This window comes from Hakea prostrata, chromosome 3 (genome assembly GCF_041222555.1).
Source record: "Hakea prostrata isolate BN-2017 chromosome 3, UWA_Hpros_2, whole genome shotgun sequence".
Taxonomy (NCBI): Eukaryota; Viridiplantae; Streptophyta; class Magnoliopsida; order Proteales; family Proteaceae; genus Hakea; species Hakea prostrata.
Window position 1 is genome coordinate 70,364,936 of NC_142602.1, and position 71,691 is coordinate 70,436,626.

At 39.9% G+C, this 71,691-nt stretch overlaps 4 protein-coding genes across 6 annotated transcripts; 1 reads left to right on the top strand and 3 right to left on the bottom strand.

The window, feature by feature from the left end:
- Positions 1-22,452: 22,452 nt before the first annotated feature.
- Positions 22,453-26,452, top strand: LOC149022930 (uncharacterized). Of its 2 annotated transcripts, none has more exons than XM_089147371.1 (5): positions 22,453-22,550; positions 22,657-22,777; positions 22,861-23,089; positions 25,507-25,661; positions 25,976-26,452. In XM_089147371.1, the coding sequence occupies exons 1-5, from the start codon at positions 22,474-22,476 to the stop codon at positions 26,033-26,035; spliced, it is 642 nt and encodes a 213-aa protein (XP_089003497.1). In that variant the 5' UTR covers positions 22,453-22,473; the 3' UTR covers positions 26,036-26,452. The 2 variants fall into 2 exon arrangements, with proteins under 2 accessions (XP_089003497.1, XP_089003498.1); XM_089147372.1 differs by having other exon boundaries at positions 22,861-23,077.
- A 158-nt stretch (positions 26,453-26,610) lies between these two features.
- Positions 26,611-31,678, bottom strand: LOC149022931 (beta-glucosidase 18-like). Of its 2 annotated transcripts, XM_089150800.1 has the most exons (12): positions 31,441-31,678; positions 31,079-31,145; positions 30,401-30,459; positions 30,033-30,108; positions 29,867-29,941; positions 29,647-29,734; positions 29,074-29,326; positions 28,826-28,941; positions 28,429-28,684; positions 28,192-28,294; positions 27,988-28,096; positions 26,722-27,905 (listed from the first exon to the last, which is right to left on the bottom strand). In XM_089150800.1, exons 1-12 carry the CDS (start codon positions 31,582-31,584, stop codon positions 27,650-27,652), a joined length of 1,602 nt encoding a protein of 533 aa, XP_089006926.1. In that variant the 5' UTR covers positions 31,585-31,678; the 3' UTR covers positions 26,722-27,649. The 2 variants fall into 2 exon arrangements, with proteins under 2 accessions (XP_089006927.1, XP_089006926.1); XM_089150801.1 differs by lacking the exons at positions 31,079-31,145; positions 31,441-31,678 and adding an exon at positions 30,769-30,882 and having other exon boundaries at positions 26,611-27,905.
- Positions 31,679-36,675: 4,997 nt separating this feature from the next.
- LOC149022932 (beta-glucosidase 18-like) lies at positions 36,676-40,267 on the bottom strand. The gene is made up of 12 exons (XM_089147373.1): positions 40,070-40,267; positions 39,804-39,870; positions 39,141-39,199; positions 38,985-39,060; positions 38,799-38,873; positions 38,590-38,677; positions 38,235-38,487; positions 38,043-38,158; positions 37,707-37,962; positions 37,465-37,567; positions 37,273-37,384; positions 36,676-37,187 (listed from the first exon to the last, which is right to left on the bottom strand). Exons 1-12 carry the CDS (start codon positions 40,205-40,207, stop codon positions 36,938-36,940), a joined length of 1,593 nt encoding a protein of 530 aa, XP_089003499.1. The 5' UTR covers positions 40,208-40,267; the 3' UTR covers positions 36,676-36,937.
- Positions 40,268-47,082: 6,815 nt separating this feature from the next.
- On the bottom strand, positions 47,083-50,257 carry LOC149022933 (uncharacterized). The gene is made up of 4 exons (XM_089147733.1): positions 49,892-50,257; positions 48,455-48,854; positions 47,748-48,140; positions 47,083-47,675 (listed from the first exon to the last, which is right to left on the bottom strand). Exons 1-4 carry the CDS (start codon positions 50,255-50,257, stop codon positions 47,083-47,085), a joined length of 1,752 nt encoding a protein of 583 aa, XP_089003859.1.
- Between the last annotated feature and the right edge of the window lie 21,434 nt (positions 50,258-71,691).

Consider the following 71,691-nt stretch of genomic DNA (forward strand, 5'->3'; position numbering starts at 1 on the left):
CCTCAAAGAGCATTTCTTCTTTTCTCAACAGCTCTTTACATGCTTCATCACACTCTTTTCCCTAAGCTTGTTCTCCATTTGTAGCTTCAAGATGAATTGGTCGATGGCCAACCACAACGGATGTGAAATGCTCAGCACCGGTTTATCCTTGGTTGGTTTCTATTAGTGGATGATTATTTTTAAAAGAATTCAAATATCTGAGATAGAGAGTCCCGAACAAAGGACAAGATCTTAGATGTTTTGGTGCAGAAGGGCATCAGAATAACAATTGATTGTCTGCTTATTATGCATTGAGTATGAGGAGGAGTTGTCATCATGCCCATTTCAATCACAGTTTTGACAAAGTGATACATTCTCTTCAAGACGGCTAAGTATGGTAGGTTGAGAAAAGATATTTCACATAGAAGGGTCCTTGAATGGCATTTAAAAAAGGGCATTTTCAGAATGGACACTTCGGTCCCTGGACAAACATGAGCAAGCTTAATCAGGCTGACAGTATACCATCAAGTCATTGTTCCTCACAGAAATCACACAAATCATAGGCGTTAGATTTGTGTTTTGGTGCAAATGTGAGAACCCCTCCCTTCAATTCCTCCACCCTTATAGCAGTATTTTCTTCTTCTTTTCTCAACAGCTCTTCATGTGCTTCACTGCACTCTTTCTCCCTTAGTGTGTTCTCCATTTTTAGCTTCAAAATGAATTGGTTCATGGCCATAGTCCCTGAACCTAAAACAACGGCAAGATATGGAATCCTTAGCACCAATTTCTTGTGGATCTCCTTGGGATCCAGACTTTCACACAATATCATCAAGATTTTTAGTTTTATCATCCTCAAAAGAGTACTAGGAAAAGGGCCAGAAAAACGAAGATAGGCACTTTAGTATTAGTCTCACTAAACATGCATAACCCATTTTGGCTGGTCCTCTCAAGAAGTATGTGATCAATCACAATGAGAAAAAAAATTACCTGCAGATATGGTTAGCTTGCTTCTCTGAATGGAACATGAGAAAATCCATTAGCTATGGGTTCAACTACCCTCTTCAAAGCAATATTTCCCTGGTTGATCTTTGCTGGCTGCAACTCAATAAACTTGTCATTTAGCATCATTGGTGAGACATTCTGCTAGACTTAAAACTGTTCCTTACCTTTGGGCTTTTCCAAGGAGGGTAAATTCTTATCTATGACTTTGTATTAGAAACTAATATCTGAAAAGACTTGGAACATAAAATGTAGCAAAGCAAATAAACGGATTCGTAAAAAATACAATTAAGGGAGATAACCTAACGTTCCTTGCTCAAAGCTAAGCTAAGAGGGTGCAAAGAGAAGAAATTAACTGAGAGAGTTAAATGTTAGAACCAGAAGACCAGAGGCACAATATAGACAGACCAATAACAGAATCAAGGAGAAACGAATATATCAAATATATCTTATGTCAGAATAACTTACCCGAATGTAGTAGAATGAGCGAAAGGAAAACTAGCACAAACTTTCACAGGGTAAGTTGAATGCCCCCTTTATGCTGCTGGGTTTGACCTTGACGTTCTTACCTCCAAGATACAACAACTCCTATATCCGAAGGCAGCACTCCAACAGAGTCTACTTGCAAAGGAAATCCGAAGGTAATACATAGCACAAAATGAAGAAAACAAAAAAATTCCTGTTTTTCACCAAAAAACGGAATAGATCCTTTGTTCAAAGCTTAACCTCTATTTACTGGCTCGTATGGATACCTTCAGAGAGCTAAATATGCAGCTAAGGTCACAGAGAGTTGTTCCCTACTGCAAAATCCAAAACCGGGTTTTATTTAATATTATTGTGCCCCATGGCTTGGTTAGACTAGGGTCTACGGACCACTACCGCAACCACGCCCGACTCGGTCCAGCTCGTTGCATGCGCGTGATCCATACATAGCTCTCAACCAGCATACACCCCACTTAGGAGCTATATATGATTATATAATCATATAATCATTAGCTCCATCCGATGTGGGACTAAACACATATGGTAATCTAAATCACCTAATATACATCTAGAAGAGTCCTATAGAGTAAGAATAAACAAGAGTCCTAAAACAAAACTAGGGAGATAGAATTTTAATGATTTTGAAACTTATCTAAATAGTATATTATATTATATTATATTCTTTTAAAACAAAATCCAACATTAAACAAACAGACTTCAAGTTCTACCATCAAATTCATTCCAAAATATTTGAGGCTTATTTACCCACATTTTGTCTCTCAATATTGTACTTGCTATGCATCTTAGTTTTCAAGGACTCATTCTTATTTTGTGGCATTATGGAATGTTTGTTTCTTGTACATTTGATTGTAATCTTTTTCTTAATTTCCTACTGTTAATTTTGCACAACTCATTAATGATTTTCACTTTTCAAATCTGCTTTCTGTGGAGCTGGGCTAGGAAGCCAAAAACCTTGGTTTGATGAATTTTCTTTCCTTCATTTTCGCTAACAACTACGTTTTTTTTGGTAAAATGTTATTTTTATTAAAGGCGAAAAAGAAGTACAGCCATACGATAATACGCTGACAACTACATATTTTGCTCCTTCCCAAGGAAACCATTAAAGATTTCAAATTTTCTTTCCCATTCAATTCTAATTTCATTCATCCCTTTGCCCCCTGGTGCAATCATATTCATGTTTCCCAACCGATCAAAGTTTCAGGATTTATTTATTCCTACCCCCTCCCCCTCCTTTTTCAAGTTATCGCCTCTACAACACTTATGGTTATATCAATACAATTTATGGGTTCTACTCTATCATCAAATTTGAATATTTTGAATCTGTTTGGAGTTTATAAGGTTGGGAAGAGTTGCGAGATTATTCAATGGATATCCTCTATATTCATTTTCTTTGTTTAAAATTTTGGTGGTCAAGGGATTCTTTCATGACAAAATTTTAGCTTCATTTTTTAATCATGTTCTTGTTTTCAAACCCCTCAAACTAATACATCTAACAAGTTTACGTGAATGCTTATCTTATTGAGTTAATCGTGATTTTGATTCAATAATGTTGTGCTTCTTGAACTAGGATTTTCTTTGCATTCAATAGCTGAACAATTTGGAGACGTTGCAGATTTGCATCGAAGTTTTGAGGATGAAACAACATTATTTTCTTTCGTAAAGTTAAGGGGACTGGGAGTATTTACATGGGAAGAGCTTGGGGTAGATATTTAGGAACTGTTTATTCCTATTGTGATTTAGATGGCATTGTTTTGGGATGGACTGACTCGAATGAAGATAAACTCACAATTTTTTGCTCATGTTATAAAAGTTGTGTTCATATAGTTACCACTTGAAACAATATTTTTTTGGTCATTGTTATTATTCTATTGCTCATGAGACCTTTGAAGAAATAAAGATGCAATATTTTTTAACTGCTTTTTGATGATTCATCGAAACAACCTCCAATAAAAATTTGGTTTTGACTTTGCCTGTGCTAAAGCTTTCGCCTTTATTTATTTATTTTTTTTATCAACAAAAAGATCAAGCTTAGCTATTTGGAAGTATAAAAATGCTTATCAAATTAGTAACAGGAATTTAGCAAGCATTGTTCAGCTTATTATGTAAATATTTTCCCATTTGACAAATGGAACTTAGTCATGTTTGACATTTTTCTTATCATGCACATGGTTAAAAATAAAAAAGTCACTTAGAAAACAATCTACTTAGATGTATTATTTATTTTAAAATTATTTTCTATAATTATAGAATTCAAAGCTTTCAGTTGAATTTAGCATTGTTCCTAACATAAGGAAGTAGTGTGAAGTGAAGGTTGATGAAAAACTGAACTTGCCTTTTCATATTTGGTTTGAAGTGAAATTCATAACGTAACTTTTCCATTGATCAAAATGTTAATTAAACCATTTTTTTTTACTATTTCAGCTATTTCAAAGTCTTTTCACTTCAGACGACACTTAAAAAAAAAATCACCACATTCAAATAAATTTTCTTATGTCTCTATTATTCGCACAAACAGTACAAAAAGCGACATGCATTTCCTAACTATGTATACATATACTCACACTATAATTAGAAGAATCATTTAAAACCAAAATTAGAAAAATAATTACATAACTAAATAAAAAGCCAACATCATTTTTAAGAATATCATTCTCAAAGTCGATTTCTAAGAAACAAGTTTCTTTATAATTACAAAATAATAAATGTAATATTAACTCCACCAAAAATTTCATGAGCCAAAACCCATTTTGCTCTAGTGTTGGTTCTTTTTTTTTTCTTTTCTGGGTAGGCTATATTATGAGGTCCATATCGTAGAAACCCATTCAAAGCACATTATTAATGTGAATGTACTCTTAAGAGGGGTGAATAGATTACTGCTAGTGGATTAGACCATTTTTTCGGTTTGTTCCAAATTCACAATTAAATTAGAAAATTAAATGAAACTTGAGCAAGTTGCAAATAACAACACAAGGATTTCTATCGTGGTTCAACTTAGCAAGTCTATGTTCACTCCTCTTTTGGTCTCAAGAGGCATTTCCACTAGTGACCTCTTTCAGTATAGTGAGCAAATGATCAAATCCTTACAATCTTTGTTGGTCTCTAGGGCAAGAGTACCCTCTTACAATCTTTTTTTACCTCAAACAAGAGCATCTTTCACAATCTTTGTTTTGGGGCAGGAATATTCTTTATCATCTTTGTAAATGGGCAAGAGCACTCTCTACGAATTCAAAGAAACCTATATTATAATTAAAACACCAAATTGCAAGAGATAGGAAAATGTATTACCTATCTTGCGGTGTAACACTTTATTCCTTGAGTGAATGTGATGCAAACGGAATGAATGCTCAATGAAATGTTAGCACACTTTTGTATACCCCAAAATACCTTCTGTCACCTCAGCCTTGCTTCTATGAGGTTGCTTTTCTTTAGCTTCAAGGACTAGGTATGGGTAAGCTAGGGATAATAACACAAGTAGTTTTGGTAAGATTTGAGAGTGTGGGAGTGTAGAGTGAGTTTATTTACATTGTGCTTCATAGAGGCTTTCAAATGGGGTTGGTTGGGTTTAAATAGAGAGCCATAAAGTCCCCTAATCATAATCCTCACAGCTAAAAATATAGTCAATTTCTAATTGAAATGGCATACCATTTGATCAAAACGGCAGGCCGTTTAGCTAATATAGCCGTTGCAATATGATCATTGGACCAAATGGTGAGATGTCTTACACAAGATGGTTTGTTGTTACAAGATGGTGCATTGTTTTACAAATGGATTCAATCTGTTTGCTCTCTATGATTGCACATTGTGCAATCTAATTACAAAGGCTCATATTTGGGCTGGGGTAGTTCATTGTTACAAAACGGCAACTTGTTATGAAGAGAAAGTTTGAAACTTGCATTGTTCATGAGGTTTTGGTCCACCTAACCAACCCTATGTAGATTCTCACAAGAAGCCTCTCTAATAACATTTGGGGATGATTGCAAAGGATTTGGTTGAGGGTTTTTGGTAGTGTTTTGGGGTAAGAATGTTGTTCTCATGGAGCCTCAAACCCCCCCCCCCCCAAACAAAAATGGAGATTTGAATTGAGCAAAGATGAGAGTTGGACCAGTTAGCAGCCCAGGGGCAGTTGACCAGCCCTGGTAAGCCAACCGACAGGCCCTTACTTGTTCTGATCGTGTAACTTTGTCCGATGTTCATCCGAATTTATTCCAAACCCTAATTCTATTATTCCATTTGTAATTGCTAGGATTTGGGTGATTGTTTGGCTTCCTAATTGAGCACATTTTGGTCTCTTCGGGGAGTGCTAATAGCCTTGATAGGTGAGGGATACAAATTTGTATATTATGTGTTTGACTCATGTTCTAATCCTTGTTAATGCTTGGGTGTGTGTGTTCTTGTGATTGATGTTGTAGGGCATGCATGGGTAGTAACATGAACTTATTTATTAATGTTACTTGTTTATTTCATTCAATTTTGATTTGTGATTACGAAATTATGGGAAATGGGTGGTCATGTATATATATTATCTGAGGTTGTGAGTTTGCCCATTGTCCTTGGTACCTTTGCATTCACATAGATTTTGAGTGCATTGCTTTAGGTCTCTAGATACATTGTTAGGTTGTCCCTTATGCATGCTACTATCCATTCAGCACGAGCATTGAAGCCGAGTGAGCCGTGATAGTAGTAGCTAGCTCCTATGGGCGTTGAAAAGATGGCTTGGGCATCTGAGGAGACACCAACCTATTAACATATCATGTAGTGGTAAAGTTGCATATGTTTAGAGTTGGTCTCATGGGCGCTCAAAAGACAGCTTGGATGTCTTAAGGGGATACATGAGGCATATGCCCTAACATATGTGGATGACCATAAGGCTACGGGGTGTTAATCCAAAAGAATCGATGGCTCGAGTGTCATGAGGAATAACATTCCTAGGTGGAGAAGGATACTGGACCAAAATGTCACTAAGTATGAGAAAAGGTATCTGAACCACATGTAGCATGAGACAAAGATGACCCTGCATTAGGCTAGGAAGTTCCCTAACATGCACCACTTCTCATAACAATGGTGAGAGAGTGTGGCCCTAACCAATCTTCATTGTGGAATGGACTGTTATCACTATACCTCAACTCCCAAAAGATGGCCTAGGTGTCGTGAGGGGTCTGATGCCCAAAACAAGGCTTGAGTGTTGTGAGTGGTTTGAGTGATTGACTTTCCAGAGGAGGCTGGTGTTAGATCTTAATGCATATCCACCAAATAAAGACTATCATGGTTAGACTCATAAGAGCATACTTGCACTTATACATCACACCATTACCTTGCACTTACATCTCATGGATTGCACATATGTTGAATGTGTGGTATATGATTTTGTTGACCTCATTGAGTTATGTGGAACTCATTCCTCGAGGAAATATTTATTTTTAGATATTTACATAGGTTATGAGAACTCCACTATCCTGAAGGATTGACGACTCTGGTAGCGCCATATGATGTGGTGAGAATACAAAGATCCATCGCAATTTGTGTCCATGCATGGATTGCTCTTACAATATTCAACCCTTTTGATCGTTGTGTGATTATATTTAGGAACATGATGGAGTTTGATTGGGATTGCATCCAGTTGATTCAGGAAATCAAACAATTAGATTAATTACACTTTAAACATTTCGTTTGATACTCATATTGACTTCTGCTTACTTTAACTTAAGTTTGGATCACTGTAATAACTATATTTGATACTTGAAATTTTTTCTTGTTTGATTTTGTTATCAATTGTGTGTAGTTATGGATTGGCCGTAAGCCAGATCCTTGTGAAGTTGTGGATCACATCCACGGATATTCGACTAAGTTTGGTAGTTGGCTGGGTTGTAACACCTTACCCAATGTTGATAATGTGTTGATGTCTGAGTTTGGAATGAGGAAGGTTCTAGAAGTTCCACACTAAGGTTGGTGTCTTCCCCTTTGCTGCAATGCGTGTAAAGGTGTTATTTAAGAAAAAGAATTGCCTCGATGACTTGCTCTTCTACTGGCAAACCCTATCCAGTTCAATTAAAGTATGAGTTGTGGTTGCTTTGTCGTTGATGTGGCAAATTTATCATGATGAAACTAAACATTGCCCTCTTGCACGAATCATTGCCAAATTGTTTAGGAAGCTCCTGTGTATTTGTATGTTCTTTGACGTTTGGACGATGCCCTTGTTTGTGAATACTCCATTCCATATTGCTACTGTTCAAGTGGAGCTTTTTGCATTTGACTTCAACTCTGATTCAGATGATCAACTTGATGACCCCATGGTGATGTTGCCCCCTCTCTCAGAATTTCAAGGCTTGCAGGAGAACCATGTTTCTATTTTTGCATGCACTGGCACCTCTTCTTCGGATGAGTTGAACATAATTGTGGATTCAGTGTTAGGATTGAGTTTGGGTCCTGACCATATGGATCCTCTTGAGGAGATTCAGAGGCAATTTTTGAGTTTGGTTCGTTGGGGATGGATTTGGTTTTTACCCTAGTTTCCTTCGAGTGCTTAGTTCCCCTTGAACCATTATCTTTTGGTCCATTTGGTGATTTGTCCTCAATGGGAAATCAAGTTGATTGTACTTTCAGTCCATTACTATCCCTTTTTTTTTTGGGGGGGGGGGTTTAAAGGAACTTAAGACTACGACTTTAATGGGGGTAGGAGAGTCCTTTGTCTTGCCAACGACAAGGTACAACTACTAGCATGGAACTGCGGCTAGTCCTTCTGCTCTTGTTGGGGACATTATTCCGGTGGTAGCAAAGAAATGCAAGCTTGTCTGTGGTTTCCCTCCTCCTTTTGTGGATTTCCTTACTAAGTAGTTTAGTGTCTATGTTTGGTTCCTCTTATCCCTGTTGGATTACCCTCAATAGTTGCTTCCTTCTCTCTTGTCTTGGCTAATTGGGCAATTTGAATGAGTTATTGTTCAGGCTTCTTGCAACTTCATTAGATGGCGACCACCCTAGTACTATGGATTTGCAATCATCTATTATTCCAACCCAAGCTATTGGCATATCAGAGAGGGATAGTTTGAGTAAATATTTGGCCACCTATTTCTCGCACCAAGGACTTGCAATATGGTGGACAAAGTGGCTTCCAAACTTTCAGCCTAAAAATCTAATGGCTTGTCCTATGTGGTAAGCATGTTTTAGTTAAATCAATTGTCGCTTCAATGCCTTATTTTTCATATGGGATTCGTTGCCTTTCCCGAAGCCACCTGTAATGCATTGATGCCATAGCTTACAAAATTTGGGATGAAAATACAGGTAAGTCTTCTAACTTCTCATATATCAAGAAGAGTACCCCTTTCTTGCCTAATGACTTGCATGGTTTCGGTTTTAGATCTACTTGGGTCCATAATCAAGCCTTGCTTCATAAACAAGCTTGGAGACTGATTAGTGAACCTGACTCCATCTAGATCAAAGTATTAAAGGGAGATATTTTTCCCCATACCTCCCCTTTTGACCCTAAGGTTTGACAAAAGGGGTTCTACGGTTTGGAATAGTATGGTTAGCCCTTCCTAATCTTAGAAAGTTTTTAACCAACAATCTTGCAAACTATTCCAACCCCTAGAATCCCAATCTTCCCGGTTGTGGCTTGGGGGGCCCCCCCCGGGGGGGGGACATACAATTTTGGGTTGGGGTTGGGGGGGGGGGGTGTGGGGGGGGGGGGGGGGCGCTGGGGGGGCCCCCCCCGGCGGGGGGGGGGGGGGGGGGGGGGGGGGGGGGGGGGGGGGGGGGGGGGGGGGGGGGGGTGGCTTGCTGAAGAAGAAAGATTATTCTGCTGCAAGCGTGCCCTAATCTTACTTATGGATTAGGGTAATCACCCCGATGACAGCAGACTCAAACTGACGGCTGCGGATAATCATCATCAAAGGGATAACTATCGCATAACCTAACAGTTATCTCAGGAGTCCTCTACTAGCCCAAACTAGTAGAAGTCTATCGCTCAACGGATCTTATTGATAAGATCCAACGACTACCCGAAGAAGGCTCGAGTGCATCCAACGAAGGAGATTCGAAGGTACACTCTATATAAACCTCACTACCATACAAGGTGAGGGACGGATCAATTGATCAAGGAGAATACTATCCGAGACTCGGGTTCGGATACATGCGATAGACCTAAACTATCGGCGTCCTGCTATCTAGATCACCTTTCCCGTTTCTTCATTCATTAGCTCTGTGCTTCTAGCGAGCCGTTTGTGATTAAGTTCATCAATCGACTTAGCCTTCGGAGGTGGACTCCCGACCCCCAGCGGTCGGGCCACATCGGACGCTTTCGTTTCTGAGGACATCACGTGGAGATCCAAGGGCTGAGCAGATTTTGGACGCATCATTTGGCGCCGTCTGTGGGAAAGACTTGAAAAAGCCATGGTGACTAGATCAGCAACCGCAGCAGCCGCTGCACAACGCAATTCCGGTGTTCGGATACAGGGTGAATAATCCGGATATTCCCCGGGAAAGCCAAAATCCTATCGAAGTGGATAAAGGCCGGGGAGGACGTAATCTTCCTCCTGATACAATCCAAGATCATTTGGATCAGGTAAAGATTCAACTCTTGGAGGTGAGCCAAGCACTCCGCTTGCTCACCGGACAGTGGTTTTACCACAAGAACACGATCAACACGACTCGGGGAGACATGCATTGTCACGTGACCAAAGAATGGCTGAAGATCGGAATGGTCGATCAGAATTTCCGTGAAGGAGACCGAGGACTTCGGAGGACTGATGATCAACCAAGGCGAGGCGATCGGTTCGATAGACCGCAAGAGAGTACAACCGATTCAAATACAAGGTTGGATTCTGGGGTAAGAACTCATTCACCTTTATCGGAAGAACCGTTCGTGATGATCAAGCGATTCGTGACGAGAGAAACGTTCGTGAAGGACGGGCTGTTCGTGATGATCGAGTAGCACGTGATGATCGTGCTAATCGAGGTCGTGATCGTATTGCTGAAAATCACCCGACCCCAGTTGGTCAAGAATTGGCCAACATCAATGAGAAGTTAGGGCAATTGGCTAAGGGAAGAATAGCGAGGATATTTACTCGGTCATTCGGAAGACTCCTTTCTGCTGAGCCAATTGCGGGATATCGGTTTCCCCATAACTTCCGTTTGCCTACCTTCTCATCATTCGATGGCTCCGGAGATCCAACAGCTCACATTGGTTATTACCAACGAGACCATGGCGATTTCGAGGTAATTCGATGAAATTTTATGCGGGGTTTTCGGATCATCTCTAGCTGGAGCGGCACAAAAGTGGTTTTCTAACCTCCCCTCGGGAAGGATCGTAAACTTTGATGAATTGGCACGCCAATTCATAGGGCGATTCTAGAGTGGGATACGAGGTCAAGAAAACGGAAGAAACCTTGTTTCTTGTCAAACGGGGAAAGAGCGAATCGATCGGAGAATTTCCGAAAAGATTCAACAAAGTGACGATGGAGATAGAAAACTTGGATGAGCAAGTAGCGTGAACCGCTCTATTCACGGGACTCACAAATCGGAAGCTCCTGGAGTTATTACTACGGGATATACCCACGACTTATCTTGAGTTGGTACGGAGATGCTAGAAGCGAGGCTGAAGTCATGGAGATTCTAGATGCGCGCCAAGGAGATAATAAAGTCTCCAATAAGGAACAAAAGGCTCTGACGAAGCGGAAGCCAAAGAAGAATGTTCGTGATCGGGTTGGAAGATCCCAACCTTGGCGCCAAAGATCCCCCGGCAGAAGTGAGTACACTCCATTGAATGCTCCTCGGGCCGATATTTTGAATATCCTCAAAAGAAAAAATATTTTGAAGTGGCCGCCTAAAATTCTTTTGAAAACCGGAGAGCAGCGGGATCGGGAAAAGTATTGCCGATTCCACAAGGACTATGGTCATTACACTAATGATTGTCGTCGTCATACGAAGGTAGATATTGAGAGATTGATATCTCGGGGACATCTGTCCGTTTTGTTAGCGAGGAGAAGGGAGGAGCCACGCGGGCCACGTGCGGCTGCCCCTAAAAGGAATCGTTCGGTTAGTTCGGAACGATCAAGGGAGGCCCCGAAGTCCAAAAAAGGCAAGGAGGTGATTGAAGCTGCTACTCGGTCACCGATCCTTACCATCTTGGGGGGTCCAGAGCCCGAATCATTCCGGAGTTTAAAAACCAAATCCAAATTTGTTGGAGCGGGAGAGGCGCGAGAAGCGGAAGAAGCTGAATGGTGAAGATTCTATCACCTTTAGCGAAGAAGATGAGAGAGATGTTTGTTTACCTCATGATGATGCTATAGTCATCAAGGTAGAGATTGCACGGCGGGAAGTACATAGAGTATTGATTGATACGAGTCTGCAGGTGACCTAATTTCTTACGAAGTGTATCAAAAATTGAAGGTGGATCAAGATTTGATGAAACCTTCATCAACACACCTATATGGCTTTGCGGGGTCATCTGCGGTAGCGGAAGGATCGGTTCGGTTGGATCTTTCCATTGGAAGTTTTCCCAAAGAAACAACTGTCCGAATCAATTTTCTGGTGGTTCGAGAACTACCAGCCTATAATATGATTCTTGGGCGACCATCTTTATCCAAAATAGGTGCTATTGTTTCGACAAAGCACACGAAGATAAAATTCCCGGACGATATGGGAATCGGTCAAGTCTCCTCGACCGGAAGATCTCTCGGCGGTGTTATGTTGCCTATTTAAAAGACAAGGAGGGTCCGAAGAAGGTTCTGCCCTCCCCATAGAAGTTCGAGATGATCGGGAAGAGACGGAGATGCAAAGGCCCGAACCGGTGGAGAAAGCTGGAGCAAATCCAGTGTGTACCGAGGATGCGAAAAAGATTACTTATGTCGGGTCGAGCATTTGGAAGAGTTTAAAGATGAATTGAAGTTATTTCTTCAACGAGAATAAGGATGTATTCGCATGGTCTGCTGAGGACATGCCGGGGATCGATCGGGCCATTGCGAGAGCACAAACTTTGGATAGACCCTAAGGCGAAACCGGTGATACGAGAAAAGAAGAAATTTCTCTATTGAAAAGTATGAAGCCGTTCGGAACGAAGTTGAAAAACTTAAAAATTCTGGTTTCATAGAACCAATCGAGTGCCCAACTTGGTTGGCCAACGTGGTGATGGTGAAAAAGGCGAATGGGAAGTGGAGGATGTGTACGGACTACACGGATCTAAACAAAGCTTGCCCAAAAGATTGCTACCCGTTGCCTCGGATTGACCTCTTGATAGATGCTACTGCGGGGTATGAAACTTTAAGTTTCATGGATGCCTACTCGGGGTATAATCGGATCCTTATGAATAAGGAAGATGAGAAGTATACGGCTTTTATGACTGATCGTGAAAGCTATTATTACAAGGTCATGCCTTTTGGCACTGAAGAATGCGGGAGCAACATATCGAGAGGGCCGTCAACAAGATTTTCAAAGAGCTGATAGGAAAGAACGTTGAAGCATATGTTGACGACATCTTTGGTGAAAAGCTTTACAAAAGCAAATCACATTGCAGATTTGGTCGAGGTTTTCTCGATGCGAGGAAACATCAAATGAAGTTGAACCCCGAAAAATGTGCCTTTGGAGTCTCCTCGGGCAAATTCTTGGGTTTCATGGTATCACGAGAGGGAATTGAGGCAAATCCTGCCAAAATACAAGCTCGATTGATATGGAGGCTCCCAAAACCGTTCGGGATGTACAATGTTTGACGGGGAGAGTTCTTTGCCTTAAATCGATTTATCTCCAAGTCGGAGAGAAATGTTTGCCTTTCTTCAAGGCACTTAAAGACCTGAAGGGCGGTAAGGAAGCAAAATGGACTGAAGAGTGCGAGAAAGCTTTTGAGGAATTAAAAGAAGCACTTGGACAACCACCGATCCTGTCCGGGCCGAGAGAAGGGGAAATATTACAGCTATATCTAGCGACATCCCTTTCCATGGTCGGTGCGGTACTTGTTCGGGAGAAAGATAAGAAACGAGTGGCCGATTTACTATGTAAGCCACGTGTTCTTTGGATGCGGAGACGAGATATTCGCAGATTGAGAAGCGAGCTCGGCTCTCATGATGGCCGCCCGGAAGCTAAGGCCATATTTTCGGGCTCATCCAATTGAGGTATTTACAACTTTTCCTCTTAGTAAAGTTCTTAACAAACCTGATTTGTGCGGAAGGATGGTATCTGGTCGGTTGAGCTAAGTGAGTTCCAAGTGAGCTTTAAGCCCGGGACTGCAATCAAGGCTCGGGCATTAGCCGACTTTGTAGTAGAAACTACTGCACCGGTGGAACCCACTATTGAGGATCCCATTATACCAACCACTTGGGAGGTATATGTCGATGGTTCGAGTAATAAAGATGGAGCAGCGCTGGAATTCTATTAAAAAGTCCAGCGGGATTTATTATTCGATATGCTTTGAGATTCGCATTTGATGCAAGTAATAACGAAGCGGAGTATGAGGCCCTAATAGCGGGACTTCGGTTGTCAAAGGCATTAGCTATTGCAGATGTTACTATTTATAGTGACTCTCGGCTTATAGTCAACCAAGTCCGGGGGGAGTATGGCATTAAAGAACCACGCTTGCAAAAATATCGGGAGATAGTGCGGGCATTTCAGAACCAATTCCGGAATTTGAAGATATCTCGGATTTCGAGGAATGAAAATTCAGTGTGAGATGAGCTATCCCGACTAGCCAATGCCAAGGAAAAGAATCTAGACCCTTCGGTCTACATTGAAGAGGTAACTTTTCCAAGTTATCATGAGAAAGAAATTTCTTATATTGAAGCGAACGTTCTTTGGATGGATCCAATAATTGAATATCTAAGAGATGACAAGTTACACGAGGATCCGGTAGAAGCAAGGTTGATCAAGATTCGATCAGCTAGATTTGTCATTCGAGAATGGGAGACTATATAAAAGATCTTATGCTTTGGACCCCTTATGAGATGTATAGGCCCCGAAGGAGCAAACTCAGCTTTGGCTGAGGTTCATGAAGGAATTTGTGGCGCTCACATGGGTGGCGAGCCCTGGCCCACAAAATTCTAAGGCTGGGGTTATATTGGCCTAAGATCCAAGAAGCTGCTATGGACTACGTTCGTCGATGTAGTAAGCTTGTCAAATTCATGCTACGATATCGAAGCGCCGGCGGAAATTATGACTTCAATTCTAAATCCTATTCCCTTTGCAATGTGGGGAATTGATATCATGGGCAAATTCACCAAGGCATCGGGCGGACGGGAATATCGATAGTAGCAATTGATTACTTCACAAAATGGGTAGAAGCCGATTGCACTTGGCGACAATTCTTGAGAAAAAGTGGAGAAATTTGTGCTTGAATCAATCATATATCGCTTTGGGATTCCAAAAATAATTGTCACTGACCATGGTACTCGGTTCGATTGTCCACAATTTGAGCAATTTCTGTGGAACATATATGATCGAGCATCGTATGTCCTCGGTGGCATACCCCCAAAGCAATGGCCAGGTAGAGGTTACTAACCGAACGCTCTTTGGAAGGAATAAAGAGAAGACTCGAAGGTGACAAAGCTTCTTGGGTCGAAGAACTATATAATGTCTTGTGGGCTTATAGAACTACGGTTCGAACACCTACGGGAGAAACTCCATTCGGGTTGGCATATGGATCCGAAGCATTGGCACCGGTGGAGATAATGGCGGGGACGTTACGGGATCGTGAGTTCGAGGAAAAAGCAAATGAACAAGGACTGCTTGATAGTCTTGATTTGTTGGACGAAGTTCGGGCAAAGGCAATAGCACGAACTCAACATTATCAAAGAAGGATAGCGTCTCATTATAATACTCGAGTGAAGAATCGTCGGTACTTAGCCGGAGATTTGGTGTTGAGAAACACCCTAGCTTCCGACCCGCGTCACCAAAGAAAGTTGGACCCTTCCTGGGAAGGACCTTATATGGTTGTGAAACCGGTCGGTTCAGGAGCTTACAAGCTGAAGAACATTGATTCCCAGAAAGAATTGGATCGTTCGTGGAATGCTAGGCATCTCAAAAAGTTTTATCCTTGAAGATGATTTCAATTTTGTTCGTGATGTAATCATTTTCAACTCAATCAATGCAATTTTTGGTTTTCAACAAACTATCTTTTGATTGGGGGGCATCATACACCACATTCAAGAACACATTCAAGAACAAGATCCAACTATAAGGCATCGGATGAAAATTCGTGTGGGTCCTTCAACACTTCAACACTTATGGAAAATCTTTCGAACTTTCTTAAGTCGGGGCATCGGATGAAAATCCGAGTGAGTTCCTTTTGCAAGGCGTCGGTTTAATACCCGAGTGAGTTCCTTCGAGACTTATTGAATTTTTGAATTATCCTTAAGTATAAGGCATCGGTTTAAAACCCGAGTGAGTTCCTTCTCAGACTTATTGTATTTCTCCGGAAATCCTTAAGTATAAGGCATCGGTTTAAAACCCGAGTGAGTTCCTTCTCGGACTTATTGTATTTCTCGGAAATCCTTAAGTATAAGGCACGGTTTAAACCCGGTGAGTTCCTTCTCGGACTTATTGTATTTCTCCGGAAATCCTTAAGTGTAGGCATTGTTTCGGACAACTAAGACCTAATGCAACGGCGATTCGAGTGGCTAGCAAAGTTCAAGATAAAGTAATTTCTTATTTCTTCGGGAAGATCCAAAGAGGCCGAGTATCAAAACAATTACAAGAGCTGGATACAATCTCGATCAAAGAAGAAAGTCATTCCACGGTGATTGTTAACAAGTTATACAAGATCGACGCGACTTTGCTAGAACAAACATATGAGTCAACCATTGGTGAGGAAAAGAAGAAATGAGGATTACAAAAATATTTCAATATTCATAAAATCCTCTGCAATTTCATACTCTTTGCCCGACTTGTCCGGGAGAAGAATGGTCCTCGACCAAACTCGCATTCGGCACAAGCTCGTCATAATTGACTTCTTCCAGCGGAGAATAAACAGGGAGAATCTTCCGGATATTGCATAATATCTGGATCGGAAGGTGGAGGATCAATCTTATCCTTGGTCCGGTCGGGAGGAGGAATACCCGAGGTTGGTAAATACTTCGGGATGGCAAACAGCATTGTAGGGAGTCGTATCAAAATGAGGATCTTTCCTTAATATTGATTCCCATACTTCGTTCTCACCATCCCGATGCGCTTTGCAAGTTATAAGCATTCAGCATATCAACAAAAGGCTTCTTGTGTAAATACTTGAAGACGAGCTCTGCGAACATCGGTTGGAAGGGATTCGGGCAAAGGAACGATGAGCTTGCCTTTCGGGTAATGTTTGAGATCCTTTAGCTCATGACTTTCCAACTGTCCGTTCCGATCGCCGGATCTTCTCCCTGGCATCATCCAAATCGACCGAAGACGACCAATCATCGAATTCTTTTCTCCTGCCACCTCCCAAGCTAGATTCCGAAGGCGAGCAATCTCAACATCTTTAGCTTCGAGAGATTCCCCGAAGCCTAGAAACTTCATTGCTCAACCTCCTGAGTCTAGTGCTTGCTTCCACTTGGTTGTGGAAGTTACCAACAAGACTCCTGCCAAACAACTTTCGAGTTAGCGAGGAGCGAGAAAAGTAATTTTTCAAAATCGGAGGATAATGAAGAAAGACTTACATCACCGGTGACTTCGTAAAGACTTCATTTGGAAGTTTGGAAAGAAGCTGCGCTCTCGGAAGTCATTCGAGCAGCGGTACACCATTCCAACGCTCTGTCAAACTCGTTTGACACTAATTCAGGCGAAGGATGAGAAGGACGAACTACACCAAGAGAAGGATGAGCTTCATCACTTGTCATCCGACGGCGCTTCCTGGTAGCAAAATCCTCCAACTCAGAAGGAGAGGAGGAGGATGCCAAACAAGCACTGGAGTTAGAAATAGGAGCAGCACCTGCTGGGGCCACACCTTCATCAGACGCCAACATAGTTGCCTCAGATGCCCGAAGAGTCTCCTTCGGGGGTGCACCGACAGGCTCACCTGTGAGCTCACCGGCGGGATTGCCGCCGCCACACCATCGGCAACGGAGTGATCAAGATCTTCCTGGGAAAGACAAGCGGTCACTTCGGGCAAAGAAGGCGCGAGGACGGCATCAACGAAAAGCTGCGGGAATCTGACTTGAAGATTCACCGCGGCCGATCGCCTTACGCTTGGAGGATTCACCAGCTGAAACCACCGCACTTGGCCCCAATCACCACCGACGGAACGCTATTCTTGCGAGATTTTGCTCTGATAAAGTCTGGGTTGATCTTGGGAGCCACTAAAAAAAAAAAAAAAAAAAAAAAACAGCCGTATCGATCTGAGAAATAAACGGCTGGCAACAATGGGGAAACCCTAGTTTTCTAAAGCATCGACAGAGACCAACAAACTAAACCCCAAGTATAACTACGTGCAGTTTACTTTGGGGAGAAGAGGGGAAAGAGATGAGAAATCAAAAAACTCACTTGTTCAGAAATGGATAGAGCTGTCGTCGAAGTACGAGGAATACGGAGGCAGGCCGAAGGACGAAAGGTTGCTTTGGCACTTTAGCAAATCTATCTTGCAGAAGTCAGGATAGATGGAGAGTACCCACGAAGGCTTTAAATAGCCTCAGGTATAAGACGACGGTTGAAGGCTAAGGACAACCGACGACCCAGATCGAAACGACGCTTCGAAATCCGCAAAAAGCAAGATCAACGGTCGAAGGGATGCCACATGGAAACATGTGGAAGCGAGCACCTGATGCGAAGAAACCTCCAATCGTCGCACTTGCCATTAAAATAATGGAGGTATTTCCGATTCATTGGAAACGAGTGAATGGTACACAAAAAGCGGAAAACGTTTGAACTTCGCAGAAGGGAAACGTGCGGACTTTGCAATAAATGAAGAAGTGGGGAAGATTAACGCATCTTCCCGAAACGCATCTTCACAATATTTCTACAAGATCATTATTCGGCGAGGAATGAAGAGTTAAGTGATAAGTTTTATCATTAATACTTTGATATTCAAGGCAATACTTCGGCAAGAGATGGGGAAATTTTGAGGTCAACATGAATAAAGAAATGTCTATTCATTAAAATGAGGGTACATCTTTACAAAGGAACAACACCCTAAGCCTTTTCTTCATTGTTGCCCGAGGGACCCTGGTCGGGATGACTTTTCTCAGGATCCTGAGAAGAGCCTTCCTCAAGAATGTCATCGGCTGAATCCTCTCTGAGCAACAACTTGAGACTCGGCTTGTGATTTCTCCTGCTGGAAGTGCCGGCTCGTCATCTAGATATGCCTCATATTGAGGGTCAGCTGGAAAAGGATCATCTACTCCCTGGGCCCAGTCTGGGAGATCCATACCAACTTTCCCGAAGACCTCCGGGTGGCATACCTCACGAAAAGGAGCAGTGTCGAAGTCAGGGATCGTTCCAAGGATCTGCTCCCAAACGTCGTTCTGCCCCATGCGATAAGCCTGAATGTTGTAGAAACCTAGCAATTCGGAGAAAGGTACGCTGTCCAGGTATTTCCGGATGCACTCCTTCCGAAGGTTTGGCTTTATATGCTCAGGCTTGCTAGGGATTGCCAACTTCAGATGTTCTTCGAGATCCCTACTCTTAATTTCAAGGCTGTCACCAAACAACGTGGCAGCTGCCTTTTGCTTCCTGGCCTCGCGCTCGGCAGCAGAGACACGAATTCTTGAAGCTTCAAGGGCTTCCTTGAGGGAGGTCACTTCTTCCTCATGCTTTTTCTGCAGCTCCACGGTAGCTGCGGTCGGTGGTCTATTTCAGAATTGGCCTTGGCCAATTTCTCTTCACAAGTTTGCAGCAAGGAGCTGGTGCGACCAACACGGCTCAATGCTTCCATGTGTTGATAAAAACTCAACACAGCATTCCTGGGAAGATGGAAGACATCAGAAGAAGTCATAAGAAATTATGAAAACATAAATAAGCAAGAAGACCGTTACCTTGTAGATTGACTCACAAGGGAGGTGTCATCCAGGGCTTCAAACTCCTGGCGATCGAAGGAGCAAGGCGAGAGAGCTCCACTCTGCGGCTTTCTCGGGATCCCGAGTGACCCTGTCGGTCATCTTCAGGGTCCACTTGGGGAGGAAGACTTCCTCACCATCCGTCGAAGCTTTGGATTTTTTGTTGGAGGGAGCATCAATTGTGTCATGCCTCCTCTTGGTTCGGACGGAGGAGGAGACGGTGGCCCTCTCCACCATTGGTTTCTTCCCTTTACCCGAAGCATCAGCTGCGGGCCCGATATTCCCGATACCCCCTGTAAGAGGGGTCGGGAGAGGGAAGAGAAGCCTCTTGATCTACGATCAAGACCACGGGCGATCGTTGCTCGGCTGTCACAACGGCTCTAGCGGCCTTCACCCGCGAGGCTTTCGGGGTTCGTTACGGGAGGCACTTGCAAAGAAGAAGGACAAGAATCGGAATTCAAGACATATCACTTCGGTCAAATCAAAGGATGATGGTTAGAAGCTCACAATGAGCCAAGCCCCAGTACTGAAGGATGGAGTTATACTCCATTTCATATCCATGTATCTCTTGATACCACGGAATGGATTTGATCTTCCTGATGGCCGCCTCGTCTTCTTTGGATAAGGGAAGGCCCCGGTTACTTTCGGACGAAGAAGTAAACCTCCTCCAGGTGGTCGGGAAGTTAAGATCTGATGGAGGCGCTCGACAGAAAAAATATCGTTCGCGCCATCTTTTGTGGTTAGAAGGGCAAGTTCCTTTGGCAAGGATGCTGCCCCTCCAATCAAGTTCAGCCCTATTGCGTTTGGAAAGAAAGACCCATCCGGGAGGATGGGAGATAGAAAGAACATGAAAATGTACAAAAAGAGAAAGAGATGGCGTGATGCCAAGCTCAAAACACAAGCCCAAGAAGCCGACGATGAGACGCCGGCTATTGGGGAGGAGCATTCCGGGACAAATGTTCCAGTGATTCAAAGCTGCGGAAAATAAAGGATTAAAAAAGGGAAAACGAACCCCGCTTTCCGGTGTATCTATGTACGAGAGAAAATTCACCCGGAAGGGATGAATCAACCCTCTCATCGGGGTGGGGAGCCCTAACCTGATATGAGGAAGGAAGGTCAAAATCTTGGACAGCGGAAAGAAGAGTTTCTCCATTATAAATGGAGGGAACGAGAGCCGGGCCCACCATTGGACCCGGAGGTTTGAGGTTGCCTAGAGGAATCAACGATCTTGGAAGATCCGGACTCGACAAGGACGGGAGAAGTTTCGGTTTTTCTTTCAAAACCTTTTTGAGAAACTTCAGCGAACTCTGCCGAGAGGACGGTTAGGGTTTTGTTATCACTATCCGACTGTTCGGGAGTAGGAGAAGCAAAAGCATCACTGCTATCACCAACATGGGGTACTAAAGAAGCCCTATCGTCCGCCATTACTTGTTTCGATAAACTACAAAAAGAAAAGACCGGTAAACTTACCGATTCGGTGAGACGGAAGCTTGAGAGCGGGAAGGCGCGAAGCGACGACAAAGGTTCAAATTCCAGACGGGAAGAATGAAACCTACGAAGACAACGAACCGCTTTTAAAACTCCCGCACGAGTGTTCGGGAATCGAACGATCGAGATTGATTCAAAATTGACGATCAAGATTCAAAGACGTTTTGAAAGTTTGAACTCACAAATCCGAAATAGGCGTTCGGAAACCGTCGCTTGGATGACGTGAGCCACGATAGATCAAGCTGCAACAAAGACATGTGGCCTTACACTCACAACGCTCGAGGAAAAGTGACCACCGCATTAAATGTGATATGACATTTAATGAAGCACGCAGAGATCATCACCCACCGACGACGAACCCGATTAAAAACCAAGCCCTCGGGATCGACCGAACGCAGCAGTGCCGGGGGCTCGTGATATGGAGAGTTTATGATCAGACCGGGTTCATACCTGGTCCGACCCCCGACCCCGGTCGAGACGGAGAAAACCGAATCGCTCCCGAGCGAACCGGATCCGGAAGATGGCTTCTTTGAAGAAGAAAGATTATTCTGGTTGCAAGCGTGCCCTAATCTTACTTATGGATTAGGGTAATCACCCCGATGACAGCGAGACTCAAACCGACGGCTGCGGATAATCATCATCAAAGGGATAACTATCGCATAACCTAACGGTTATCTCAGGAGTCCTCTACTAGCCCAAACTAGTAGAAGTCTATCGCTCAACGGATCTTATTGATAAGATCCAACGACTACCCGAAGAAGGCTTAAGTGCATCCAACGAAGGAGATTCGAAGGTACACTCTATATAAACCTCACTACCATACAAGGTGAGGGACGGATCAATCGATCAAGGAGAATACTATCTGAGACTCAGGTTCAGATACATACTGATAGACCTAAACTATCAGCATCCTGCTATCTAGATCACCTTTCCCGTTTCTTCATTCATTAGCTACGTGCTTCTAGCGAGCCGTTTGTGATTAAGTTCATCAACCGACTTAGCCTTCGGAGGTGGACTCCCGACCCCAGCGGTCGGGCCACATCTGACGCTTTCGTTTTGCAGGACATCACGTGGAGATCCAAGGGCTGAGCAGATTTTGGACGCATCAGGGATATTGCGAGGTTTAGCATCATGTTAAGGTTTTTTTGTTTTTGGTAAGAGTTCACCATGTTAAGGTAGTGAATGCTTGTGCTGATTTCCTAGCTGGATTTGTTCCATCCACACAAGAAATTCACTTTATGAATTGTAAGTTTTACTTTCTTTTTTAAAAAAATTATTTTTGCTTCCCAAAAAGAAAGCTGAGGTCTCATGGTGCAAAATGTGAAAATACCCTAATTACAGGGTAAAATATGTAAATATGGAAATCTCGTATCCCGTTCTCGCGAGCTCAAAAAACGAAAAGATCTGGACTTCACCTGACAGGCTGACATCTCGGTTTTTCTCTCTCTCATAACATGTTCAAATATTTGGTTTTTGGCGCCAAAAAAATGCGGGAGTAGGAGTATAGTCGATGTAATCAGCGTTTTCAAACGTAAGGAGAAAAACCGAAAAGAGATTAGAGATAAAGATGAATTCAAAAGGGGCTTCGATCAGGAGATTTGGGCAGCGTTCTCTTTCGTCATTTGTGTTCCAATGCTCGAGCGGGTAAGTATATCCCCTATTTCTCTGGGTACAATCTCTTGTTTATTAGTGTTTCTGATTAATTAGCAATTTCTGGTTTGTGGGTTCTCTTCCTGGCGTGTAATATCAGTTCCAAGGACTCCAATGGAAGTTTGGGATGCAAGCAGTCGAAACGGGAGTCACGCATATCTTTTTCTGATTTCCTTGATCGGAAGCTTAATAAGACTCCAATATCTGCTAAACAAGTTCAGGTTTGGATTTTGTGATCTACGTTTTTGCATACCCTGCTGCAAATGGATTCCGAGCCATTGATGGTAAGTTGAATCTATGACAGGTAAAACAGAAACCCTTTTCATCCTTCCCAGGGGAGAGGGATTCTGCCGCTCCTTTCAATCAACCAATTGGGACTCTTGATGAAACGGTGTTTGAACAGTTAAAGCGTATAAAAGAAGATGCAAAAGATTGTAATGGTTCAATTCAGAGAGATGAAACCGAAGAATCTGCTAGAGCTGATGAGCAAGAATCAAGAAAAAGAAAATGCCCATTTGAAGGTTCTCATAAAGGTCGATACTCCTATTTCAGATAAGCAGTAGCAAAATTCTCCGTTATGCCTTTTTGTGTTCTTGATGGCTGTGAAATTCCATATGACAGTGAGCTTCTTTGCTCATTTGCACTTCAGTTGTTTTTGTGACATCTCCTTCAGCACCTGCTGCCTTTGTTAGCATTTCCTGTAAATTGAGTTACTTCTTTATTCGCCCTTAAGCGTCAATTGAATTTTTTTTTGCAGTTCGCTTTCTACAATCCAAATACCTTTCTGAATAGTTATATTGTCTTCTAGTCTTCTGGCTGTTTACAAAGCAGAACATATTATCAATCTGTTGAAGACAAATAGTTATTGCACCTTCTTTCTGACTATTCTCTGGTTATTTGTTTCATTGACTGTTAAGCTAATAGAGGGTGTGTTAGCGCAATAGTTTTCCTGATAACCAATCGACCTATTTTACAACTCTAAAGCACCCACTCTTATCTGATTTACGAGAACTCTTTCCCAGTGGTTGAGCACTAATCGAGGAAGAATCTCTTCCAACCGATAAGTCATTATGTTTGACAAACAATGTTTCCTTATCTGTTGTGGAACATGGATTAGCATTATGTCATTCCTAGAAGTGATCCCCCATCCAGGGTCAGAAGAAGCTCTATATGAGGACCTTGAGATCAAATATAACATGTTTCTTTCAATTCCTTGTGAGCCACTTATTTCTCTGTAGTAAGAGATGAGCGATTTGACTCCTTTTTTCCACTGAGCTGATGGCATTACCCCATTGGGATACTTCGAATAAAACTGAGTTCCTTTGCAATGACTAAAAATCTTAGATCTCAACTTCCAAGGACTTCTTAAAGTGGCTGCTAACTCAAAATTTTACCATAAGCCTGGGTTCAGACTATTTGAACCCAAATGACACAGGAAGGCTGTTGTATAAGTGACCTTGATAAAGAGAAGTTTCAAAACACCATTTTTTTTAATCTTTTGCTAAGTTTTGTCTCCCACAATTAGTGAACCCAAGAACTTTTTGATGTTGCCTTTCACAAAACAAAGAAATAGGAAATCTTTTGTCCTATTTAACGTTTGGAAGGAAGAACCGATAGTGGTGTTGTCGTAGGTTGGCATTGAGAGGGGGTGATTCGGTGTGCTCAACCCCAGCCCCCTCCCCCCCCCCAAAAAAAAAAAAAAAAAAAAAGGCCACCACAGCACTCCCTCCTGTTGATGCCCCCCACAACCCCCCCCCCCCCCCCCAAAAGATATTTAGGCACCCCACATGTCCTCAATTTCTGTGGCACTTTAACTTAGGAACACAGGCACAATTACAATCACTAAAACTGTTGTCGACAGCTGCTAATTTTAAGGCCTGAAATTACAATGCTGCTTGGAGCTGATGCTATCACCCTATCCTGACACCCAATCATGTAACTTCAACAGCTGCTGGAGGCTCTTATTGAACTTCTGTTTTATATAAGGAAAGACCTTCAACAACTTAGCCTTATCAGATCCTTGCCCTCAATCAGCTCTAGTTAAGGTCTCAACTCAAAGGCTACTCCTTCAATTTTTCAGGATTCTATGAGAACATCTGCCAAGACATTCGTATACAGGGGCTTTTTTAAATCTTTTGCTAAAAGATCTCTCTTGATTACGATTTGGTTTGGGCAGCCACAAATTCAGCAGCTTGAGCATTTTGTAAGTGGCTCATACTCTATGGTGGAATGTGTCCAAAATAACTCCATTCCATGGCCTTTCTTTCAACAATTGAACTTTTTAATTCTGTATCTGTATCCATCTATTGGAAGATTACTCATTGCTGCAGAGAAGCAATCCCAGGAGCGGATGTTTTGGCTAAATATGCTGCTAAACGTTGAGCTTCTTTCCTTTGGGCTGATCTCCCCTCTTTTGTCAGGAATGAAGATTACTGGGATGCTCATGCAAGATCAGGATTTTGATTTGCTAGTAACTAGTTTTCTTTGTGATTTGTCACTCTAGTGACAGTAATGCTATGGGTGGAGTTCAGATCCTTTCTACAAGGGTCTTTTTTTTTTTTTTTTCTTTAAAAAAAAATTTTTAAAATTTTTTTTTTTTTTTTTCTTTGCTGACCTTTGGCATAACAAAAAAAAAAATCCATATGGATAGTACTTGAACAATCTAATAATTTTCTGGCTATTAATATCATTACCATGAAGAGCTTCCCCCACATATTAGGTATATTGTACATCTATTAGGTGCCTCATTCTCTCAGATAAATCAAGAAATTCAATGAGCTAAAAAATTTCTCACTTGATGGTGTTCTAACGACTATCTTAATGTCAAGGTTTGCTACCCAGTCTGCTATGTGGATATTGTGAAACAATCTTTTGTAGTTTTCTCTTATAGAAATTACTCCTTTTGGACCTCTATATGCTTTAGGCTTATTTATTCTATGTGACTCCCAAGGTGGTCTTGAGATCAATGATGCTCCAAGATACAAGGTAGTTCTCCTGGAGATGATCCAAAGCCTAAGCAAAATGGAAGAAGGAAAAGGGAGAAGTTTATTGTGGAAAAGAAGAAGTTTATTGTGGAGAAGAAATCAAACACTGCTTTTAATCACTGTAAGTGAACTATCCCATTACTAAACTCAAGCAATCAAGCTCAGCAGAATTTCCCCATTACCAATGTTACAGTTTTTAGTGTTGCATATGTATGGGCTATGCAACTCATGTAAGCTGACTAGTGTTATTCACATGGTGCATCTCCATTCTACTTTCTGGAATTGGCCTACTGTTAAAAAGTTCACTTCTTAATTCTCTCTCGTAAGTCCTAATACGAGAGAAATTTATACATTTTTCTCTACTTATAGGAAAAATTATAGATCATGTGCAACTTGCAACCCAACCAGGTAACTATGGTTTCTTTCTGTTTTCAGATGCAAATGGAGGAGGATGGTGGGACTGCGATATGGAGGGTATTGCTAGTGAAGAAGTAGGTTGCCATGATGTGTGGGAAGGTTTCGGATCCACCACTTTAGGAGGATTAGAGTGGCATTGACTGTAAATTATGACTTCTGCCTCCAATTCTCATCAAGGTTGTAATCTGGTTATGGTCTTTCAGTGATTCTCCCAAATATACCTTTTTTTTTTGCCTTTATTTTGAGTTCAATCTATCTAATATATGTAGAAAATTTGCCAAAACCCATAGAAATTGTCCATTTGATGGATGCCATTGTGATTTTGTTGCTTAGAGCTTTCCACAAGTACAAAATATATGTTCAGGATCCATGGTAGGAGGCTACACTATGGGTTGTAATGATGCCATCACGCCAACTCATAACATGACATAGATTTGGGACTGCTATACAAAGCATTAGTAGAATTTACACTTGGGCCATAACCAAATTGCAAAAAAAAATAAAATTGAATGCATGGTCTTTGCAACAAGCACTAACCGGTATTTCTTCAATTAGCCATAGAGTGGGTTTCTCTTCTTTTTCCTCTTTTTTTTTTTTTTTTTTTTTTTGGGGGGGGGGGGGGGTGTAAACACTTGCTGTTTGTTGCCAATTAGCATTTTTCATGTGGGCATATCACCTTTCCATCCTAAGGAAGGTGAAGAAGAGTTCAACAATTTCCCAACTTTAGGAAGGTGAAAAGGTTTGCTGTCTTGATCTAGTCTTCATTGGGATGATTGCCTGTGCACATCAAACAAATTTTGATATTCTTGTAGGGTATATACATGACCAATTGAAGTTCATATTCTTAAGAGAGATGTTACACTGTGATTTCAGAGAAAGCTGCCACACTTGGAGAAGAAATTAATGGACACTCCTGGATGATTAACAGAGAACAATGCAGCCATGTTTTAAGACATTCGTGATAACAATAGTTAGAGTTCAGGCAAATCAAGCTCAAATTGTTGGCTTATCTGGATTGCTATATCAGCTAAGGGATTGATGTTTCACCTGGTGGCAGTTTAAGGTAACTAATAAATTTCCATAATGGTGGAAGTAACCACGAGGTATTGGAAGGGAGAAGGATCCCTGATTTCATTTTGTTTGACAAGAACACTCCCACTAGAGAAATGCTCATGAATTAACTCATTCTTTTCAAAGGCCAACTTGTATTGAAACTCTTACCTTTGAATTTGGAGTGTCTTTCTGAAAATATTTCAGCGATCGACAGGCAATGCAAAAAGCTTCACATCAGCTCAACATTTGTAACTTCATTGGAACATAAGCAAAATTAGATTATCTACATACAAGAGTTGTCTTGGTGGATATATAAAAAGAAAAATTGTTCATCTGTCTTGTAATAAAGGCTCATGTCTACAGTAAATTAAGCCGAATTAGCATTAAACTAGCTTACTTTGTCTCTGATTATAATCTTCATTGGGAAATTGCATGTGTAGCAATGCAAGTTTTGATATTAGTGTACATGCTAAACATATGCTGTACTAAACATCAAGAAGAAAAAGGTGAGATTAGATTTGTGGATACTCCAGGATGACTGACATTTAACAATGCATCCATATTTTAAGACATTCTTGATTACAATAGTGAGGCTCAGTAAATTTTTACTGAAGTCGAATGCAGGTGTTACTTTAAGCCTCAATTAGTAATGTAGGGTTTGACACTTTCATCTATCTTGCTGCCCTTTCTTTCAATGTTTGTCTTGCTGCTCTTTTCTTTCAATGTCTTTGCTCCAGTTAGAAACTGTTTGTACCACTCTGCTGATGATCTAGGTGTTCTTTCTAATGTATTGAAGTCTACATGATAGAGCCCAAACCGCAACGTATACCCAAACGCCCATTCAAAATTATCAAGAAGAGACCACACAAAATACCCCCTTACATCAGCTCCGTGCCTATGAGAGAGTATGAACTCATTTGAGCAGTGAAAAATGGAGAAAAAAATAACAGATAAGGCTTTTAAATCCAAAGTCATACCTCATAGCTACTGTCAAGGAATCCAGGTAGCTGTTCAGGTATTCTACTCTCCTCGAATCATTGAGAACGTTCCTAAGAGGAACATCAGGATGGTTCCCTTGTGGGTATCCTGTACACAAAATGTTGCATTATAGATCACTGATCATCAACTGTTGATTCTAACTGTTCTATTTTTAAAGGATAATTCCTTAAAAAGTTCCCTACCATTTTCTGTGATGAACATTGGGGTGTTATTATATCTTTCCTTGAAGTAGCTGACAATCTTTTCAAGGCCATGAGGAACAACATGGAAGCGAGGCATTTCTGTCTGGTGAAGAGAAAGTACATGATGTTTCAACAAGGTTAAGAAACAAATTTTCTTTCTAGTGTCAAGAATCATAAAGTCTGCAAGTGTCAAAGTAACTTCTGTATATATGAGAAAGATGTTGTGTAGTTTCTTACCGGAGTACCAATTGGAACACCATTCCTGTTCCCCTTGACACTTACAAAGGCATCCCATAGCCATTGATGTGAATCAAATTGACATGGAGAGAACATGCAGTCCTTGGCATAAAGAGTTGTATAATGATTGATTCCGATAAAATCGAGCTTGTTCTCTAGTTTCTTCTTTTCTTCGGGTGAAAACTTTGGTAACCTTAAACCCAAGAGTCTCTGCATCTCAGGAGGGTATTCACCATGGACTAAGGGATCCAAGAACCTTGATACATCAAAAGGTCAAAGGAAAACATTAGAGAAGAACAATTTTGAACAACAGATTAGCAAGTGTTCATGTAGACTGCCACAATAATGTACTGAAATAATCTTGTAAAAAAAAAAGAAATATTAATGATTTGATTACCATCCAACAAAAAATGCAAGAGCATTTTGAACAGCCAATCGATCATCTGGAAGATCTCGAAGTGGTTCGTACCAGTAGGCATTCATCACTATTCCAATCATACCCCCTTGTTCAACCTATCATAGGAAGCAAAGTAAATTAGAAGACTCACAAGAGTTCAATTTTCATATATTCCCCGAAGAAGTGAAAAAAAATCAATAATTTGAGTAAGTTTCAGAAGGATTTTGTTATTATGAATCAAGAACTACCAGGTATTTTTTTCTATAGACATCAACAGCTGCTGCATGTGATAATATTGCATTGTGTGCTGCAATGTATGGTTCTGTTTTAGAGTCTCCAAATTCACAATCACCAAAATTCTTGGAACAACGATGAGGTGGGAAAGATCCAGTGAGGTAACCAAACAACACCATGAAATTTGGCTCATTTAAGGTGACCCAGTACTTCACTCTATCTCCAAAAGCTTTGAAACACACTTCTGCAAAATGTGCAAAGTCTTCCCTGCACTCAGAATAAAGACAAGTTGTAAGTTTTGTCTCTTTATTAATCTTTGATTCACTCCTTTCTTTTAAGGTGGAGATCTGGAATTAGAAAGGTCTTCCTTTCTCATCAATCAAATTTATTTTCATTAAATATCTAATCTTGATCTGTGAAACAAGAATTCCAGCTATATTCTTGGACTTGCTCTCTCCCTGATTCTGTTTGATGGGTACATAAAGAGTTTCAGTGCTTACTGGCTAATAAGTGAGATGGGTCAGAGACTTACAGAACCAAGCTTATTTGAATCAACTGCTACAAGCTTTTTATAGTTATGGACTTACTGTATTTGGGAATTCAACCATGAGCCATATCGATCTTCAAGTTCTTGAGGAATATCATAGTGAACCAATGTAGCAAATGGTTTTATCCCTGGATACATATAAGAAGAATAGTTATCAGAACTCATTACCACTGCTTTTAGCTCCAACAGAGCAGCTTATGAGAATGGATAATAACACAAACACAAAGCTTGCTTATATGAAAACTGCATAGGAATATTACCTCTCTGTAGGAGGGCATTTATGAGGTTGTTGTAGAATTCAATTCCAGCAGGATTACTCTCTCCAAATCTACCCCCTGGTGTTACACATTGATTTTAGTTGTCTAACTTCATATAATTAAGAGGGAAAAAAAGAAAAAAGATAGAAAGACTGCTATGCCAACTTACTTGGAAGGATTCTTGACCATGAAATGGAGAATCTGTAGGAATCAACTCCAAGTGAATGCATTAGCTCCACATCTTCCTGTATAATTAATTAGGTGATGTTACCATTAGAAAAGAAGGTTAAAAAGAAAAACCCATTTGGGTTAGGAAAACTAATGTCAGTTCAGACTGTTTAACCATGCATTTCTGGGTTGGTAGTGCCTTCTGAGAAAGCACACCTAACAGAAAGAAAGAAAAAAAACCTAATTCTGTGATTCCAAATCTTTTCAAACTATATTTTAATTTCATGATTAATCCATTTTTCTTATACACAAAAAGTGTTTATAATTAATTAGAAACAAACAGCCATGAAATAGTGGAGGGGATGTTACCATGAAACGATGGTAGTGATCATCAGCAATATCTCCATTACTTCCATCTTGAATATTACCTAGAAATAAATAATAAAAAATAAAAATAGAAATAAATTAGATAATTTCCCCCTTGGGTCTTGCGCCATAAATGTGCAGGACCATCAAGTCATACACTTTGGGCGGTGGTATCGGAATTTCGGTCGAAATTCAACGGTCGAGATCGAAATCTCGACCAAAATTTTGGATCCTACGGCCGAAATTTCGGCTTGATGATCTTGCGCATTTATGGCGCAAGACCCAAGCAAGGTCCGGGAAAAAAAATGATCTCTTAAATTATTGGGAAAGGCCCAAACCCAGGCCCAAGTTAGGCCCGAAGAGGAGCTCACCTGAGCCCACCCTGGGGTCCCACTTATTTATTTTTTGGAATGGTTTGTCTTCTCAAAAATCTTGGGAGTTGGTAAACCTTGGGTCACACGTGTGTACTGCACCAATGAGACAAGATTAATCTCGGGGCTGGTGCGCATTAAATGTGCAGCCTCTACCACCAATGATCCGCCAGTACGTGGCTGAAAATGAGACGGACAGCCGAGATTTCATTGGCAGCACTGAAGTGGAACAGCAAGAAAATAATTAAGATGACTTAATTATCAACTCATCAGTTATAGGTGAGAATGCTTAGCCACCAAAGATCATCACCTGGTATTTTGCTGAATAAATCCCAATTGCTGAGCCCTTTGTTATCCTCTAAGTAGGCGCCTTCAACCTGTACAAATGATAATAATGGATGAACCCAGAAATTATCATTTGAAAAGAAGAAAAAAAAAAAAAACCAAGATATCCAAAATCAAAGTTCACTGGTTCACTGGTTTCTCTCACAATCTTTATCATCTGCAGAAAACCCTCAAGAACAACCAGAGAGAAAGAGAGTTGCTAAAAGATAACCCACAAATCATATAAAAAGAAGATTCATGGATATGGATTGGAAAGAGTAGAAGAGTAGAAGATAAGAAGGATAGTATATCTCACTGCACAGGTGATGGTGACAAGAATAGAAATACCTGGTAAGCAGAAGTTGAAGTTCCAAAGAGAAATGTTTCAGGGAATTGGGTGCGATCCAAGATACAGTTAATGGAAAACACTTGTTGCAGAAACAGAACAATAACTCCCACTACTGCTATTGATGCTTTCTTCTCCACCTCCATCTCCCTCTCTTTCTGTGTTTTCTGCGTTTCTAGTCTGTTCTTATGTGTTAAACCATTAGTTTGGTTTTCTTTCGTCTCAAATCAATGAAGAGGGACTTTTTGCTAACTAGGGAGTGAGCCCACCACCCTATAAAGTTGTTAATAATACTGACTGAGAACAACGTGGGCATTTCAAATTTAAAGAGATAAAATATATGAATATTTTTTAGTAATTGTTGGTACAAAATCTAAGGTTAAGATTCTATCGAGCACATTAATGGTTGAATTTTATTATATCTGCCTTCCAACACGGTCGGTGGTGGTGAGTTTGGTAATATTTTTTTAAGCCCCTGAATTTTCATGTATATTATTTTGGGTAAATATCACATTTACCTCCTCCTCTTAGTTGGACAAATAGTACTTACACCCTGCTCTTAGTTGAATAATATCACTTACCTCTCCCTCTTAGTTGGACAAATAGCACTTACACCCTGCTCTTAGTTGAATAATATCACTTACCTCCCCTCTTAGTTGAACAAATAGCACTTATACCCTCCTCTTAGTTGAATAATATCACTTACCTCTCCTCTTTCTTAGCAAATATATCAAACACCTATCTTCTGTTAACTTTTTTGATTAAATTTAATTTTTACTGTTAAATATTTTTCTAAAATTCCAAACTATCCTTGATTAAAAATATTTTTTTATTTTAAACCTAAATTACTATAATCACTCTAACTGTTAAAATACTAAATTACCTTCAATTAAAATAATTATTAAAAACCAAAACACCATAATTAAAACTCAATTATTTTAATTATTAAAAACCTAATTCTTTTTTTTAAATTATCAAACAATTAAAAACCCCCAAAATAATAGTACGTGTTTAATTTTATCAACACACTTTTTTTTTTTAATTGCATTTTTAATTTTACTTGATAGTAGTACGTGTATTTTTAATTGTTTGATAAAAGTTTTTTTTTTGTTTTATTTAATTTTTTTATTTTAAGGATATGTTGGGTTTTTAATAATTAAAGATAATTTGGGTTTTAACTATGGTGTTTTGATTTTTAATAATTATTTTAATTGAGGATAATTTAGTAATTTAATTGTTAAGGTGATTACGGTAATTTAGGGTTTTAAAATAAAAAAAATTTAACCAAGAATAGTTTGAGGTTTTAGAAAAATATTTAATGGTAAAAGTTAAATTTAATAGAGAATGTTAACAGAGGGGAGGTGTTTTTGCTAGGTAAGAGGGAAGGTAAGTGATATTATCCAACTAAGAAAGAGTGTAAGAGCTATTTGTCAGAGGAGGTAATCAGGTAAGTGATATTTACTCTATAATTTTTTATAAGAAAATTGGCCTAATATTAAAGCTTTCTGTTCCTATAGAAGATATAAGTAATAAATTAGTTAGACATCTTTTCTTATTCTTTAAAATAAAAAAAAAAAAAATAAAAAAAACTCCATCCATATGGTAATATTCAATTTATTAAAAAATAATACAAAATAAAACCCTCGGGAATGCCGATATTCAACTGGGCCAGGTTTATGGTGAGATGTTATAATCATTGCTGTGTTGGTGTCTATTTCCCAAAGGCAACACAAAAAGTCTCAGGTCCAGCAATTGGGACATATCATAGAAGGGAAGGTCATGATCATATTTGCTCTTGATGCTGATTCTTATCCTCATTTGTTAGCTGCTTGGCATTTGTGTGAGGTTACAAGAAGAGATACGAAGTGGGTTCCAGAGAGAGGAGATTCGATCTGATTCTCTTAATGTTGTCTAGATTGTGAATGATGAGTTAGAGTTTTCCTGGTTTATTATGAGTGTTGTTGAGGACATTTGTGAGTTGAAAGGCTCATTGTTCAACTTCATATAGTCCACCAAATCTCTAAGACAACTAGGGTGCTGACCTTTTGGCGAGCTTGATTTCTATGTCTATGGAGATTCAGTTGGATACGAACGGTTTGCCTTACAAGCTTCACATATTAGTTTGTGATGAAATGCGGGGTAGATGGTTTTTCCACTACTAATATTTTAATTTCTTTATCATTATATTTAGAGCAAATTGCATTGACACCCCCAAAATAGAGGCTTTAAAAGCACTGACACCCCACTTTATGTTTTAAAAACACAAACACCCAATTCATTAAACACACTAGTCCATTATGTTAGTAAAACCGTTAACCCGTTGTTTATTTTTCTTTAAATCCAAAAATACCCTTACCAAAATAACTTAAGAAAAACATAAGCCATTAGATGCTTGATACATGTTTTATTATAATCCTATGTTCATTATTCTTACAACGCTTACCATGTTTTCACCCCAATCTATTCTCTCTCCTCACTCGCCTCTCCTTTGCTTCACCCTCCACCTTCAGCTCCGGCAGCCCCCAGCGACGCCGCTACCACATCAAACCTTGGGTGTGTTTCTAAGTTGGACTTCATTTGATTTTTGCTCCTTGAAGTTCACCATTAGGTTCAATTCATTTAAGCTTTTTTTGATTTCGCCTTGCAAATTTTGAATCCACTCCAGCAGCTCTTCCTTGTAATCGATTTTATCTCCAAGCATGGATGTTCTGTCCATCTGTCGGTCATAAAAGTAAACATTGAAATTGATTTGTGGGAAAACGGAAAAAAAAAAAAAAAAAAAAGAAAGAAACCTAGAAGCAGGGGAATCCTAAAGAATAAAAAACAAGAATGTTTGATCGATTGAAACCTTGCTAATCTTGGGAACGATTGATCTAAGCAGGAAAAGGAAGGCGCTTCGACCGAAAAAGAAAGAAGAACCCAGATTCCAAATGAACAAATTCAAACTCGAAAAGGATCTTTCTGATTCTCGAAGAATGCGATCCGAAGCATAGCTGATTCCTCACAGATAGTCTTCTCCGTTCAGAATCATGAACAATCTCTCGATCACGCACGAACGGATCGTCCAGAATCACCGGAGATCGTCGTTCAAACATTCCTCAAAGGGCATCTACCTGTGTATGTCAGTGAAGAGATGGAGCGTTTCGGACAGAGCTGAGGTTTTGCATCACCCGATCTCATGGAGTTGCTCAAGCAATCGGCTCAAGAATATGGTTTACAAATAGAAAGCCATGCTTAGGATCCCCTGTCGTGTTTATGTTTCTGAATGAATTCTTAAAGCTTTAAAAGATGGAGTTGAAATTAGAGACCTTGAAGAGTTTCTCGCTCCTTCTCTTCTGATTTCATCTAGTTTTCTTTCTTTAACTTCACCTTTTCTCTGTACGTGGGAGATCAGATATTTGAGTATATATTACTCTCCCGCTGTGAGAAAGAGTTACTGAAATTAGGGGTTTTTGTTTCTTTTTTTCTTTTCTTGTTTATGTGTATCCTCTGTTCTACGAAGAGGAAGAAGGAGGCGGGTAATGGAGGTGGCGGCGTCGCTGGGGCTGCCGGAGCAGAAGGTGGAGAGGGCGAAACAAAGGAGAGGCGTGTGAGGAGAGAGAATAGATTGGGATAAAAACATTATAAGGTGAAACAGAGGGAGAGGCATGTGAGGAGAGAGAATATATTGGGATAAAAGCATTATAAGTGTTGGAAGAATAATGAACATAGAATTAGAATAAAATACATTTCAACCATCTAATTGGCTTTTTTTTTTTTTAAAGATTTGGGTAAGGGCATTTTTGGAATTAAATAAAAATAAATAGTGGTTAATAATTTTATTAATAGAATGGACTAGTGTGTTTAATGAATGGGGTGTTTGTGCTTTTCAAACATAAAGTGGGGTGTCAGTGCTTTAAAGCTTCTATTTTAGGGTGCCGGTGCAATTTGCTCTTATATTTATAATATTCTGGCCTTTGTCCAAAAAAAAAAAAAAAATCTTAGGTAAGCTCATTATTTGTTAGAGCGAATTGCACTGGCATTCCAAAATGGAGGCCTTAAAGCACTTACACCCCACTTTATATTTAAAAAGCATATAGACCTCAAAATTGGATTTTCATTAAATATATTTGTTCAATTTGTCACTAAAAACCTGCTAGATACTGTTTATTATAGGGATATTTTTTTAAAAAATAAACAGTTTTTTTAATTGTTTTCAGTTATAAATTTAACAACTATATCCAATAAAAATCCAATTTTGAGGTCTCTGTGCTTTTTATACATAAAGTGGCGTGTCAGTACTTTAAGGCTCCCATTTTGGGGTGCCAGTGTAATTTGCTCTATTTGTTATTTTGTCTTCTATTAAAGCCTTATGTATTGTAGTATTGACAAATTTTAAAATATGTCAAGCTCGTTTCGAGGTATAAACATGTTTGGATCATCGTTTCAAGATCTAAACATGTTTGGATCATAGTTTTTATTAGCCATCAGTAAATAAGCAAATGGGTTATGTTCAGAATTTTGAGCTCTTCAAAATCACTGCTCTTCTAGGCCCCAAATTGTTTGGAGGTCCTATTTCATTGTTTTAGGCATTTTTTGGGTACTAAGGACATTATGGCCTCTTTCTTTGAAGTAGGGATTTTACCTCTATCTATATGTCCAGTCTCTCAACAGGTTGAGTGGAGTAGAAAACGATCAAGATTGTATTCTTTTTTCCTTCATGGTGAAATTTTCTCTGCTCAACCTTGGACGTAGCCTTTTAGTGAACCACATAAGTAAACCTTGTCTAATAAGATTTTGGCAGCTTTACCAACACCATGCCCATGGTAAGTCAACCTGATAAGGGAAAAACAACACCAGACCGGGTTTACGACGGTCGGGTCAAGAACCCCCGGTCGAAACGGCTTAAATTTTGAACTAGAGAGTAACGTAAGGATGAAGGAACCTTAATAGTTACAAGAGATGTGATCTTGTGAAATTCGGGATACACGATTGGGCCACGAAAGGTAATTGCCATTAACTTCGAAAGAAGGGTAAAAACCCTAGGATCGAACGGTCACGAGGAAGGAACATGAATATATCTAACGATTGAAAATGTCAGGTAAACTCTATATAAACTAAAGGATCGCACATGGTGAAGGTAATTGAATCGTTTCCTTCCATTAATTCATTCAATTAAAGCTTTGCATCAAGCCAGAGCTAGGTGGTATTCCAATTGCTGATTTAACCTTCGGAGGTGGCTACCTGATAGCTCGATCGGCCCACGTTTGACGTTTGTTTTGTAGGAATCTGAAGGCTAAACAAATTTTGGAGGCATCACAACCAAAATTAAAATCAAACTAGTCTACTCTGTCTCTGACAGAATTTTTCTTGGAAAATTACATATACAGAACAAAGCAAAGCAAATATGTATGCCCTTATAAATGCTAAACATAAAGTTATATTCTAAGATAGATATTTTATGACAGGTAAACTACTTACTGAAGGACAAATGCAAATCTCATTTTGGATGTCTCTGTTTTATAGTGTAGATACCACACTACTTTTATCTTGCTGCCCTTTTGCTTTAATCTCTGTCTTGCTGCTCTGTTCTTTCAATGTCTTAGCTCCAGTTAGAAACTGTTTGTACCATTCAGCTGATAATCTGGGCCTTCTTTCTAATGTATTGAAGTCTACATCGTAAAGCCCGAATCGCAATGTATACCCAGATGCCCATTCGAAATTATCGAGAAGAGACCATATGAAATACCCCCTTACATCAGCTCCATTCCTGTGAAAGATTATGAATTGATCATGTGAGCAATGAAAAATGGCAGAAGAATGATAGATAAGGTATCTTAAATCCATAGTCATACCTCATTGCTACTTTCAAGGAATCCAGGTAGCCACTCAGGTACTCTATTCTCCTTGAATCATTGAGGGAGTTTTCAATAGGAACATCAGGATTAGTGTTCCCTTGTGGATATCCTATGACAGAAATTTCTCATTCATGTCTATTTTCTTAGGAGTGAAAAATAAATCTATTGTTGATTAAAATCGTTCCATACCATTTTCTGTGATGTACATTGGGGTGTTGTTGTATCTTTCTTTGATGTAGCCAACGATCTTCTCAAGGCCATAAGGAACCATATGGATGCAAGGCATTGCAGTCTTGTGATCGAACAGAGAATACATGTTTCACAAGGTTTAAGAACCAGTCATTTTTTCTAGTGTCAAGAATCAAGAATTTTTCTTAATGTCAAAGCAATTGCTTCATATATGAAGAAGTTTTCGTTCGGTTTGTTCTTACCGGAATACCAATAGGGATTCCATTCCTTTCCCCAGTGATTCTTACAGAGGCATGCCATAACCACTGATATGAATCATATTGACATGAAGAGTACTCACAGTTCTTTGCATAAAGAGTTGTGTAATGATTGATTCCGATAAAATCAAGCTTGTTCTCTAGTTTCTTCTTTTCTTGTAATGAAAATTTGGGTAACCTTGAACCCAAGATCCTCTGCATCTCAGAAGGGTAGTCACCATAGAAGAAGGGATCCAAGAACCTGAATGCATCAAGATTGATTTACAGCATTAGAGAATTGTACTGAAACAGTTATATAAACAGCTACAGTAATGTGATTACCATCCAACTAAGAAAACATGAGCCTTCTGAACTGCCAATCTATCTGCTGGAAGATCTTGAAGTGGTTCATACCAGTTGGCATCTACAACAAGTCCAATCTTACCCCTTTGTTCAACCTACCATAATTACCAAAGTATATAAAAAATTTGTTCAACTTTCAGAAGGATTTTGTCATTATGAATCAAGAACAACCTGATATTTTTTTCTGTAGATATCGACTGCTGTTGCATGAGACAATATCACATTGTGTGCTGCAATATATGGTTCTGTTTTAGAGTCTCCAAATTCACAATCACCAAGGTTCTTGGAACAACGATGAGGTGGGTATATCGCGGAGAAGTAACCGAACAACACCATGAAATTTGGCTCATTTAAGGTGACCCAATACTTCACTCTATCTCCAAAAGCTTTGAAACACACTTCTGCAAAATGTGCAAAGTCTTCCCTGCACTCAGAATAAAGAAAAGTTGTGAGTTTGGACATGTCAGTCTGAACATGTTTGTATCTTTAACTGGTGCAAGCTCCCTACTTGGTGATGCAAACTTACTGTATTTGGGAACTCAGCCATGATTTATAACGATCTTCAAGTTCTTGAGGAATATCAAAATGGGCCAATGTAACAAATGGTTGTATCCCTGGATTGATGGCAAAGAAAAAAAGAAAGCTGAACTCTTTTAGCTCCAATAGAGCAGCATAGGAATGGATAACACTATAAAGCTTGGGTGTATGAAGAACTGTATACGATCATTATATTACCTCTTTGTAAAAGGGCATCTATGAGCTTGTTGTAGAATTCAATTCCAGCAGGATTGATCTCTCCAAATCTACCCTCTGGTGTTACATATATTGATTAATTGTCTAACTTCATTTGCATCTAGAGGAAGAACAAGAAGAAGAAGAAGAAACAGAAGAACTACTAGCTATATATATGTTATAACTTACTTGGGAGGACTCTTGACCATGAAATAGAAAATCTGTATGAATTAACTCCAAGTGAATGCATTAGCTCTACGTCTTCCTATAGATCACATTAAAATTTTTGTTTCACTCAAGCGTTTTTGATTTCTTAGTAACAGACAGAGAGTGAGGATAGTATACCATGAACCGGTGGTAGTGATCAGCAGCAATATCTCCATTACTTCCATCTTGGATAGTCCCTAGAAACACAGAAATTAAAAGAAAAAAGAAACCCTAAACAATTATTTCTAGATAATTTTCTCCCCATTAAAACAAAAATGAAAGAAAATGAAAACCCTTTAAATAATCTAACTACATCACCATAGACCTGGTGAAGCCTGAACACAAGATTCATGCCATTCCAGTAAACTATACAGGGGCTCACCTAGTCCCTTCTTTCTGATCTTGATGGTTGGACTGCAAGGGTGTCAATTTGGTATGAAATGTGTATTTTGCTACAGTATCAAATAAGTTTGTTTGATACTGTTACTTAATTGAATACTTAAATATGTCATATCATTATCGTACCATATTTATTTTTTTCGACAGTTCCAATATTTGATATTGTATGGGCATGAAATGGTTCATTTTTATCACTTTATCCATGCTATGCATTATCTATGACTCTTATCAGTATGGTTCCACGTACCCATGATATGAATAAAATCATGTTAAGATTTGATAAACAATAATTCAATTTTCATTGAAAGCAATGAAGAGCATGAAACAATAACTCGACTACCCGTGGAGGTTTATTAAGTGTGATGGATGCTTTTGTTGTTAGCATTTATCACCATAGATCACCTGGTATTTTGGTGAATAGATCCCAATTATTGAGGCCTTTGTTATCATCTAAGTAGCCACCTTCAACCTGTCCAAATAATAATATTAACAAAAAAAAAAAAAAAAAAAAAAAAAAATTAAAATTCTAAGTTTGTAGTCAGTCATCACCAACTTTTGTTACCATGAGATGTTTTGAGTTGATATGCAAATCAGATATCCTAGTGCATGAATATGAATTGAAGAGAGAGAGAGGAACAGGAAATGATTATAGACAAGCATAAAAATACCTGGTAAGCAGAAGTTGAAGTTCCAAACAGAAATGTTTCAGGGAATTGAGTGCGATCCAAGATACAGTCAATCCAAGATATCAGTTGCAGAAGAAGAACAGCTACTCCCATTACTGTCACTGATGCTTTCTTCTCCATCTCTCTCTCTGCTTCCTTCCTTTCTAATCGGTTAGTTGATAAGCAAATCAGTCGTTTTGGTATTCGTTTTATATGAATCAAATCATTGAAGAGGGAGGGTGAGGGTATCCATTGAGGAAGTGGGCCCCACCGAGATATAAAGTTTAGGTTGGTGAGTGATTTATATTAATTTTTTTTTCAAAAAAAATTTATATATTTTATAAAAGTGCGTGCAAAAATCTCAACTTTAATAGATTTCGACTTGCTGGTTTTTTTTAATTCCAACTTGAGTTTCCTATTTGTTAACAGGAAAGGAAGGATTGCGTGTCTTATTATCATTGTAGCTCCAATGGGTCCCACATCTCGTGATATTTGAAAGTAATACATATTCTATTTTTCGATGAAAGCAAATTTCATTGATTAGAGTGAGGACATTGCCCTAGGGATATTACAACCTAAGGAATCTAATAGGAAATGCCAAACCAAACAAGTTGGGATAAAGAAGGATAGAAAATAGTTTTGATTTAAAGTTGCCTACTTGACAATTGTATCTGCACGAAAATTTGCCTCCCTATAAATATGGAAAAAACAAATCTTCTAAAACACAGCTATTTTGTCACGAATATCATTAAAGTAATACATATTCAAGTTTTCAGTTTATGCAGAATTTTTCTTTTTTAAAGTTGATGTGGATTGAACTGCATTTTAACCGTCTGATTTATATACTTTTGATAAAGATCTTAAGGCCTGTTTGGTTACATGACTTAGGAAATAAAATAAAACAGCTATTCTAATTTCTAAGTGTAACTAAGTTCGACTCTAACTCTCTACTAGCTAAAACCTGATTTAGATGCTCCTTTCTCTCACCCTTCCGTCAAGGGCCTCCGTCAAGGGAATCTCAACTGTGCCGGCCCACCTCGATCAAATGAAAAAAAGAATTTGATTAATAATATTAAAAAAAAAACCAGATAAATAAAAATTCTCAACAACCCATTTTATTTATGAAATAACAACCTAATGCATTGAGAATTGTTAATGTTCTAGAAAATTCTTGAATTAGGTAGGCAGGGTTTGGCATGCTTTTTCTTTCACAAATTAGCGGATATTTTTGATCCTTTGTTAATGAGAAAATTGTTTATCACCATATTGGGATGGTGCTGGATGGATTGATCGATCAAAAAATAGTAATTATTTAGTCGAAATGGTGATCAAGTGCTTGCACCGAAGATGCCAGTGTCATCCTCAGTGACGTTGAGCAGGAGGATTCCGTTGTCCTCAACAATCCGTCCCAAGAAGAAATTTCTGTGGAGAAATTTAGAGAGACTCTTGCGGAGCTTGAACGTGAGTGACAAAGTAGGGGAAGGCTGCGGAGAGTGCCAAATCCGAGATTGTTGGTGCAGATTTCGCTGTGATCTCTAGATCGAGAATCTAACACTGAACCAAGCAGATCTGAACCGATCTGAATCTACCTTCACTGGATTGAATCTAGCTCTCACTTCCTGCGAAACAATGAACTTGTTAGAAACGGAGCCAATCGTCTTGATCGGTGTCGCATTTTCGACGATCTTGTTAGATAATAGTTCTGGTAGGGTTTCAGAGCTCCTTCAGAGCTTTAATGGAGATATCTAGGAATAGAATGAGAGTTCCAGTGAATTAGAGTTTGTTACCTGTTCAATGAGAGCTTCGTCCCCTCTTATATATTTTCCCGTCTGATCTCCTTTTGACTGTGACCATTAGATCATAATAACAAGTTGAATGGTCATGATCAGACCTTTATTTTGACTTTTGGGTGGACCCACTGATGATTTCATCTTATCAGTTTAAACTAATCGAATCGCCTTAAAATCGAAACGAACCGGCTTGAACCGGAATTGGGATATTTTAGTCACAACACGAGCCCCCAAGCCTGCTGATCAGGTTGAACTGTATGAGACTCTGGTCAGGAGGTTTGAATCTCTCTCTCAAATGACTGTAGAATATTTTGTATCTTGTATTGGTTGTGAGAATTCTTTAGTACTTGAGCTCATCTCCAATCATGAGGGATTATTTGAATGCTGAGTTCATCCTTCAATTGAGAGAATTCATCAGAAATTCTGAGATCAATCTATAGCTTTGTAGAGCTCATCAGAATTCTGAATTCATCTGTCAACCTTGGAGCTCATCAGTGTCGTTCAATTCAACTTAGTTGGAGAGATCAATCAATAGATACTTGAATTCAATCGAACTGTTCTTTTTGTATTTGATTTTCCAAATCTCAACTGTTTTTCTTCATGCGCTTAATCTTCCTTATTAAATTTCCACTTTCCCTTCCACGTGGCAAAATCTTGATCTATCAATGTTTCATATTCCTTCCAGAAATCATAATTTCCAAAGTTGCAATTTTGGATTCCTAGGTCATCATCAATTTAAACGTTGATCCTAATCTGTTTAAAAGAAGGAACCATAATCCCTCTTGGAAGTAGAACCATCTTTTGTAATCATCAAACACTGTGCTCAGCCTCCAAATCACCTCGAGGATCTGCCAAAAATCTTTGCTTGTCAGATCTTTTTTATCCCCTCATTAATGCAGCTTTTTAGCTTCCTTGACATTATCCTCTTTCCCGTCGCTTGATCAATAAATATTATTTATTCTTCATCACACGATTATAATGCTTTCCTTAATTTGTTTTATCTCATCCACGTGTCTGGTCGCAATGTTTCCAAATCCGCCGATTAACCCCAAGCATCGATTACGAACAGTTACAGCAGTCGATCTGAATCATCATATATTTCCCTTCAGAAAACTTCCCATCACGTCACTTTATCTCTGTATTTATTCACTCTTTGTCATCTGCTTTCGGCCATAACCTACTTCTCTTCTTCAAACTCATATTGCAATCTTATGCAACTCCTCTATCATCCCTCCTGTGTTTTATTTTCATTTCCTGAACTTTCGTCATTGCTTTTCTTCTCCATGGATCCACCTACTAACCCTTCAGCCCCCAGCACCTCTGAACAAGTTAATGCGTCTTCAGATGTTAACTTGGACAGAACCCTGAATGCCTTATCTTCTGAACAGGCTCCGTTAGATTGGATTCCTGCTCCCTATGCTCAAGATGAGGAAATTACTCCTTACGTTCCTCTGGACACCACCAAAGAGAAGTTGGATCCCAAACATGCTAGACCTGAATGGTATCCAACTACGGTAAATAAATCTTCATTTGTCCTCTTACCGTCAAGATTACCATTTTCCTTCTGATGCCAAAATATGGGTTCCTGAACCTTCTGAATGTCCATATGATGCTAGCTCTAGTGTTATTGCCATTTATCTTCATCACCTTGATTCTGGATTCAAAGTTCCTCTGATTCCCATTGTCCAATCTTTGCTTGACTACTACCGCATCTGTCCTTGCCAACTTACTCCCAATAGTTGTAAGTTAGTTTACTGTTTCTTTGCTTTCATTTGTAGAATGGGTCGCATCCCATCTATTGAATTTTTCAAAAATTATCATACTCTCAAAGTTTCCTATGAGCGTGGTTATATCCACTTTTCTCGAAGAACTTGAATTGTTAATGAATTGGGTGGGAACACCAAAATCTTCACCGACTCTTCTATTCCCCACGATAACAAGAAATGGAGAGAGAAATTTTATTTTTTGTGTCATCTCCATTCCCAACTACCGCTCTCGATGGTGTTTTCACACAAAAAAATCCCTTTATCTGCTGAACCAACGTCCCACGTTAAGTGAGTATGATCAAGAGACATGGAAACTGATCCCTTCTAGAAAACCAGTTGATGCAACAGACCTCAAAACTGATGCTGGTCTGGCAAGTCACAACCTTTTACTAGGTATGAAAAGAAAACATTTTGCTGTTCGTCCTCCCAGTGACCAAAGTGACAAGAAATCCCTTAAGAAAAAGTTTGTTGAGAAGACTGTTGAGAAGAAATCTTCACCTGGTTAGCAAAAGGTAGACCAGGTACAAAAAGATATTGTTGAAGAAAATGTTGATGTTGAAAGCTCCGATATTCGGTTTGTCAAAGTGGTTGCTGGTGACAATCCTGTTGGAAGAACAAGGACCTTAAGAAGTAGACTTCGCTCCATGGGTCCTTCTTCAGGCCACGAGTTATCTGCTACCAAGAAAAGTAAGAAGAAGAAATCCTTTGTTTCTCCTTTTGTTGAAATCCCTGTTCAAAAAGATAACCTCCAAGAAGAAACTCCCACTGACACCAAAAAGGTAGCTGAAGAGACTGCTGAACCTATTTATTCTCCTAGGAATGAAGTTTGCACTCCTCTTATGTCACCCATATTACCTCATGATGATTCTGTTCTCCCAGAGAAGATGGTTGAGAATGAAGATCAAGGTAAGGAAATTCCTGATTACTCTCTTGATCAGTTGAAGAAAATTGCTGAAGAAATTATTACTCATGTTGCTGGTAATATCATTGAACAGATAGCTAACCAGTTGTTTGATGAGGATAATTCTGTTCCTCCTCTTGAAATTGTTCTTGAAGATAATATCCCTAAGGATATTCCTCAAAATGAAAATGTTGTTGCTGATAATGCTCCTGCTTTTGCTCCCCCTATACAAGATCCTATTTTTGCTACCCCTATTTTTGACAATGTTATTCCAGACATCAATATTGCTCCTGATGTTGCTAAAGAGAATGCCCAAATTGCTCCACCAAATGATGATTTTTTTTTGATGCTGCTCCTCCTATTTTTAATATGCCAGTTGATCCTCCTGTGGGACTTGAGGATCAAGAGAATATTACGGCTGAAGTTGTTGACAACCAGGTCGATTCTAATGATGCTGCTGCTAATCCTCACCCAATTGGTCCTGGGCAATTAGAAGATGCCCAAAGTGTTGCTGACTCTGGAGATCATTTTCACCCTGTTTGGGGTTTGAAAGAAAATCATACTGCCAATTGGAATTGGGAAGTTGCCCATGAATGGGAAACTAAGGGTAGAACTCCTCGTGATAAGAGAGAGACAGCTGGCATGTCTGATATGGGATTTTACACACATGCCTGGGGGTAAAAAATAAACCTCTATCCTCCTTGTTAAGATAAATCATTTTCCTTAGGTTTTATTATACTAAGTCTTTCCTACTCTATTTGCAGATGTTTTGGTGTTGCTTTCAATGCTTTTTCTGAGGTTTTGGAAAGAGAAAAAAAATTCTTTCTTTGGAAAATGACAACTTGATCAAACGTAATTTTGAATTGATTGATGAGGTACAAGAACTCAAGAACAGCTTGAAATCCTCAGAAAGAAAATTAGAAGCTGCCCAATTCAAAGAATTGGATTTGTGTTTTGAGATAGATAGTTTACAGGATGATTTTCAAATCTGTTCTGATCTATTTACTGATTTGCAGGAAAAAGTTTTAGATTTAAAGGCTTCTTTAATGAAATATAAGGAAGACCTTTTGCAGACTGAGATGCTAAAGAATAATGCCTTGGGGAGGGCCAGACTTGCTACTTATGAAAGAAATGAGATTCAAGGTAAGTTGGAAAGAGCAATTGCCTGGTCCCAAGGTTTTGAAAAAGAAATAGATGTTTTGAAGATCAAATTTGAATAAGCTGAGAGATTGAAATTGAACTTGGAAAGAAGGAATAGGCTTCTGAACAAGCCTTTGATTCTCTTTCCAAGGAGAAAAATGATATGGAATTCCAGAAAGAAAATTTGAGTTTGGCTTTGAATGAGATTTCTTTGGAGAAGGATAATCTCAGAACTTCTTTTAATGAAGTTTCAAAGAAAGGGGACAGTTTAGCTCACTGTTTGGAAGGAAATTATCAAAGAGAAAACTTCCATGGTAAAAAACTTTCAAGAAGAGAAAAAACAATTAGAACTTGAGAAGAAAAGAATGCAGGATGAACATCAACTTGTTCTAAGTTCTGTTACCTTTGCGGTTGAACAAGCAGGAGATAATCCAGCTTTCTTAGGATTATGCAAGAATGTAGTGAAAGTCTGTTATGACTAGATTTTGAGATACTCAAAATTTGTCCTAGTGTTGATTTTAAATTGCTTCCTCCTAAGTTTCTTCCCTCCCGAAAGTTCTTTGACCTCAAGAATCTGAAATATCCTGACTCGAGAATTCTGCCAGAAGAAAATGAAGAAGAATATGAAGATGATTCTGAAGAGGAAGAAACTTCAAGTTCCAGCAGGGATGATGATTCCAGTGATGGATCAGCATCCACGAAAAATGATAAGCAGATTGATAAGAGTCTTCCCACTGATGATACTTCTGTGGGCCCAAATGCCTGATTGTCTGAGAAGAAAACTTGAATTTTTTTTTTATCTTTTATTTTCAAAAAAGTCTTTTCCTGATGTACTGATCTATATTGATCTTTTTGACTTTGTTTTCTTGATCAACAAATCTCCTTTCTTTTATAAGATAATCTCTTGTGTCTTTTGACCAAACCCATTGTCGTTTAGTATTTGGCTGAGTAGCTCCTTCGCAAATTTAGAATCTTCAATCTGCGTAATAACTCTTTTTAATCAACTTCGGAAAGCATGATTAGGCCTCGGAAGGCTGGCTACTTGAGCCTGACTTATGGAAAGTCGGGACCACCCTCGGAAGGAATGATCCGTGATCAGCTTCGGAAAGCATGACCAGGCCTCGGAAGGCTAGCTACTTGAGCCTGACTTACGAAAAGTCGGGACCACCCTCGGAAGGAATGATCCATGATTAGCTTCAGAAAGCATGACCAGGTCTCAGAAGGCTGGCTACTTGAGCCTAACTTACGGAAAGTCGGGACCACCCTTGGAAGGAATGATCCGTGATCAGCTTCGAAAAGCATGACCAGGCCTCAGAAGGCTCTTTTGCATAGTTGAAGAAGAATCTTTAAGTGATAATAGTTGATAGAGATAAACCTACAAGAACAACTAGAAACTCTGCTCCTTTTCTATTGATAATACTATCTGAGATGAGTTACATTCCACATTCGCCTTAAGCAGCTTCCATGTAGATCTTTAAGCCAATATGTGTTTGCACTGATAGTCTTTATCACCACGTACGGCCCCTCCCAATTTACGGAAAGCTTTCCACAATTTCTTGGGTCTGATGCTAACTTTTCTCTCAAGACCAAATCTCCAACTTTGAAAGACTTAGGCCTGACACGAGCATTATAGTATGCTGCTGTTCTTCTCTGGTATTCTATGTTTCGATACAAAGCTTTTTCTCTGACCTCATCCAGAAATTCTAGATTTACTCTCAGCTCTTCTTCATTAGTCATTGGATCAAACTTTTTTGATCTTTCTGATCCAACCATTACCTCCACTGGAGCCAAGGCCTCTGACCCGTAAGCCAATTTGAAAGGTGTCTCCCCTGTTGGTATTTTGACTGTAGTTCTATATGCCCACAACACATGAGGTAGCTCATCTACCCATAGACTATTTGCTTCATCCAATCTTCTTTTGATTCCTTGCAAGAGAGTTCTGTTAGTTATTTCAATTTTCCCATTGCATTGAGGATAAGCCAGAGAAGAACTTTTATATTCAATACGGTAGTCTGCACAGAATTCCTTGAACCTTTCATTATCAAATTGAGTTCCATGATCTATCAACAAGACCTTAGGCAAACCAAATCTGAAAATGATCTTATTTCTGAAAAACTTTTCCATTTGATTCATTGTTGTTGTGGCTAAAGCTTCTGCTTCCACCAATTTTGTAAAGTAATCAATTGTTGCCACCACAAATTTCCTTCCTCCAGATGCAATAGGAAATTGACCAAGTAAATCCATCCCCAACATTGCAAATGGAATAGGATTTAGGATTGAAGTCAGCTGTTCTGTAGGTTGTTTTTGAATTGGAGCATGAATTTGGCACTGATGGCATCTCTTTACATATTCAATTACAACCGTGGCCAGTAAAATCCTTTGTCTCAAAATTTTATAAGCTAAAGCTCTTCCTCCAAGATGGCTTCCACAGATTCCCTCATGAACTTTTGCAAGTGCATACTGTGCATTGGATGGTCCTAAACATTTCAGAAGTGGCCCAGAAATTGTCCTTTTATACAATAACCCGTCTTTTAAGACAAATTTTGTTGCTCTTCTTTGAGATATTGTATAATAGGATCCATCCATGATACTTTCATATCAATTTTCATTATCTCTAACTTGGAATATGTTGGAATATCCAACTCTTCAATATACACAGCTTGTGGCAAAGAAGCAAATTTTGCGCAAATTTTGCCAAAGAATCTACCATTGTGTTTTGATTTTTGGGAATCCTCAAAATCGAGAATTGTTGGAACCATCCTTTACATTCAAGTGTTTTTTTTAAGATAACTGATAATTCTAATATCTCTTGCTTCATATACTCCTGTCACTTGATTGACCACCAGCTCAGAATCACTTTTGACTTCAATATTTTGTACACATAGGGATTTGGCTAACCGCAATCCCGCAATAAGAGCTTCATACTCTGCTTCATTATTTGAAGCACAAAAATTGAACCGAAGAGCACTCTGAATTACAAATCCATCCGGACTTTGTAAAATCATACCTACTCCAGATCCCTGAGAATGGCTTGACCCATCCACATGAAGAATCCACCCACTAGATATCTCACCAAGGCCTTCTTGATCTTCTGGTGGTGAAATACTTTCAGCAACAAAATCTGCCAAGACTTGTGCCTTTATCGCAGTTCTGGGTCTATAGTCAATGTCATGTTCTGTTAATTCCACTACCTAGGACACCATCCTCCTAGCAAGGTCAAGTTTATGCAATATTTTCTTTAAAGGTCAGTTGGTCAGAACAATAATTGGATGAGCCTGAAAATAGGGTCTAAGCTTTCTGGCCACCATTATCAAAGCTAAAGCCTGCTTCTGAAATTCAGGGTATCTAGATTCCGCATTTAATAATATATGACTTACAAAATAGATGGGATTTTGAATCATACCTTCTCGAATTAATACAACACTCACTACTGCCTTTGAAGAGGATAAGTATATTTGTAAGGCTTCTCCTAGAATTGGCCGAGATAGGACTAGTGGACTAGTCAACCTTCTTTTTAATTCTTCAAATGAATTTTGACAGTCTTCTAACCATATGAATTCATTGAGTGCATTCAGATTTTTCAATGCCTTGAAAAAAGGTGCACCTTATCTCTAGATCTGGCTATGAATCTGCTCAAAGCCGCAACTTTCCCTGTCAAACTTTGAATTTCCTTCATATTGCTAGGTGGTGACATATCCAAGATGGCCTTAATTTTTTCTGGATTTGCCTCAATACCCCTTTGTGTAACCATATAACCCAAGAATTTCCCTGATGAAACTCCAAACGCACATTTCTCAGGGTTAAGTCTCATCCCATTCTTTCTGAGTACGCCAAAATATTCCTTCAGATCAGTAAGGTGATCAGATTTGAATTGACTCTTCACTAGAAGATCATCAACATAAAATTCCATATTCCTCCCAATTTGATCAACGAACAATTTATTCATTGCTCTTTGATATGTTTCCCCGGCATTCTTTAATCCAAAAGGCATAACCTTGTAACAATAGCTTTCACAATTTGTCATAAATGTTGTATGATGTTGGTCCTCCTTTTTCATAAGGATTTGATTACAGCCTGAATAGGCATCCATAAAGCTTAACATTTGCTGACCTGAAGTGGCGTCAATCAACTGATCAATCCGCGGCAAAGGATAGCAATCCTTGGGGCAGGCTTTGTTCAAATCAGTATAATCTATGCACATTCTCCATTTACCATTATGCTTTTTCACCATTACAACATTCGCCAACCACTTAGGACATTCAATCTGCTCGATAAACTTTGATTTCCTGAGCTTTTCAACTTCAACCTTAATTGCATCATGCTTTTCTGATGAGAAATTCCTCCTTCTCTGCTTTATAGGCTTAACAGTACTATCTATCCAAAGGCAATGTTCTGCAACCTCCCTGCTTAGCCCTGGCATATCCTGGGCTGATCGAGCAAAGACATCCGCATTCATACGAAGGAACTCTTTCAACAAAACTTTATCCTGATTGGTCTGATCAGCCCCAATCATAGTCCCTTTTTCTGGATTTTCAAGATCGAAAGAAAATTTCTTCAATTTCTCCACCGGTTCTCCCCTTTGAATTTTCTCCATCTCTATTATCCAAAATTTCAACAGTAAGGGCAAGAGCCTTACCTTGTGGCTTTGAATATTTAAAAAAGGTTGTATAGCTTTCTTTGAAGTTTTTTGGTCAGATCTGCATTCTCCAATGCCTCCTACAGTTGGAAACTTCATCTTCAAATACCTTGTTGAGACCACAGCGCCAATAGAATTTAAAGTTGGTCTTCCCAGAATTATATTGTATGCCGATAAATTTTTTATCAGCAAGAATTTAGTAACCGTAGTCACTGTTTGTGGATGTGTTCCTAACATTATTGTTAATTCCACAGTTCCTTCTATAGAAGTAGACTCTCCAAAAAACCCAAATAACCTTGTTCCATAAGGTTTTATTTTCACAACATCCAACTTCAACCGTAGAAAGGCTTCGTAAGACATGACTTGCTATCACTAAATATCTCTGCTAGTTTGCGTGTAGAAAATTTGATCTGGGTCCCTTTGACTTGACTCGCTATCACTAACTCCAACTGACCACCCTGACCCTCCTCGAATGACGTCAGATTGCTGTAAAATAGCCGAACAAACTCTGGGTACACCGATAGATCCTCTGTGAATAGGTGTGTCCATCTCAAAGTGTCGAATCTCCATCCAATCCAAAATGTCCTCAACTCTCCTGTTTGTAACAGCCGTCCGTACTCTATACGGCAATGTCCGAAGTACACCTCGTAAAGAAACTTTGCCAATGGAGTGACAAACGATGTCGATCTATCACCTCCGCTCGTGGTTGCACAGGTACCTGACCGCCACCTCTCCTAGCTCCTACTAATCTGCCTCGACCACGGCCTCCTCATCCCCATCTCTCCATGATGTCTATACCTATAGAAAAAGATCAACAAGTCAATGTTAGAAAATTACCAAAAGATTAGACAAAAAGGGCATTTTTGTAATTTTTTGATTTGGGGAAAATTCAAATTGAACATACTAGCATGTGCATGAATACCTTGAATTTCATGCTTATGAAGTTTAATTGAAGAAAATCCATCAAAATTGCAGCCTAAAGCGAAAAATTCAGCAAGCTAGAAATGGGATTCTTGGCTTCTTAGGTCAAAATTGGGGATTTTTGAAAACGTCGAAATTGGTTGAAATGAATTGCTTGAGTACCTCTAGCATATCATTTCTAGCACGTGAGAACTGATTTCGTGTAAAAATTTCAAGTGGTTTGAGAGTAATCAAAATTTTTCTAAATTTGGGGATTTCGGTTGAGTTAGCGAAAGCATTTTGTGTTTGCTTGATGTTTAAGGTTTTTTTTTGCATGGAAACTATGGGATTATGTTACTAAGCATGCATGAACATGTTTCTAACTTAGAACAACAAGTTAAACATGGATTTTCATGGAATCTAAGTGAAGAAACTTGAGAAGATGATGAATAGTGATTACTTTGCTTTGATGTGCAATGTATGTTGTCTTGATGTTGTTGAAGCTTGAAATCACTTGGAATCTCCTTAGAAACACTTGCAAGAATGTCCTCCAGAGCCCTCCCACAAGGAAAATGAGTTAGAAGTGAGTTAGAAGTGGAAAAATATAGTTTTAAAGCAATTTTCGTATGCTGTTGGGCTTGGTCGACTGCTTGGTCGACTGACCAGTCGACCACCTGAACACAGAATGTGAAATGTTGGTTTTTGGTGGAAATTTTGGATTTTTGACCAACGTTTGATTGTTTTCTTACTTTATTAATGATTCTTAGTATGATTTAAGCATTCAAATCATTTGGTCAAGTGGTTTTTGATGAATGCAAGAAGAGTGGAAGCAAGTTGTCGATGATTTTCTTGGATATCTTGCTTTCGGATTGGAAACCAAGGTGATACACTAGGCAGGAAAAGAAAAGAAGAGAAGGGAGTTTCACCTTGGGGAGCTCCAATCTTGTTTGTGAAGAAGAAGGATGGTAGCATGCGTCTATGCATTGATTACCTAGAGTTGAACAAGTTGACCGTCAAGAACAAATATCCGCTGTCTCGGATTGATGATCTTTTCGATCAGTTGAAAGGTGTCGTGTTCTCGAAGATTGATTTGAGGTCTCGGTATCATCAGTTGAAGGTGAAGTCAAGTGATATCTTCAAGACAGCGTTTAGAACAAGATATGGACATTATGAGTTTAGAGTTATGCCTTTTGGTCTAATTAATGCTCCTGCCGTGTTCATGGATCTCATGAACCTAGTATTTCATGATGTGCTTGATAAGTTTCTGATCATCTTCATTGATGACATCTTGATCTATTCGAAGAGTGAAACACCTAAATTTCACATTGCAAAGGTTGAGAGAAAAGAAACTCTATGCTAAGTTTAGCAAGTGTGACTTTTGGCTCTCAAGGGTAGTATTCCTCGGCCATGTTGTTTCAGCCGAAGGTATTCGTGTTGATCCTGAAAAGGTGCAAACTGTTGCCGATTGGGAAAGACTGAAGATTGTGACTGAGATAAGAAGTTTCCTTGGATTGGCGGGATACTATAGAAGGTTTATTGAGAACTTTTTTAGGTTGGCTGCTCCTATGACTAAGCTAACTAGAAAGGAAGAGAAGTTTGTGTGGACCGAAGCTTGTGAGAAGAATTTCGAAGAGTTGAAAGTTAGATTGACAAGTGCCCCAGTTTTGACTATACCTGATAGTTCCGGTGGTTTGACAGTCTACACTGATGCCTCCAAGATTGGTTTGGGTTGTGTGTTGATGCAACATGGTAAGGTAGTGGCATATGCCTCTCGGCAATTGAAGAATTATGAGCGGAACTACCCCACTCGTGATTTAGAGCTTGTCATGCGCGGTTGTCTTTGCATTGAAGATTTGGAGACATTACCTGTACGGTGAGAAGATTGCTATCTTCATAGATCATAAGAGTTTGAAGTACTTCTTCACCCAGAAGGAGTTAAATATGAGACAAAGGAGATGGTTAGAGTTGGTCTCTGATTATGACTGGGACATCCAGTATCACCCAGGTAAGGTTAATGTTGTTGCTGATGCTCTTAGCAGAAAAAGTTAGAAGAAAGTATTGGACTTGAATGCTTTGAGTCAACCTTTGTTGTCTTCAATTGCGGGTTTTGGTTTGGAAGTTGTTTTTGAAGGTTTGGATTTTGTTCTCTCTACTATGACAACGAGATCCACTCTCAGAGACAGAATTGTTGCTTTGCTAGGTTCCAATCAAGAGTTGAAAGAGAAGATTGAGAAGATTGCCTTGAATTCCGAAATGGACCCTGATTTTAGTATGTCTATGGATGGTACTTTGTTGTTTAGAGGTAGACTTTGTGTGCCGGTTGTTGAAGAAATCAAGAAGGAAATATTGAAAGAAGCACACCAGTCAATCTTTACAGTACACCTTGGAAGTACCAAGATGTACAAGGACTTAAGGGAACACTTTTGGTGGATTGGTTTGAAGACTGATGTTGAAGATTTTGTTGCCAAGTGTGAGACTTGCCAACGTGTGAAAACCGTTCGTCAACCTCCATCTGGATTGCTTCAGCCCCTTCCTATTCCTAGTTGGAAGTGGGAAGATATCTCTATGGACTTTGTGACTAGCTTGCCTCAGACAAGTAAAGGTAATGACACTGTGTGGGTGATTGTTGATAGGTTGACCAAATCAGCTCATTTTGTCCCTATGAAGATCACTTATACTTTGGATAAGCTAGCTAGGCTTTATGTAGACAATGTGGTTCGTCTGCATGGAGTGCCTGTCAGTATCGTCTTTGATCGTGATCCAAGGTTCACCTCAAGGTTTTGGAATGGTTTGCAAAAGGCCTTGGAAACCCAATTGAATCTGAGTACAGCTCATGATCCACAGTTTGATGGACAATCTGAGCGGACAATTCAAATCTTGGAAGATATGCTTAGATCTTGTGTGGTGGATATGGGTGGCAATTGGGATGAACACCTAGCTTTGGTTGAATTTGCCTATAACAACAGTTATCAAGCAACAATAGGCATGGCTCCATTCAAGGCTTTGTATGGTAACACTTGTAGAACGCCTTTGTATTGGATTGAGACCGGTGAAAGAAGAGTCTTGGGTCCATAAATGATTGAAGCTACAAGTGCGATGGTTGACATGATTAGAGAAAAGATCAAGTCTGCCCAGTCTAGACATAAATCTTATGCCGACAAGAGAAGAACCGATTTAGAATTTCCGATTGGAGAGAAAGTTTTTCTCAAAGTGTCACCTATGAAAGGGGTGATGAGATTCAATGTGAAAGGAAAGCTTAGCCCTCGTTACATTGGTCCTTTTGAGATTTTGGAAAAGGTTGGACCTGTTGCATACCGTTTGGCCTTGCCCCCATCTCTTGCTGGAGTTCATAATGTGTTTCATGTTTCGATGCTTTGGAAATATATAGAGAACTTGGAACACATACTACAACAAGCACCTAAAGGACTTAGTGCTGATCTTTCTTACGATGAAGGACCAGCCGAGATCCTAGACAAAAAGGACAAACAATTGCGGAATCACACCATTCCTTTGGTGAAGATTCGGTGGAAGAATCACACCCCGGAAGAACCTTCATGGGAAAAAGAAAAAGACATGAAGGAGAAGTTTCCTCATCTTTTTGGAAGCACAGGTATGCTTTCAATTTTGAGGACGAAATTTCTTTTAAGGGGGGGAGAATGTGAAACCCAGCCCTATCCTAACCCTGACCCGACCCAGATCCTTTGATGTTTGTAGGTCCGAAGACCCGAAGTGGTGGAAGAAGAGACTTGTGGGCCTTCGTAGTTGAAGATTTGGTGTATGACTTAGAGCCTATGGATATTGATAGTGATGCCCCTTACTTGGATACACTGTCAGTGTTCAATGAGAAACTGCACCTAGAAGAGGGGAAGCTTAGTTGAAGTACTTGATGCACTTTCGATCTTGTTTCGAAGGTATTTCTTTAATCTAGACTTGTTGATTTACTTGTAGGAGAAGACCCAACTCAATTTGGATAAGTTTGGCCTTCCATTTCCCTATCTGAAGTTGTTGTCATGGCTTGGTTGATTGGCCCAGTTGACCAGTCAGTAGACCAGCAGATTATTAAATAAGAAAATCACAAATTTCTTGATTATTTTAAGCCTACTTATTGGGACCTCGTGAATAGAACCCTATTCTAATCATTTGGACTCCAGAGAACAAGGAGTGAGCTTCCCAAGGCTATCTCTTGGAGTTTGTGAAGATTCTTGGTCTCAATCATTGCATTCCATCTCCATTTGCTTCCTCAAGGTATGATTTCTCTCTCTCATCCTCTATTCTACTCATTCCTCTACTCTTTCTTGCTATTGAGACCATGACTAAATACAACCTTGCAAACACTTGGTCATGTGTTTCCCCTTTCATCTCCATTAGTTTCTTTCCATTCTTGCTATGATATGCTTCCATTTCAATCACTAGAATTGTATTTCTATGATTCTTTTCATTCCAACTTGTCATATTGATCTAAACTGATGTGTAGATGTATGCTAGGTCTGATTTATTATTGGTTTGTGATTCTAATCTAGTTCTTATAACTTCCTTAGCTGATTCCCCATCATTCCTTGCCATTGCAACAAATTCCAATTCAACTCTTGATGTTTAGCATATAGAACATAGGGTTTCAATTTGGGTATTCCTAATTGGACCATTAGATTATGTTAATACTTGTTGTATAGTGTTCTTATACTGTTACAATCATTCCCTCCAAGTTTCGGATCGATTCGAGCCCCGGGAGATCGGTTTCGGACCAAAATCACTATGTTGTCGTTCACTGTTCATCTTGGTCGACTGAGTCAGTCAACCAGCCAGTCGACCAGCTGAGAACAACAACTCTGTAATTGCTCGATTTGCTTCGTTTGAACTCCGATTTGATTGTTTCCATCTCTAATGCTGCTTATATGTTGTCTAGGGTACAAGCACTGATTTGGGGACTATTCTAAGTGATACTTGATTTTATTTCCGATTCGATTAAGGTAAGGACGATTATGGTCATAATTACATGAATTATGTGAATCTTGCCACTATGTTTGAAATGTGGTAGATTTACTTTCCTAATAACATTTTAGACATCATATGACTGCTCTATACATTTCATAACAGTAGTACCATGTTATGACTGTTGTATAACATTTTAGACATCTTATGACTTTCGTTATATATTATTTTGAATTACCATGCTTACTTATTTTGATAATGACATATGTGATCAATCGTGTTATATTGTATCTCTTTTTATATGATGAAATGTCAATCATGTATGATATGATGGAATTGAGCATGTGACTGATTAAGTATGATTTGGGATTGGGGAATGTCCTTCCAACATTTCTGTCCTTGGACATCGGAGGGAATAGTATGGGATGTTCTCCGAAGGTGCCCATCGACACTTTCTCGAATTATTGGATGACATACATAGGACTTGTCTAGATGTATGGCTAGGATGTCCTTGTCGTATCAGACCTGAATCCGAAGGGTATTGAGACCAAACGACCTAGTGGTAGTAGTGTGATTTGATGGGTGCTCAAGACCGGTAACCAACCTGTGAGAGGACATAAATCATACTATGGATACCTGAAATGGGCCATTTATTGGTAGGGTTGCAAATAGCTAGACTTGGGCTCACGTGCGCTCAAGATTGGTAACCAACCCGTGAGAGGACGTGAGAGCTTCCCGTTTGCTATTTGTGGATGACCAATAGGGTTAATGAGTCCATAGTCCGGGACTATGCTGACTCTAGTGTGAAGGATATCGGAAAGGATTGCCGGGGGCGAAGAATGGACGTTTCTGAATCTAACATGATATGACTGAGTAGATGACTTGCATTGGGCTAGGCTTTACCGTGACATGCGCCAATACTTAGACCAAATGGTGGTGTGAGAGAGCGGTGACTTAAAACCCAACCATGGATTTGTCCCGAGGAATGCAAGACCCAATTCCCCCGACTTAAGTGATGGAGACCTACCCAAAGAAATATGGTGCTATGACTTAAAACATGTCTACCATAGAGACTAGCATATGTAGAGTTAGAATCATATTTGCATCATCTGTCTCATATCATTTCGCATGATGTTATGACTTGTAACATATGGTTTATGTATTATGGATTAATTGTCTTGCTGAGTTCTCTTGAACTCATTCCTTTTTGTGCAATTGTTTTGTTAGACTATTCTACAGGTATTGAGGAGACTGATGGCACTTCCTACGAGGTGCCCTATGATGAGTCATACTTGTCATACCCCACCCGCCGGTCTTGGTTACCGTCTTGAAAACCCGTGGGAGTGATCCATCACAGGATCCACGGTTTTAGTCTATCAATAATAATAAATGCAAGTAAAGACAATCATTAGCAAGAATAAGTTCAATAATTAAATAAAAGAATTACAGGAGTCCAAAATACTCCAAATAAAATAATTAAGGAAAGAATAAATAATCAAAATGAAAATGAGTTCAGCTGAAGCAATCAAAAAGAGTTATATGATTTTCTTTCCAGTTTCTTTCTTTAAAGCTAAATAATGTTTTTCATGAATTTCTAGAAATGGGGTCCTACAGTTCTTCTCCATACGGTGAGCAAATTGCCTGGCAACCTGTCTCCTCCGCCCATCAATGGGTGCTATAAGCGCATTCTATGCACTCGCAGGAGCTCCCGCAAAGGCTATCTCCATTTCCCATTGTCAGTGCCACATCTTCTTCATACGGGAAGGTTCCTTCATAGGAAACCAATCCATCTTCCTGCGTATTTCCTCCATCTGTACAAGCTAATAAAACATAGATAAATAAAGGAATGAGTTCTGGAGAACTTAGTAAGAAGAAACAACGATTCCCATCCATATGTCAAACCAATCAGAAATGCATAAATGATATGTATGAATGCAAAGTATGAATATCGCTAAAATCTAACCATGCAAGTCTCTAATAGTTAACATGCTTTAAGATATACACCAGCCCTCCTTTGGGTAGGTCTAGCCACTCTGATCTGGCAAGGACTGGTTACCTTTGTAGGGATCCTGGGTAAAATGGAAAGTCCACACCTGGCTCTCAAACCATGGCTGGTTAAGTCAACACTCTCTCACCACGACCATTGGCATGAGTACTGGCGCATGTCGGGGTTTCTAATCCAATGCAGGTCATAATGGTAACATACTACATGAAGTCTAGATACATCCCCTATGGCACCAACCAACTCGGTCCAGAGATCCTTCGCAACCTAGGAATGAGAACCCCACGGACTGGTTACCGCTATTGGACTCCATTCCATAACCCTATGGTCATCCACATATTGTTGGGGCGGAAAGTTCTCATGACTCCTCACGACACCCTGTCCATTCCTTGGACGTCCATGAGCCCAACCCTAACATATGCAACCCTACCATTTATATGACCAACAGTGGACCATCGTCATATCATGGGTCATCCGGCTTCAATTCCCCTACCAAAAGGGTAGTAGCATGTGGGGTACCTAGCCATGCAACTCTAGACTCTACCTAGGTATGTCATTTAGTAGCTATAATAGTGCTAGAGACATCAGCAGGCATGTGTCCCATACCACAGCCCTCTGATATCCCAAGCTAGGATAACCAAATGGAATACCCCTTCCATCAGAACCACAAACCAACCAACATTAGCATATCACATTCATGATCAACAAAGTATAAGTAAAGACAGTGTAAACAACAAGCATATGATAAGATCATCATATTAAACATGGTTATAGCAGCATATGAAATGAAAGAACAATAATAACAGACACTGGACTAGCATGTTTAAGTCATTTTATAAAGATAGGATTGAATGTCATTACCTGTAATTATGTAGAATCCCTCTAACTTGCAATCCAGAAACTATTATAAGACTTTTATTTGAAACATAGAACACCAATATATAGGGTTACAATAAGGTATAAGTCGAATGAATCAAATCAGATCAAAACCAAAAGTCATTTGGTCATTGGAAACCAACCGGTCGCTTGGGCCGGTCGCTTAGGCTGAGCGACCGCCACTAGTGACCGCCCCAAAAACAAAGAGTTTCAATCCGAAACTTAGGCTTATGATCATCTGATTTCAATCCGAATTTTGAATGACCATAGTCCGAATTTCAAATCTATCACTCCCATAACCACGGGTGATACTAAACCTAACCAATGACATCAATTTGGTTATCCAAAATCCTCCCTCTTGATTAGATCAGCCCTTTTCACGGAAGCAGGGTTTCGTTTTTGGATCTAATCTCACCAAGATCATCAAAAAGGTAGACAGTGCAATAGAAAGATCAAGAACAACCAAAGGGAAACACTAATCTACTTTTATCATAGCTAAAAGTGAACAGGGAACCACTTACCTCACCAGATCAATTATGAAGGATAGTAGAACCTTCTGGGATTCTAATAGCACTTCAGATCTGCTTCCAGAAGTCCAACTACCAAGCAAGGCAAGCTCTTCATCAAGAGAAACCAGATCCATGGGTTCAGGGTATGGATCATGGGCTTCTATCCGGACATTCCACAAATTTACCTTGCTAGACCTTCGGGTTCTCAGACCTGCAATATGGATCCCGGGTTAGAAATATGAGGGTTGTTACATCCCTCCCCCCTTAAAAGAAACTTCGTCCCCAAAATTACAACATACTTGAAGGTCCAAAAAGGTGAGGATACTTGGACTGCATCTCATCTTCTTTTTCCCAAGATGCTTCCTCAAAAGAATGATTCTTCTATCTGATCTTCACCAAAGGTATAGATTGGTTTCTCAACTGCTTATCCTTTCGATCCAAAATTTCAGTCGGTTCTTCATCATACGTCAAATCCGCACTCAAACCTTCCGGTTCATGTTGGAGCAACTGCTCTGCACTTGCTAAGCATTGCCTTAGCATAGATACATGGAAAACATCATGCACACCAGCAAGAGACGGAGGCAGAGCCAATTGATAAGCTACTAGTCCAACATTTTCAATAATGTCAAAGGGACCAATATACGTAGGGCTGAGCTTTCCTTTAATATTGAAGCGCATGACTCCCTTAATCGGCGAAACTTTCAAAAAACGCACGCTCACCAACTTGAAACTCAAGATCTGATCTTCTTTTATCCGCATAAGACTTCTGTTGAGACTGGGCAGTTTTGATCCTTTCTCTAATCATATCCACCATGGGACCGGTGATTTCAATTAGATCAGGGCCAAGAACACGCCTTTCCCCAACTTCATCCCAATACAAAGGAGTTCTACAAGTCTTTCCATAAAAAGCTTTAAACGGGACCATTCGAATAATTGATTGATAATTGTTATTGTAAACAAACTCCACCAAGGCTAGATGGTCATCCTAGTTACCACTCATATCTATGACGCACGCTCTAAGCATATCTTCCAAAATTTGTATGGTCCTTTCCGATTTTCCATCGGTCTAAGGATGATGAGCAGTACTCAAATTCAGCTGAGTACCCAAGGCTTTCTGCAGACTATTCCAGAAACGCGAAGTAAACTTCGGGTCTCTATCTGACACAATGCCAACAGGAACACCATGCAGTCTCACCACATTATCAACATAGAGTCGGGCCAACTTGTCCATAGTATAGGTGATCTTCATCGGAATGAAGTGTGCCGATTTAGTTAGTCGGTCCACTACCACCCATACTAACTCATTCCCTTTGCTAGTTCGGGGTAGACCTGTGACAAAATCCATAGCAATGTCTTCCCACTTCCAACTAGGTACTGGAAGAGGATGCAGAAGGCCAGACGAAGGCTGCCGGACAACTTTCACACGTTGACAAGTTCCACACTTTGCAATGAAGTCTTCCACATCATTCTTCATGTTGGACCACCAAAAATACCCTTCCATGTCATGGTACATCTTCACACTTCATGGATGAATAGTAAAGATGGACTGATGGGCATCAGTCAAGATTTCTTTTTTGAGGTCTTTTATAGCAGGAACACAAACGCTTTCTCTAAAAACAAGAGCACCATCAAAGGCTAGGGAGAAATCTTCCACGTCCTTAGTCTTCAAAGTGATCAGGTCAATCTTCTTCTTCAATTCCGGATCAGTCGACTGCAGAGCAACAATTCAATCCCTCAAACTCGGTCGAACTGACACAACTGCAAAAATAGCAACGGAACCTTCCAACAAAATCTCAAGTCCAAATCTAACAATGGAGAACAATAAGGGCTTACTGAGAGATGTCAGATCTACACTTTCTCGATTACTCTTCCTACTCAAAGCATCAGCAACCACATTAGCTTTTCATGGATGATACTGAATATCACAATCATAGTCCTTCACCAGTTCTAGCCATCTTTGCTGTCTCATATTCAACTCCTTTTGAGTAAAGAAATACTTGAGACTCTTGTTGTCACATCCACCCACCCGGTGTACCCCATCAAGCATACCCAGGTATGTGATCCACAGTCCCGAAGATCAAGTATCAAGCAACCATGCCTCCCATATACACGATAACACAATCATGAACGATAATAATAATAATAAAGAATCGTGAATAAGATAAAACAGATAATCAGAGTGCGGAATAAAGATGATACCAAGTGTATAGATATAATTCTAAAGGAGGGGGAGAGAGAGAGAGAGAGAGAGAGAGAGAGAGAGAGAGAGAGAGTGAGAGAGAGAGTCACTTCCTCACACGGCAGCGGAAAGTAGCTAATTCAAATTAAGTTATACATCACATCTAATGAGTATATCAAAGAAAGTTAAATTAAAGATCCTGTTTTAAAAGAGAATCAAAAATGGAACATTAAATAAATGTTTCATCAGTCACATAGAACACATCCTCATAAGTGTAAATATCCAAAGTCCAGTATAGCTGCTCCAACACCAGTGTCGGGCTAATCCTGGTGTGCAGCATAGTCCTCTTCGGTACCCTCACAATAATCTTCATAGTAGCCACTACCCTGAGGGTAGTGTGAATCATCATAGGGTGCTTTGAAGGACGTGGCATCGGACTCTTCAAAACCTGTGGAATAGTCTAACAAAGCAAATGCACAGAAAGGAATGAGTTCAAAGGAATTCAGCAAGGTAGTTAATCCATAATACATAAACCATATGATACAAGTCATAACATGATGCAAATGATATGAAACAGATGATGCAATTATGATTCTAACTCTACATATGCTAGTCTCTATGGTAGACATGCTTTAAGTCATAGCACCATACTTCTTTGGGTAGGTCTCAAATCACTCTTCCCTCAACCATCCAGGTATCTTGGGTTCTCCGGTGTGAATTGGATCCTGCATCCATCTCGAACAATTCCATGGCTGGGGTTTAGGTCACCACTCTCTCACATCACCATTGGTATAAGTATTGGCGCATGTCACGGTAAAGCCTAGCCCAATGCAAGTCATCTACTCAGTCACACTATGTCAGATCCAGATACGTCCATTCCTCGCCCGGACGATCCTTTCCGGTATCCTTTACACTAGAGTCACGGATATTACTCACCGGACTCATCAACCCCATTGGTTATCCACAAATAGTAGACGGGAAGCTCTCACGTCCCCTCACGGATATGACTCACCGATCTTCGAGCGCCTGTGAGCCCAAGTTTGACTATTTGCAACCCTACCAACAATGGCCCCTTTCGGGTATCCGTAATATGATTTATGTCCTCTCACGAGTTGGTTACCGGTCTTGAGCGCCCATCAAACCATATTACTACCACGGGTCGTTTGGTCTCAATGGCCTTTCGATTCAGGTCTAATATGACAAGGACATCCTAGCCATACACCTAGACAAGTCCTATATATGTCATCCAATAATTCGGGAAAGCGTCAATGGACACCTTCGGAGAACATCCCATACTATTCCCTCCAATGTCCAAGGACAGAAATGTCAATAGGACATTCCTCAATCCCAAATTATTATTATCCAATCACATTCTCAACTCATCATATCACACATACATGATACATCATCATATTGAAAGTCATATCATAACATCACATAATTCAAGTGTAATGTAAATAATAATAATTAAATAGACATGATGTACAAGAATAATTAAACATATTACTACTGTTAAAAGACAACTATAGTAGTCATATGATGTCTAAATAGAATTGATAAGCAAGGCATATCAAGTTGCCAATCATCATTGAATAAACACATAGTCCATGTCATATGGGTATAACTATCCTTACCTTAAAAACGAATCGGGAATAATAGCAAATACCACTTAGAATAGTCCCCAACTTAGTGCTTGAACCTTAGACAACATACATGCAACATTAGAGAAGGAAACAATCAAATCGGAGATCAAACGAGCAAGAGTTGAGTTGCTATTTTCCTTTGGTTGACTGACTGGTCAACTGACTAGTCGACCAAGAGGATCAGTAACGGGCAATATAGCAAAATTGGGCCCGAAACCGATCTTTTGGGTCTCGGATCTATCTGAAACTTGGAGGGAATAATCATAGCAATATAAGGACACTGCACAATGAAAGTTATCATGATCCAATGGTCCAATTAGGAATACCCAAATTGAAACCCTATGTTCTATATGCTAAACATCAAGAATTGAAATGGAATTTGTTGCAATGGCAAGGAATGATGAGGAATCAGCTAAGGAAGTGATAAGAAATATACTAGAATCATAAACCAATAGTAAATAAGACCTAGCATGCATCTACACATCAGTTTAGATCAATAAGACAAGTTGGAATGACAAGTATCATAGAATGCAATGCTATTGATTGTATTGAATGCATAGCATAGCAAGAATGAAGAGAAATAAATGGAGATGAAAGGGGAAACACATGACCAAGTGTTTGCAAGGTTGCAGCACTTTAGCCATAGTCTCAATAGTGAGAAAAAGTGGAGGAAAGAGTAGATTAGAGAATAAGAGAGAGAAATCATACCTTGAGGAAGTGAATGAAGAGGGAATGCAATGATTGAGACCAAGAATCTTCACCAACTTCAAGAGAGGGCTTTGGGAAGCTCACTCCTCGAGCTCTGGAGTGCCAATGATTAGGTTAGGCTTCTATTCATGAGTTCCCAAAAAGTAGGGTTAAAATAACATAGAATTTTTTGGATTTTTGGATTTACTAATCTGCTGTGGTCGACTGGCCAGTCAACCAAGTCTGAACAACAACTTCAGTCAGGGAAATGGAAGGCCAGATTGATCCAAATTGAGTCGGGTTTTCTCCTACAAGTCAATCAACAAGTCTAGAATAGATAAACACCTTCGAAACGAGATTGGAAGTGCATCACGTACTTCAACTACGCTCCCCCCTTCTAAGTGCAGTTTCTCACTGAACACTGACAGTGTATCCAAGTAAGGGGCATCACTATCAATATCCATATGCTCTGAGTCATACACCGAATCTTCGACTATGAGGGCCCACAAGTCTCTTCTTCCACTACTCCGGGTCTTCGGACCTACAAACACCAATGGATCCGGGTTAGGGTCAGGGTTAGGAAAGGGTTGGATTTCACACTTGTGGTTAGTGAAAATCGATATCTTTTCACCATACAGATAGTGATGCCAGATCTTCAGAGCAAAAACCATAGCTACCAATTCCAAATCATGAGTAGGATAGTTATGCTCATAGTTCTTCAGCTGCCTAGAAGCATAAGCTACAACCTTCCCATGCTGCATCAGAACGCAACCCAAACCAACTTTAGAGGCATCGATATACACTGTCAAACCTCCAGAGTCATCTGGTATCGCCAACACTCGAGCATTAGTCAACCTCTTCTTGAGTTCTTGAAAACTCTTTTCACAGGCTTCGTTCCACTCAAACTTGATTCCTTTCCTGGTAAGCTTCGTCATAGGAGCTGATAATCTAGAGAAATTCTCAATGAAGCGCCTATAATAACCTGCCATACAAAGTAAACCTTTGAATCTCGGTGACTAACTTAGGTCGGTCCCAATCGGCTACAGCTTGAACCTTCGCAGGGTCAACCTTAATACCGTCCGAAGAAACAATGTGACCTAAGAACATAACTTTAGGTAACCAAAAGTCACATTTACTGAACTTGGCAAACAACTTCTTCTTTCTCAAATGTTGTAGGGCAAAACTCAAATGCACAACATGATCTTCCTCTCTCTTCGAATAAATCAGAATGTCATCAATGAATACAATGATAAACTTATCCAAGACATCCTGAAATACTCGGTTCATCAGATCCATGAATGCTGCCGGTCAATTAGTAAGACCAAAAGGCATGACTCGAAATTCGTAATGCCCATATCTATTCCTAAATGCGGTCCTGCAGACATCACTGGACTTCACTCTTAACTGATGATACCAGATCTCAAATCGATCTTCGAGAAAACAGCGGCACCTTTCAACTGATCAAACAAGTCATTGATCCTAGGAAGAGGATATTTGTTCTTGATCGTCAACTTGTTCAATTCCCAATAGTCTATGCACATCCGCATACTACTATCCTTCTTCACGAATAACACCGGGGGCTCCCTAAGGCGAAACACTGAGTTGGATAAACCCTTTGCTTGTCAAATCATTTAATTGAGTCTGTAGTTCCTTCAACTCAGTCGGAGCCATCCGATATGGAGCTTTTGAAATAGGGGCTGCTCCAGGAATTAGATCAATTGAAAACTCTAACTCCCTTTCTGGAGGCAAACCAGACAAATCATCAAGGAAAACATCAAGAAAGTCCCTGACAACTTCAATATTAGACAACTATTTCACACCTTCCGAGACATCCACAAAAGAGGAAAGAAGTCCAACATCTTTTGTCCACTGCCTGACTTTAACAATCGCAGCCACAATCTTCTTGCTCAACTTCCCTGGACTACCTTGATACTCAAACGGACTATCATCCTTAGGATGAAACAATACCTTCCTTTCAAAACAAAGGATAACTGCGCCATACTTAGACAACCAATCCATTCCAAGTATCACATCAAAATCAAACATATCCAACTTGATCAAACGGGCTTCCAAAATTCTACTAGCAATCCCAACTGGACAAGACTCAACCACTTCATTTAATCTAACAACAGATCTGGTAGGAGTACTAATAACAAGTCCTCTTTCCAACTTAGCAAGTGTAACAGGAATACGACTCACAAATGAAGATGCTATGAATGAATGAGATGCACCAGTATCAAATAATCCGAAGCAAGAGATAGATGATACTAGGATAATATCTGTCACAACATCGTGATCTGTCTCAGATCTGAACCAACAACGCTGAACACTTTCCCAGAGGGAACATTTGAAGCAGACTTCAAAGCTGACATCTGAGGATTCAGCTTCGAGTGCAATTACCAGGAATAATGACCCGGCTTTCCACAATTAAAGCAAGTCAAATCCCTACTACCCACAAGAGCTGCTGAAGAAGGATATGCAGGTCTCTGGTTATTAACCACTGGATGGGGGTTAACATAGATCGGTGTAGTACCCTGACTACTTGCAACAGGACTCACTGGTCCACTGCTAGAACCATAACTCGATGTAGAGCTAAAGCTGGGACTAACTCCTCTAGGCTAAAATGAAGGGGTAGAATATGGAGCAGGCCTAGAGAATCTCCGATTACGGTCCACCAAATGGTTCCGGTTCACAACAGAATGTTGGAGTTATAATCTCTCAATCTTCTGGGCTTCATTACAACAGAGGTTGCGAAAAGCTTTTTCCATCTCTCGTATCCACTTGTTAGGGAACAATGTATCCGACGAAATATCAGTGAAAGTAGGGAGCTGCAACTTCAAGAAATGCTCCATCAATCTCGAATGAGGACTAGGGGCAAAACCGTCCACAAAAGTACCAGCTCCATTAGGATTAAGAGCTGCTTGGGCATTCTGCTGAGTAGTCACGAAACCTTGCATCATGGCAGTAAACTGATTATGTTGTTGATGCAACATGTTTCCCAGAATGTTCATCACATCCTAAATAGAGACTAATTGCGGTGCCTTTGGAGGAGGATTTCCGCTAGGAAGAGGAATTTCTACTCTTGGGATCTCAGTTCCAGTGCTTCCAATAGGTATCTCAACACGGTTCTGATCTTCACTACCATCTTCACCTCCTTGACCATTAAGTACACGTAATTCCTTAACTGAACCATCCTGCGAAAAGAACTCCAGAAATTAGCAACACTGTATGATCAAGTCCGGAAAAGATTCTTCAAACAAAACAAACACCACAACAAGGCCAACACTCATAAACAGAGGCAACATTAAGCATAAAGTCCAAAAAGAATCAAAACAGGGCCAAAAATCAAATTTTTTGTGCAACGGCAACTTGGCCGGTTGGTTGAGTCAATCGACCACCCCAAAATTCGCACGACAGAAACACTACATATTCGGTTTTGGGTCCCATTTCACTTCTACACTTCTCAAAATATACTTTGGGCTCTAGGGATTTCGTGCTTAGGCTAAGGAAAGTATTTTGGAGACTCTGTTGGCTTCGGATCTACTTCCCACGCGATCTACACATGCTACACGTAAACATCTCACAAAACCCTTCATTTCTATGGTTTGCATGTGAGAAACTACAATGTGCAACTATTTCTAGGTTTTCTTTGATGCAAAATGTCTCTTTTACTTCCCAAAACATATCTAGGCATAGATTTATTGTTCACTATGCATTTTTACACTAACAAGTAATTACTGGACATGTCCTAACTCTCATTTTTCATTCTTTTTACCCAAAAACAGATTTTTCACACTAGATGGTTGCCCGCGGAGGTAGGAGAGTACCGATTCGCGGCCAAGGTCGTGGTCAGGGTAGAGGTGACGCCCATGACCCAGTCCATCCAGCCTATTTCAGATCACTGGAGGCACAGGAGCTATACTTTGGCCACTTCAATCAGCGCCCGATCGAGTATGGTCGACCGGTGGTGACTTCAGAGTTAGAGCAGTTCTAGGTCGAGGACAAGTTTGCAGCAGTGGGATGGAGAGGTACCTTGTTTTTGAACGAGGATGCCTATCCAAAGCTAGTCAGGTTATTTTACAGCAGCCTAACCTTCCACCACGAGCGAGTGGAAGAGCACGACACTAGGCTTGTGATAGAGAGCTGGGTGAAGACTACAAACATTTGCTTCACCACTGAGGAGTTGGCTCACATCCTAGAGGTGCCATACATCCACAGTGGTAGGAGATGGTTTGAGCCAGGGGTAGAGTCAGATGATGTCATCTACTGGGAGGAGAGGGCTCTCATCTACTCTAGCATTTACTTAGGGACATGCAGTGGGGCAGAGTCAGTGACTGAGCTGGTTCCCTCATGCCGGATCATCTCACGGATCATAGCACAGAACTTGCTGCCTAAGGCAGGTCACCAGAGTGAGATCTCACTAATGCAGGCCATGATGACTTTCTCTGTGTACACCCGCTACCAGATAGACTTGGCATACATCATTCAGAATGCCATGATCTATCGAGTGACACATCCGAGGGGAGCGAACCTTGGATACGGGGGACTTCTGACATGAATCTTCGAGCACTTCGGGGTAGACTTCGGCGAGAGGAGTCTATTCCGATCGGTCATGGCGGCACGATAGGTCACAGATTGGTCACTCAGATGCACTTACTAGGCAAACCAAATTCACCAGAGATGCCAAACGAGCTGGAGGACATGGATGCAAAGGCTGATGATACAGATCATGTAGACTCACCACCACCTTCTCAGTTCGAGGCAGGGGGTACATCCGGGACTCAGGACACTTCGGAGGTCACACCACCTTGGGCTAGGGGTCTGTTCACTCGGATGGACCAGTTCGAGCAGGTGCAGGTAGAGATGAGGGGCCATATAGCAAAGTGCCTTGACATACTTCGCTAGATGAGACTAGCACCACCACCACCACAACAACAATAGTAGACTTTAGGCTTTTGTCCTTTTTTATTCAGTACAGACTGACCTTAGGATTTAGATATGTTTACTGTAGTTTTTATTTAGCACATGTTCATTCCCTATCTTTCGTAAAGCGTAGAGCATGCTCCAAATTATGCAAAGCTTTTTCTTATTAATGAAGTACAGTTATGCTTGTTGCATTATTATTATTGTCTCTTATGCACTTTCTTTATAATTATCATGTGAGAATGTATTTCACTTGACTTATAGTAAGTTATGCAAAAGAAAAATTCAATTACTTTCATAGTTTGTTTCTAACGAAAAGTTTTCCTATTATTCACTCTAGTTCTCTTGAGTCACTTCTGGATCTATGACTCAGATTGCTCATCTAACACTTGTATTAACTATTATTGACTTTGTAAAACCATGGCTCTGATACCACCTCGTCACACCCCACCCGCCGGTCTTGGTTACCCGCCCGACAACCCGTTGGAGTGATCTGTCACAGGATCCCACGTTTTAGTCTATCAATAATGATAAATGCAAGTAAAGACAATCATGAGCAAGAATAAGTTCAATAACTAAATAAAAGAATTACAGGAGTCCAAAATACTCAAAATAATCAAGAAAAGAATAAATAATCAAAATGAAAATGAGTTCAGCGGAAGCAATCAAAAAGAGTTATATGATTTTCTTTCCAGTTTCTTGCTCTAAAGCTAAATAATGTTTTTCAAGAATTTCTAGAAATGGGGTCCTCCAGTTCTTCTCCATATGGTGAGCAAACTGCCTGGCAACCTGTCTCCTCCGCCCATCAATGGGTGCTATAAGCGCATTCCATGCACTCACAGGAGCTCCCACACAGGCTATCTCCATTTCCCATTGTCGGTGCCACATCTTCTTCATACAGGAAGGTTCCTTCATAGGAAACCAATCCATCTTCCTGTGCAATTCCTCCATCTATACAAGCTAATAAAACATAGACAAATAAAGGATTGAGTTCTGGATAACTCAGTAAGAAGAAACAATGATTCCCATCCATATGTCAAACCAATCAAAAATGCATAAATGATATGTATGAATGCAAAGTATGAATATCGCTAAAATCTAACCATGAAAGTCTCTAACAGTTGACATGCTATAAGATATACACCAGCCCTCCTCTAGGTAGGTCTAGTCACTCTAATCCGGCAAGGACTGGTTACCTCTGTAGAGGTCCTGGGTAAAATGGAAAGTCCACACCTGGCTCTCAAACCATGGCTGGGGTTAAGTCAACACTCTCTCACCACGACCATTGGCATGAGTACTGGTGCATGTCGAGGTTTCTAATCCAAGGCAAGTCATAATGGTAACATACTACATGAAGCTCAGATACATCCCCTATGACACCAACCAACTCGATTCAGTATCCTTCGCAACCTAGGAATGAGAACCCTCAAGGACTGGTTACCGCTATTGGACTCCATTCCATAACCCTATGGTCATCTACATATTGTTGGAGCGGAAAGTTCTCATGACTCCTCACGACACCCGGTCCGTTCCTTGGACGTCCATGAGCCCAACCCTAACATATACAACCCTACCATTTATATGACCAACAGTGGACCATCGTCACATCACTGTCATCATGGGTCATCCAGCTTCAATTCCCCTACCGAAAGGGTAGTAGCATGTGGGGTACCTAGCCATGCAACTCTAGACTCTACCTAGGTATGTAATTCAGTAGCTATGATAGTGCTAGAGACATCAGCAGACATGTGTCCCATACCACAGCCCTCTGATATCCCAAGCTAGAATATCCAAATGGAATACCCCTTCCATCAGAACCACAAACCAACCAACATCAGCATATCACATTCATGATCAACAGCGTATAAGTAAAGCCAGTGTAAACAACAAGCATATAATAAGATCAGCATACTAAATATGGTTATAGCAGCCTATTAAATGAAAGAACAGTAATAATAGACATTGGACTAGCATGTTTAAGTCATTTCATAAAGATAGGATTGTATGTCCTTACCTGTAATTATGCAGAATGCCTCTAACTTGCAATCCAGAAACTATTATAAGACTTTTATTTGAAACATAGAACACCTATATATAGGGTTACAATAAGGTATAAGTCGAATGAATCAAATCGGATCAAAACCAAAAGTCATTTGGTCACTAGAAACTAGCCGGTCGCTTGGGCCGGTCACTTAGGTTGAGCGATTGCCACTAGTGACCGCCCCAAAAACAGAGAGTTTCAATCTGAAACTCAAGCTTTTGATCATCCGATCTCAATCCGAATTTTGAATGACCATAGTCCGAATTTCAAATCTATCACTCCCATAACCACGGGTGATACTAAACCTAACCAATGACATCAATTTGGTTATCCAGGATCCTCTCTCTTGATTAAAACAACCCTTTTCACGAAAGCAGGGTTTCGTTTTTTTTATTTGATCTCACCAAGATCATCAAAAAGGTAGACAATGCAATAGAAGGATCAAGAACATCCAAAGGGAAACACTAATCTACTTTTATCATAGCTAAAAGTGAAGTAAGAGTGAACAGGGAATCACTTACCTCACCAAATCAATTATGAAGGATAGTAGAACCTTTTGGGATTCTAACAGCACTTCAGATCTCCTTCCAGCACATCTCCACAGCCGTCTAACCTCCAAAAACAGTAATCCCGAATATAATATTAGTAAAATAGGCGAGGGTTACTATTTATAGAAGTATGGGGGCAAAATAGGGAAAAACCC

Coding starts and splice junctions, on each gene's coding strand:
- LOC149022930 (XM_089147371.1), top strand. CDS start 22,474: ATGAATTCAAAAGGGGCTTCGATCAGGAGATTTGGGCAGCGTTCTCTT. Junction 23,090..25,506: donor ATTTGAAGGTTCTCATAAAG/GTCGATACTCCT, acceptor GTGACTCCCAAG/GTGGTCTTGAGATCAATGAT. Junction 25,662..25,975: donor AAACACTGCTTTTAATCACT/GTAAGTGAACTA, acceptor TTCTGTTTTCAG/ATGCAAATGGAGGAGGATGG.
- LOC149022933 (XM_089147733.1), bottom strand. CDS start 50,257: ATGGAGAAAATTCAAAGGGGAGAACCGGTGGAGAAATTGAAGAAATTT. Junction 48,855..49,891: donor GGTTGGCGAATGTTGTAATG/GTGAAAAAGCAT, acceptor ATGGTGTCCTAG/GTAGTGGAATTAACAGAACA. Junction 47,676..47,747: donor TAAGATCATTTTCAGATTTG/GTTTGCCTAAGG, acceptor AATTCTGTGCAG/ACTACCGTATTGAATATAAA.
- LOC149022932 (XM_089147373.1), bottom strand. CDS start 40,207: ATGGAGAAGAAAGCATCAGTGACAGTAATGGGAGTAGCTGTTCTTCTT. Junction 37,385..37,464: donor AATGTACATCACAGAAAATG/GTATGGAACGAT, acceptor TTTCTGTCATAG/GATATCCACAAGGGAACACT. Junction 37,188..37,272: donor TCCTTGAAAGTAGCAATGAG/GTATGACTATGG, acceptor AATCTTTCACAG/GAATGGAGCTGATGTAAGGG.
- LOC149022931 (XM_089150800.1), bottom strand. CDS start 31,584: ATGGAGGTGGAGAAGAAAGCATCAATAGCAGTAGTGGGAGTTATTGTT. Junction 28,942..29,073: donor TCTATAGAAAAAAATACCTG/GTAGTTCTTGAT, acceptor TTCCTATGATAG/GTTGAACAAGGGGGTATGAT. Junction 28,685..28,825: donor CTTGCATTTTTTGTTGGATG/GTAATCAAATCA, acceptor TGATGTATCAAG/GTTCTTGGATCCCTTAGTCC.